General features: G+C 42.7%; 1 long non-coding RNA gene across 5 annotated transcripts; it reads left to right on the top strand.

Moving 5' to 3' along the window:
* The first annotated feature begins 27954 nt into the window (after window positions 1-27954).
* Window positions 27955-47027, top strand: LOC123477957 (uncharacterized). Of its 5 annotated transcripts, XR_008427600.1 has the most exons (7): window positions 27955-30944; window positions 31975-32102; window positions 33553-33626; window positions 34188-34346; window positions 40472-40587; window positions 42053-42144; window positions 42772-47027. It is a non-coding gene; the product is annotated as an uncharacterized lncRNA (long non-coding RNA). The 5 variants fall into 5 exon arrangements; XR_006653027.2 differs by lacking the exon at window positions 34188-34346; XR_006653028.2 differs by lacking the exon at window positions 34188-34346 and having other exon boundaries at window positions 42050-42144.
* The last annotated feature ends 25062 nt before the right edge of the window (window positions 47028-72089 follow it).

The following is a 72089-nucleotide window of genomic DNA, read 5'->3' as shown; positions in this document are numbered from 1 at the left end:
TATGAGCTGTGGGTACAATGAGCAATGCCTTGCCACAGACACCCCATCCATCTGCTGAAAATAATCAATCTCGGAAAATAAAAGTCCTGGGAAAAGTTAAAATTGGGTACATGCCGAGGATTAACAAGAGGTTCAAGGGCAGAATGGCAGTTACTTTACTAACTTGGAATCAGTGTTCAGGGGAAGGATTTGGTCATTTACCATTGGTCTAAAAAATGCATTTATCATATAAAGGCCGGGGTTGCCGACGGCGCAGCTGCCAGGCAGGTTACTCAGAGTTGCCTCGAATGGGAAATCACACAGTTGTAGTGGTGACTGAACAGTCCCATTTCTGGACAGACTGATACTGCACGATTGTCACCTTTGTTGGAGAGCCTTCACGCCATCCCATGGTCACACATGATACCCTTAACTTTGGCTGAAAATAGTATTAATAGTAACTATAATAATAATGGTAATAGCATAAAGCATTCATTGAGTGCCCAAGAACTTACATAGAGATGTCTTGAATAAGAAATACCTCATTTAGTCTTCCTAGGAACGCTTAGAAAGCTAGTGCACCTAGCTTATGGTTTCATGCGCAAACCAAGGGTTGGAGAAGATAAGGTTTGAAATCCAGGTTTCGGCGTTGGGACCGCAAATGCAGCCACTCTCAATGCAGCTTGGCATGGGCAGAGAATCTGGACAGATTGGGTGTTTGTCCCAGCACAGGCCATTTCTCTTAATGGAAAAACAAGAACTAGCCCTGGGCTCTACTAATGCCAATCTCAGATTGATCGGATAGTAGCTAACCAGAGTGGGGAGGAGAGTCTCTAATGGCCACGTCTGGGTGAGAGGATTAAAATTCCAAGGTGGCTTTCCAAACACCGTGAAACTCGAGCAGGGAATGCACACAGCTGCGGCCACCTCTCCTTCGGGCAAGGCTGGTGGCAGGCACTGCATTTCTACCCTGGTCTATGGGAAGAACTGCCTGAGCCACCAGACACTCCCAACCAACACTTTCCAATGTAGCTCTGAATATATTCATTCCCTAAGGGAAGAATCAGGGTCAGGTGGGAGGATCCGTAGAGAAGAAAAGAGAATGAGACAACCATGAAGCAAACAGTGAGAAGAAGTAATATTGCAATGGGCTCCCTAAATTTCATCCTCAGTAAGAATGTAAGCTCTGGAGTCAGCTAGACTCTGTGCATACAGAGCAGGAGCAGAGCGGACTTTTTGGACACCTTTGACAGTTCAATATGGAGTCACTGTCAACCATAACAGTTACATCAAGCTCTGTGTCAAGACTGAGGACATAGGGTGTAACAGGAATGCCTAAAACCACAAGCCAGGACACTTGGATAAGGACTCTGTCTGGACACCGATACAAGTGGGACCTCTGGCCCCCGTGGGCTGTAAGAACTCAGAGCTCCGACCACCCAGCACTGGAGCCTGACTGTATCATGTGTCATGCTCGGAGGCCTGTTGGACTCCCATTCCACCAGTGGCGGTGCCCACCCCGCCACCTGCGGGCGCTACCAGTGACTGGGACTTTGTGCGGACACTTTCTCTGCTCACTTCTGTCTGCTAAACTCCCCCTGTCTGTGTAACCTGTGTGTGACTCCTTTGGCTTATTGGAGAGGTCTGCCCTAACAAACCTGGCACGGTGGAAAGTTACAAACATGTGGGAGTGACTCCTTTCAGGAATTGTCCCTTGTTCACGACTCTTGGAGATCTAGCTATTCTCAACTCTATTTTTTTTTTTTTAATGACAACAGTGCACAGCTCCTAGCTCAGCATGTCAGGGCCCCACACTCAGTGCTCTCATATTTGCACAGAGGTACCACCTCTTGTAAAGATATCTTTCTTTGTAGAAAATGTCAGGTTGCGAGCTTCCAGCCAAGATGGAGGTATAGGTAGACACACTGCGCCTCCTCACACAACCAAAAGAAGGACAACAACAATTTAAAAACAAAAAACAACCAGAACTGACAGAAAATCGAACTGCATGGAAGTCTGACATCCAAGGAGATAAAAAAGAAACATTCATCCAGACCAGTAGGAGGGGTGGAAACAGGCAATCGGGACAGAGAGGACTTGTGGCAAGGCGGCAGATTGTGGAGAGGGTCAGGCCAGGCTGCAACTAGCAGACCCCACAAGGTGGTAGCTGGCAGATCCTGCGGTCCCACATTCGCACACAGATAAACCAGGAGGAACTGTGGGGGAGCGAAACGGACTGTGCAACCCAGGGCTCCAGCGCAGGGAAATAAAGCCTCAAACTTCTGATTGAAAACACCTGTGGGGGTTGAGGCGGCAGCAGGAGAAACCCCCAGTCTCACAGGAGAGTTCGTTGGAGAGACCCACGGGGGCCTGGAGCGTGCAAAGGCCCACCCACCAAAGGGTCGGCACCAGAGGGGCCCAGTTTGATTGTGGGTGGCGGAGGGAGTGAGTGGAATCCGGCAGAGATTGCAGCAAGTGCTATTGCTCCCTCTCGGCCCCTCCTCCACATACAGCATCATGGTGCAGCAACCAATGTTACCCCGCCCCGGTGAACACCTAAGGCTCCGCCCCTTTAAGTAACAGAAGCACCAAAACAAAACAAAAAAAAAAATGGCCCAAATGAAAGAACAGATCAAAGCTCCAGAAATAATACAACTAAGCAACAAACAGATAGCCAACCTATCAGATGCATAATTCAAAACACTGGTAATCAGTAAGCTCACAGAATTGGTTGAATTTGGTCACAAATTAGATGAAAAAATGAAGGCTATGCTAAGAGAAACAAAGGAAAATGTACAGGGAACCAATAGTGATGCAAAGGAAACTGGGACTCAAATCAACGGTGTGGACCAGAAGGAAGAAAGAAACATCCATCCAACCAGAAAAGAATGAAGAAACAAGAATTCGGAAAAATGAGGAGAGGCTTAGGAACCTCCAGGACATCGTTAAACGTTCCAACATCTGAATTATAGGGGTGCCAGAAGGAGAAGAGGGAGAACAAAAAATTGAAAATGTATTTGAGAACTTCCCTAATCTGGCAAAGGAAGTGGACTTCCAGGAAGCTCAGAGAATCCCAAAGAAGCTGAACCCGAGGAGGAACACACCAAGGCATATCATAATTACATTAGCCAAGATTAAACAGGAGAGAATCTTAGAAGCAGCAAGAGAAAAGGACACAATTACCTACAAAGGAGTTCCCATAAGACTGTCAGCTGATTTCCCAAAAGAGACCTTCCAGGCAAGAAGGGGCTGGCAAGAAGTATTCCAAATCATGAAAGGCAAGGACCTACATCCAAGATTACTCTATCCAGCAAAGCTATCATTTAGAATGGAAGGGAAGATAAAGTGCTTCTCAGATAAGGTCAAGTTAAAGGAGTTCATCACCACTAAGCCTTATTATATGAAATGTTAAAGGGATTTATCTAAGAAAAAGAAGATAAAAAATATGAATAGTAAAAATGACAGCAAACTCACAGTTATTAACAACCACACCTAAAACAAAAACAAAAGCAAACTAAGCAAACAACTAGAACAGGAACAGAACCACAGAAATGGAGATCACGTGGAGGGTTATCAACAGGAGAGTGGAAGGGGAGAGAGAGGGGAAAGGTACAGAGAATAAGTAGCATAAATGGTAGGTAGAAAATAGACAGGGGGAGGGTAAGAATAGTATAGGAAATATAGAAGCCAAAGAACTTATAAGTATGACCCATGGACATGAACTATAGGGGGGAATGTGGGAGGGAGGGGGTGGGCAGGATGGAGTGGAGTGAATGGGGGAAATAGGACAACCATAATAGCATAATCAATAAATATTTATTTTAAAAAAAGAAAAATGTCAGGTTGCCATCTTCAACATACTCTGACTATTTTCATCTACTTTTCCTGAAAACTAATAGACCAATTAATTGTTGAAGAAATTTAGGGAGATGAAGTCGGGCCAAATGCAGCTCTTAAGAACCAGAGCGGGAAGTAAAGAAGTTTAAATGGGAGCAACAGTGAGGGGCTTACACGGAAGAAGGGGCAGCTAGCTGGGAGAAGGCTACAGGCAGAGTGTGGTAAAGGGGCCTGACTCCTGGATCACCTGGCTGAGTTTCTGGGTGTTAACCCGCCCTGCCCCTGGACGGTACCCCATGTGGATATTAATCACACTCTTAGAACTCCATAAGCATAGACTTCTGATCACATTTGTACAAACTGGCAAATCACCTCCAAAACAGGGTCTTTCAAAATGGGGTTCACAGAGATAGACGGTGTAAGCCGTCGCAAATAGAAAATTCAGATCGGTCATGACTTTGTGGAGACACAGTCCACATAAAATAAACCCAGGGTTTCCTCCGCTGAGCTCGAATCATAAGCTGTATTTCGTATCCCACACAGAGGGGCTTTTCCCTGCACAGTCCCAGAGATGAAGCCGAAGTGTCAGCTTTAATATTAGAATTTAATTCTACATTTCCTTCCGCGGGTCGCCAGTCCCAAGGTTCGTGTGCCTGACTGTTCTGTGGCTGAGTGGATTTTAGTGGTCTTTAAGAGATTACCTCAAATGCAAAAGCCTCTCCATACAAGACCAGAAAGATTTCAAAAGCAAAGAAAACCCCTTCCAAGTGCTTTATAATTTAGCTTTCAAGAATTGAAAATTGCTTAAAGCCATATTTTCATATCTAAGCTGTGCCAGGTTTCAGGCATGGGTTATGTCTTATTCTTGTTTTTCAGACAAACGTGTCATCAGTCAAGTATTTATTGAGCACTCCAGTCGGGCATAGCGATGGGCAAAGGTAGTTGGGAACATAACAGAAGACAGCTCTTTGCCTTCAGGGGACTTACAGTTTCATTGGGAGCCCTTTGTTTCATATGTTGTTGTTGTTGTTGTTATTTTAGCTCCTTTGTACATACAGTTGTTTGACCTACAACCAAATAACAGGGAATGACTTGTTTCGGCTCATTCAGGTTTATAGAAGGACTGAGATCACTGACCACCAGGTCTTCCTATTTGCATAATAACTTTTTAATCTGAAGTTGGCAAAGGATGTTAATTTCAGAAAGCCAGGGCCACAGACACAATCGAGGGGATGCGTTGAAGCCAAAATCAAAGAGCATGCGCTAAGGAGAGGGAGGTTGCAGAACAGGGGCAAACGGGGTCCGAAAGGAGGTAACGGGCAGGCGGGGGTGTGGAGAAGAGAGGGAAGAGCATTTATTGCCAGTGGAGAAAGTAATAGATGAAAAGTCACGAAGTCAGGGAGCCAGGTGTGTGCAGTGGTCGGTTGGCCGAGTGGACACGCCACTCTCTTTGCCTTGGCGGGGACGGGGTTGTGTGCAGATGCATTCAAATTGAACTTTCAAGTGTGGGAAACAAAAAGTGTTTTGTGCCTGCCGGAGAGTGTCCCATTTTCCACTCAGGCCAGTCTGCATGCCACAGGCCCGACTTGGCCATCCTTCTTTCAATGGGCGCTATGTTCTCGCCAGGAAGGGCAGCCCTTGCTAAATGTTATGGTTTGGAGTGATCCTTCCTAAGGATGGAAAACCGAGTTAATTCAATTAAGGCCTGGGGTCCTGGGCTTTGAACCAGCCAAAGTCTCAATTTTATGAGAGGATGAAAAGTTAATTATTTGCCGAGTTTGACAAGTCTACTTTGAAAATCCCTTTCCAAAAGACTAATTTCCACTTCAGCTTCCCTGTGGAAAATCAAGACAGGTTGAACTAAGGTCAGAAAGAGGACCTGGGGAGCGGGTGTTCAGACAGGGATCCTGCCGCCCCCACCCCCTGCCTGATCTCACTTCACCCACATTTGAAGGGCCGAATGGTATCTGAACACAACCAAAGCCCATGTTTATCCCACAGGCTACTTTGAAAAACAGAAAAGAAAATACAAATTGAATTCAGGAAGTCAAGTTTTCAGTGAGTTTTTTTAGAGGAAGATCTTAATAATTCACTGACGGAGTATTGCCTTTCTAACACAGCTTTGTTGCTGCTTTTAATGTTATTACTTTAAAATTTTAACTTTATAAGTTATATATACATATGTATGCATGTGTATATATGACTCTGAGACAATTGCAGTTATGAAGAAAGTATAAAGGAAGTGAAAACCATCCATAAACCCAGTGCTCATATAATAGGTTAATGATTTAGGTGTATACACTTCCGAAAACTTTTTTAGCATGTAGATACAGATACACATACATGCACACACGCAACACACACATACACACATAATTAAGCACACACAAAAATGATTATGCAACTTAGTTTTGTTTTTCACAAAAATACACCAAGATCATTTTCACATAAGTTTGGAGAATAAAAGGGTGACGTGCATGGGTTATGGCAAAAAAAAAAAACCCTTTAAAGTGAATTAAGAAAACTACTAAACTTTTTAAGCCCCATTGAAAACACAACCAATCTATGGTGTGGTTTTCAGGCTTGAGTGAACTACTCTATGTAAGGATTTTAGGACCTGAATTTACCAAATGCTCAGTAAATATGAGCTCCTGTCTTAGCATGAATGAATATAAATTTGTGTCTTCCTTTATACTGGCAGCAAATTATTCCATTGTATCTATGGATGTGCCAATGTAGTGCAACCTTCTTGCTGGACATTTAACTTGTTTCCCAGATGAATCTGTGATGCGTCTTCTGCATATGCAACTTTGGTGGCTCTGGTGTTTACATAACAAACTGGAAAGAAATATTGTGGGAAAATAAGAAACATCAGCACACCCCCCACCCCGCACACACGCACAAGTTGTTTTAACCTTACTAATGAGTTTGCTTAACTAATCCCAAGGACATGCTAGAGATGCTGCCACAGGACCTAAACTACAAGGACATTTTGAAATCAATACAATCCTGGCAAGCAGACTGGACTTGAAGTAAAGAGAACCCAGTCCTAACTCTGAGTTTATTAGCAGCTCCAAACAAACAGCAAACTCTCCAGGCTGCAGTTTTCCCTTTAGTAAAAAGAAGAGGTTGGAAGAAATGAAATAGAACATTGGACCACAGGATTTATACTCCATGTGTCTCGTTTGTGGGATATCTCACCATCACTGCTCTGAGGAAAGCCTGTCTTCCAAGGGCATTGGGGTAAGCCTAAAGGGTATGATGCTTCATGTCTTTGCATTCAACCCTGCTGAAATGAGAGGAAATGGAATGCAAAATGCTCCTCTTTCACTTTATCCCCATGCTAAATTCCAGGCAGTTGACACTACATAGTACTACACAACACACCGATAATAGAAACTCATAAACATGGAAAGGCCTTAGAAACATTTAGTAGACAAATTACTCAATCTTATCATGTTCAAAAAGAATTTCAAGGAGCTGTGGAGGATATAAGTTAAGATAGGATTGCTACCTTAGCATTGCTACCCCGGGTGGGAGAGAAAAGGCATGCCCATAAAAAGATCTCTGAAAATATAAAGGTCGATTATTTATGAATTGATACACTTCTGTTTTCAAGAAGGATTTATGGGAATTTAGAAAATTTCATGTGATACAGAAAAAATGTGTTAAAATAATTTAGAAAAATGATGCTAACAGAATAACAACAAGGGTACAAGAGTAAGGCAGGGATGATCTTACCAAATTCATTCCAAATAACACTATTCACTACATCTTCAAACGTTCTGGCAGCCACTGCAAAAAGGAAGGCTAGGCAAGGCGGGGCAGACGCCGCAACGTTACCGGGGTCAAGGAATGCCAGCGACGGCCTAGGGAGGGCTTACCGTGCGATGCCGCAGGCGAGGCCCTAAGGATTTCACATATACAATTGACTCATGAACAACATGGGTTTGAACTGCAGGTCCACTCTACACTGTTTTTTTCAATAAATACAGTCTAGTCAGCCCTTTGAATATGCAGGTTTCATATCCTTGGATTCAACCAACCCTGGATGGAAAACAGTATTTTCCCATTCCTAACCTCGATTTCCACCTACAAATCAAAAATATTCTTTTTGGTCTACTGTTGGTTGAGTCTGCAGGTACAAAGGGCTAACTATCTGTAGTTAAGATGTTCAGGACTCCAAGGTTATATGCAGATGTTCAACTGCACAGGAATCAGAGCCTCTAATACCTGCATTGTTCCAAGGTCAACTGTCCATTAACTCACTGAACCTCACGATAAACAATGAAGTAATTCTATTATCCCCAGCCTACCAGTGTAGAAACAGGCCCAGAGTGGTCAAGAAATCGCCCAGGGGCACCCAGCTAGGAAGTCCTAACTAGAGCTAGCTTTCAACTCCCCTTTCCCCAGAGGCCCTCTGCCTCTGGACTGTGAAACAACAGAAAAGGGCTTTTTAGTTTTTTGTTTTGTTTTCCCTTCCTTAGACTTCCCTGAATGCCCTTATTTCCCTGGAAGCTAATATGTAAATGTAAATTTACAATCAGGAAATTAACATTTTTACAACAATAAATGAAGCAGGATAAACTCAGGGCCCATTCAGTGAACTCACTGCAAGATGCAGGAGAGGGGGTCACCTGTTGAGGAGGTCAGAGGGCTTCATGAAAGAGGCAACCCTTGAAGGACAGGAAGGATGGGGACTCATCTCCGAAAACAGGAATTGTGGGTGGGCTAGCATATTTTTTTCAGGGTCTGTTGACAAAATTGAGCTCCTGAGCAACGGTCGCATGAAAATTCAGGCTGATTTCTACATAACCCAGAGACATTGACCTTCCTGTATTGACAGATCAAAGAGAGAAAAATAATTTAGCGTTTTCTTTGCATGTAACTTCAGATGCCCACAAAGACGGCATTCCTTTCAGGAAGATGGCAGCCCTCGTAGCCTCCACATTGTCTTCTTTCTCTCCGCTGTCTGTCATCTCATTCGTGTCTTCCTAAAGTCACAAACCCACAGTCCAGATGAGAATGACATAGTAGGGAAGGGCAGGATGCTGGGAGCAAGAGAAAAAGTAAAGGCAACTGGCCTCTGGATCCTACTCCACGCTAATCCCTTCCACGAGACCCCATCACAAAGATGCAAAACCCACCCTCATTAGCAGCCTGGTGACAGATATGAGAAAGGTCACCCATCTGAAGCCACTGGAGCTTCCTTGTCTCTGAGGGTCTCAGGCGAACAAAACCCTGCCAGCAGATATTTTCGGAACATTCATTTACTTAAAATCAGATCAGTGAAGAGTTGAGCATATTCCTGGGAAATCTGCTGGCCTTGAAGGAGAGGGTTCTAAATGCAGCCATTGATGCAGTGCAATAATTATCTCTTCCCTTTATTCTGCTGCAGAGAATTGCTGGAGGCCAAGAACCGATTAGTGCTGGCTAACAATCCCGGCCCCAGCCCTGCCCCACCTCCCTGCCCCCACTGACTCCCAGAGGGAACCGGCCAGAATATTTTTCAGCTGAACTAATTCATGAAGCTATAAAACTAGCAACCCTGCTTGCCATTCACCATTTGGGATTTAAAAACTCAAAAATGGGAGATTAGAGAGATTGGCTTTATATACTGTTACTACAATTAAATCAACAGCGCCTGTGTGAATTAATCACCTCAATGCCGCCTATAACCGTGCAAGAATCCAGACAAGATTTTGAAAACTGTTGAGACTGATTTGAACCAACTAGAAATTGCTAATGGGTTTATAGCTAATACTTTCAACTCCCTCCCCCCAAAGCAATCCCAACTACACACACACACACAAACACACACACCCCTAAAACTCAGGAGCACAGTTGTGTCTTCCTGCTCTTGCAAAAAGAAGATTCATATTATTCTTACTCTGCTTTTCTTCTAAGCATCTCAACACGGCTCAGGAGAGACAAAGACTGCAATGCAGGTGACATTCCCTTCCCAAAAGTGTAAGCATATGCTCGATGTTGATTCCATCATGGTATCTTGGACCAGAGCCCCCGGGTGGTTGTCCAATAATCTTTGAAACAAGACATTCATGTGGCTAGAATGACTAAAATTTACACAAGCGCAGGCATAGAAAAAGCTCTAAGCCCTTTAGGAGTCCACCGAAGAAGGAGAAGAGAGAGACGGACATAGAATAGCAGTGTGTGTATGTGTGTGTGTGTGTTTGTGTGTGTGTGAATAGCCATTAACATTAATTTCCATTAAAGATACGATGAGAGAAAAAGAACAGCCTGTACATTAAGAGAGAAAATACTGAGGCATCAACTCTCCAGAGGGGGCTTTAGGGTCACAGCAATGGGCCAGTGCAATTGCACTCCATCAGCTTAACTTAAAAAAAAAGGAACCCCATTTCTATCACAAACAGTGCATGTGAGTGTCCTGGGGGATAACCTGGGGGAAAGAGGCGAAAGAAGAACGAGCTCCCCTGGAACCGTGATAGCCCAGGTAGTGGCGGAGAGCGGCCGCCCTCGATGAAAGCCCCAAACACAGCAGCAGGTGGCGAAGATGTTGACTTTATTTAGCATTAATTGCAGGAAAGGGTCTATAAAATGTGGTCAAAAATTATTAAACCCCCAATGTTATGCCAATATTATGCCATCCCCTGTTCCATGGCAGGTGTATTATTTCTGGTCCCCAGGATTAAAGTAAATCATTGCTTTTCCATGTATTCTGAATATTGCATTTCATTATTTTTTACTGCCCTGTTTCTCGAGGTTTTGTGACTTAAAAGGGACTGTTTTGTATAAAGTCATCGTGGGTTCCATGTTGGGAGATGGAATGTCAGGAAAAGAATATCCCTTCAACATTCCCCCTCCATCCTTAAATTCCTAAACGAGTGTTCTCTACACACACTTCTGGAAACTTCTCTGGGGCCACAGATAAATCTCAGCTCACTGACACTGGGCTACTTGCTTCGACTTAGACTTACCACAAGCCACTCTGTCATCCGGAGATGCCTAGACTGACTTATATGAAGACCAAAACTTTCTTCTGGAAGCCACAAAATTATGCTACTTATTTCAAACAAAAAGAGATTGGGTTCACCCATAACTCCAAAATAAATCAAAACATACTTTTAAACTCTCAATTTAAAATTAAAATGTCGAAGTAGTATTTTGCAGTAGGCTCTCCCTGTGACCCACGAAAACATTTGTGAAGACCCAAAAAGAGATAACCAACCTGCTGTCAGAGTCCAGAGAGTACTTTCATCAGCTACAAGATCCCAGAGATGAGTTGAGAAAAAGAAAACCATCCAAAGCCTTTCCAGGAGACTCCTGCGCCCACTGACAGTCCCACTGTTGGCCGACAGAACACTGAGCGGCCCCCCTGTTCCCCGTGTTCCCAGACTTGGGACGTGGTCCCTTCAAGTTCTTTCTCACTCCCACCCTCAAAATGTCTGTATCATTTTGTCATTACATCACAGAAAACAACAGATGGGCACTCAGAGAGGGCCCTGCCGCCAGTTCTGCGCTCCCCAGCATGCAAAGTGGTTGGCAGAGAAAAACTCAGAGGGCAGCACCCTGGTTGGAGCGCAGTCAGGAACTGTGGCAGGACGGGGACCGTGGTGGGGCGGGGACTGTGGTGGGACAGGGGCCATGGTGGGATATACCAGCTGCCCTGTGGAAGGTTGGGGAAGAGAACTTGCAGTCACTCTGTTTCAGTGATTCCCTGACTTTTTTTTTTCATTATCATGCCCTCCCAAGAAAACGTTTTAGACTTTTATTTTCTAATTACCCCCTCCATGAAATCTTAGCATCACAAGTACACTACATATCCACTTACCTACCATATACACATCTGTGCTTTATACATCTTTTTAAAAACAGCGAGTTCCTTTTTCCCTTTGCCCAGGAAGAGCCAACTCTCACCGCCTTGGCAGTGACAGCGCTCCCATTGAGAATGCATGTGCCTCCCAGGCCCTGGGAGTCAGGCTGTGTGCACACAGGGAATTGTCTTTCCCTCTGTGGGGCAGGGTTTCTCAGTTTTGGAACTATTGCTATTTGGGCCAAACAATTCTTGGCCGTCGGGGCCATCCTGTGCATTGTAGCATATTGACCAGCATCCCTGGCCTTGAAATGCCTGTAGCACTTTTAGCCTCCATCCCCAGCTGAAACAACCAAAAATGTCTCCAGATCTTGCCAAATGTTCCCCCCTCACCCCCAGCTGAGAACCACTGCTCTAGGAGTGAGGGATACCTCAGTGAACGAGGCGGGCGGAGCCCCTGCCTGCTCTGCTACTGAACGATTAATCTTAACAGCTCTTAGTTGTTTTACCTCTCAAAGAAGAGAAATTAAATAATATCCAAGAATGAAATTTTGCCATTTACAACAACATGGATAGACCTCGAGTGTATTATGCTAAGTGAAATAAGTCAGATAAAGATGAAAAAAACTATATTATTTTACTTAGATGTGGAATCTAAAAAAACTAAACAAATGAACAAACAAAAGAGACTCATTGATACAGAAAACAAACTGACAGTTGTGGGAGGGTTGGGCAGTGGGGGTTGGGCAGAAAAGTGAAGGGGATTAAGAGGCACACACTTGTAATTCACAGGGATGTAAAGTACAGCCGAGGGCATATGTAGTAAGTACTATGCCAATGACTTTGTACATTGACCTGTGGGTACTAGACTTCTGGTGATCAATTCCTAAGGTGTATAAATGTCAGATCACTATGTTGTAACCTGAAACTCATGTAATATTGTATGTCAAGTATACTTTAATTAAAAAGAGCTTTATACTCCAGAATGAAAAAACATTCAAGGTCCTCTCCAACTTTATTATCCTATGGCAAGTGATTTCTCTGTGCTTTTAATGTAACAAACGTGGTCTGTTTAGAATAGATTTTTCCCCCTTAAAGGTTTGAACCAAAATCACAGACACAATTAATTGCATTTTAAAACAAAACTCAAAGCATTTTTTGATAGTCTTCCAAAATTGGTTTGTGGATGATCTTATACAGAGAAAGTTATACAAATATCACCTCCTTATTAGATTACAGTCCTGAGCAAGCAGCTCGGGGGCTTGGAGAGGACAGAGCAACACACAGAACCCAGCACGCAGTAGGTGTCATGCTTTATGAGCACGGAGCCAGTAAAGAGTGTAATAAAATTACGCAGACCCTCATGAAAGATTTTGTTAACATTTTTTATAAAAGGCATCTCTCTCTCCCTTCCTCCCTCCTTCCTTCACTCTATTCTCTCTCTCTCTCTCTCTCTCTCTCTCTCTCTCTCTCTCTCTCTCTCTCTCTCTCTCATAAACTGATATTTTGCAACAAAACCCAGGACTGGATTAAGTGACTGTAATGGTAATAAAAAGAGAGAATTTAACATACCACCCAATATCATAAAAATCACTTTAACTCTCACCAAAAAAAAAAGTCTTGTGATACTGAGAGTAAAGAAGGTGTTCGTCCAAGACAGGAAGTAATATAAAGAAGAGAGGCTGAGGAAAGGTAAGTCATGGGAACAGAGTCTCCTCATGGGCCCCTCAGGCAGGTTATGTGGGATCACTTCAGATGGTACTGAAAATTTTCTGGCCATTCTTGCTACTGCTAAGTCCTGTTTGCCCAAGCTCACCAAAATATTCTATTCCTGGACTCAGGAATAAACTCAGAGTGTCTCTGGGTAAGAAGAGGATTGAGGCCAGTTTGTACTATTCATGTCTCTTCAGTCTTGGAGATTATGTGATATTTGAATGAACAAGGGGTGACCTTAAGCAGGAAATTCTACCTAAGTGCAGAGCTGACTTAATGAGAGGGCCCCAAACTGTATCTGGGACCCGCTTGCTTCGTGGAGTGCTGACGCACCACTCTGCCTTGATGTTTTCCATTGCAAAGCAATCATCGAACAGCATTGGTGACTCGTTTGCTTTGGAAGCCCTTTAGTGACAGGAGACTCATGAGGAAGATCAGGATGAGTCCTAATTTTTTTAAACTAATGACCCACATCCCTCAGGTCACTGTCAGCCCTGGACCACACCAAAGAACTACCCACTAAGAGGCCATTGCTTCCTTTTCCTGTGTAGACAGAGAGAGCAGTTTGGCGTCTTGCTTCTTGCCTCACCAATTAGAACGAGCCAACTCTGATGGCCAAAGCATTTTGAAAGGCGAGGGGATTTCAAGTTCTTAGAACTTGCGACTTCATTTCTCATTCTAAGGCTGGCTCAGCATCCAGGAAACTTATAAATATTATCTGATGACTTATTCCCAAATAAAGCTCTCTGGTGCCAGAACTCATTTAAGAAATCGAGGGACCTCTTCATGTCATGTTCCCATAGCCACCAGACTTTATCTTCCTGTGCAGGGGGACCCAGGTATAGAGACACCATGTTGGCCAGTTCACCTAATCCCTGTGGGGTAGCCAAGACTCTGGTGGTCAGCATCTGGAGACCATTGCCAGAAAGCCTAAGTGGTTATTATCCTATTTTGGAATCATCTCACTCTCTGGCCAGAAGTTAAAATAATTGGCTGACGAACCAGGAACTTCTCCCAAAGAGGCATCCAGAGGGAAAGCCAAATAGCTCATAAAATCCTACCCCAGTCTGTAAAACAGTGAAAGAGACACTTAGCATGGAGTGTTGTTTCCTTGGTTCTCGTTATTTTATGAGGTCTCAATAAGTTCCTGGGGCTGCTGTAAAAAAGAGTCCTTTTTAGTGGTTTTCGAGGCCAGACCCCCCACCCACCCTCACACGCACCCCTCATTCCCACCTCCTCACCACACCTCCCCTCTCTTTGTTTGGTTCACAAACGTTTTTCTGTGTCCTGTGCTAGTACTGTCCACCGGATTTTTTTTTTGCTCAAAATGTGTTTTTTCTCTTAAAGACAATATTCACTGTCAATTGAGCTGCTCGCGGTTCAAATAATACGCCCATCCAGGCTCTATTTGAGACTTCTATTAAAAAGTGAAACATGCTGGTAACGCCTTGTAATCATGGGAGGTAGAGCCTGTGATGTGCCCTGTGGATGACATCCTTCAGATTCTCTAGTTGCTGGTTGTGCTGAGATAGACCTCTGCTCTCAGCCCCCTTTAACAATTGTTTCTGAAGAAAGATGCCGCACCCAAAGCTGTGCCTTCATCCAGGGCAGCTCACACCCAGTGACCAGTCAGTGTGACATATAGAAGCCCAGCCTGCTCACCCTTCGTCTAGGCAACTCAGAAGGTGATTCCTGCTCCACAGCACCTGTGGTGTTGACTCTGCATCGCAGCTCAGCTTGTCCTTTTGCCTGGTTTCCTCCCGGCCCCTCTCTGTTGCAAGATGCTAGTCCCAGGAGCTCTCTGTAATAACCATCTCCTGCACACTACTCCCTTGTCTCAGAGTCAGCTTCCCAGGGCACTCAGCTTCCCGGGGCAATCTGACAGCTGGTGCCAGGAATGAGATGAGAAAGCAGAGGCTAAGATGGAATTTTGGAACTTGATCCCCTGCCACCCAGCTGGCAGTGAAGACCCTTCACTTGTGGCAGGTGCAGCACAATGGAGTGATGCCGCTGTTGAACTTCCACCTGTGAGGGGCTGGACAGAAGGAGGTGTACCTGTGGATGGGGATGCACTAGCTGGTGCAAAGTATGAGGCCTTTCCAAAAACAGCAGGAAGAGCAACTGGAAAGACAGTGGAGTGAGCAGGCCATTGCTGAGTTTGATCGACACTCTAAAAGAAGAGAAATACTGAGTGTCATGGACCAGCAACTACAAGCTAAGCAAGAAAACCAGAGGACATCCTTGCTAGCACAGAAAGAGGCTCTCATTTGCCTTCAGCAGAGGCAGAGAAAGCAGAGAGGAAGGGGAGTAAGCAGACATTTCAAGGACTGTGGGAGGTGGGGTCTGAGTTCACAGAGATAACCTACACTCCAGATGCATAATCATGGCCCCTGGTTAAAATGGGAGCACATGGAAAGCAGGACATCCATAAAACCCTGCCTCAAACACAGCCAACAGAGGATCCTCTCTGCCTTCAGCATCACTTCATTTCTCCAGCCCCTGCATGTAGAAATGGAACTGATACGGTTGGTATTTGGTCCAGTCCCCACAATGACCTGTGGGGTAAGAGCTATTAAAGTGGACAACACCTGGAGGCTCCTAACTAACCCTTCACACACACACGCCAAACGGTGAATCAAAATCAATATCTCATCTTGAAAAGCATGGCAGAAATTAATGGCACCCTTAAGGATGTAAAGGATTAAATCAGAAATCTGTAAACCACAGATCATTCTGGTCTTCTACCCGTTGAGCGGCCTATAAGCTAGGAATGGTGTTATATTTTTAAATGGTTATGTAAGTACCTACATAATAGCCTCAACTTTTCCTCTTGACTCGTAAAGCCTAAAATATTTACTATCTAGCCCTTTACAGAAAAAGTTTGCCAGCCTCTGATTACAAGACAGTCTTCATCGTAACTCCATTTATTCAAGAATCTTACTCCTCCTAAACAGACAGACAGACAAATAAACAGAAGACAAATCCTGGAGGTTGACAGCAAACCACTGAGAACACGACCCAGTAGTAGCCCCAAACTGCTGCTACTGGGCTGAATGGCGTAGCTTTGCTAGAGAACAGGAGTCCTGTGTTTGGTGCGGGGTCATTGTTCTGGGGAATGTCTTCAGTTCCTGCCTTATCACAAAAGAAGGTTATAAACAGTTTGCTACTCTCGGAAGGAACAACAAAATACTTTTACAGTGTTGCCCCAGGGCTAGGTTAATCCTCCCATTCTCTGTCAGAACATAGCCCGAAGACCCCAGGACCATTTAGACGTCCCACAGAACAATGCCCTGGTGGGTGGGGTATTGACCGCTGTGTGGATGACGTTGTGTTCATCAGACCAGACCAGCAAGGAAAGGATAGCCTTTTGGAGGCCTCTGTGAGATACCTATGCTCCAAAACATGGGTAATAAACCCTACAAAACTACAGGAGCCTGCCAGTAAAAGTTTTCGGGTCCTCGCAGGGAAACATTTTAGCACAGAGATCAAAAGAACAGTCCTGGCTCTTCTCTGCCAGGCAAAGAGTAGGTGCTCAGAAATTAGAAATTAATAGGATGATAGTTATGACTTTTGGAGTTTGGAAGACCTGGTCCAAATTGCTGTAAACCTGCCCATGTCTTTAAATCGTTTACTTTGTTATTCCATGTGGCAGTATGATGCCTTGACTTGGAATATTGGAGCTTAATCAAAGTGTTGGCTCCGCCCTGCTCCGTGGTTGTGAAACCCTCAGCTCGTTCTTTCCTATCTCTCTGGAGTCTGTGTGTTACCCCTGCCACGATCGCTTCAGATCAGATAACAACGGAAACATCTTGCATCTTGAGTACTGCACAGCCGGCCAGTCTGGTGATGGCTACGTGTGGCCGTTTACACTTACAGTTAAGTTCATTAAAAGTGAGTTAAATTAAAACGTTAGTTCTTCAGTTGCACGGACCACATTTCAAATACGCAGTAGTCACTTGTGGCCGGTGGCTGCCATGCTAGCACAGATAAAGGACATTTTCATAATCACAGAAACTTCTGTTGACAGCGCTGCTCTATTATATTTCAGCCTTGTAAGGTCCAATTATGACATTGCTGTCCTTTTAGGTCAAACACACACATTTGTGCACACCCATATAAATAAAATATATATTTAGAAAGCTAACAAAGTACTAAATCTAGTACTAAAGCTCACAAGGTACTAAGTCACTCATAAGAACTAGGAGACTTCTGCATATCTCATTTTATCATATAACGCCCCTATGAAATTGCTATGATGATGGTATCATTTCTAGATAAGGAATCTATTTAGTTTCTTAATGTGATTAAGATCCTTGCCCCAGTCATACAGCTTGAAAGCAGAGGAGTGAGGATGCAAACTCTTCTTGAGTCCTCATCCTTAAGCACGATCCCCTGCCTTCTCCCAATGACCTTCGATGCTGATGCCAGTTTCCAAGTGAATTCCAACGTGGCAGATCCATAGGGTCTGGAACCCAAGCAGCTATTAACTGGCTCGCAGGCCCCTGGGGGCAGAGACTAACCTAGTCTCTTAGTTCTCAGGGCAGCATGTTGGAAATAAAGGGAGCATTGCCTAGAAATGCTGCCTTCACTCTGGCTTTCACGTTAATTATTTTTTGCCTCAAGCCGACATTTTTGACCACTTTGTTAATTTCCCTCCCCTGATCTTCACACATATCCTCCTTTGTTAATACATTTTTTCCCTGTACTGCAGTCTGAAAATAACATAGATGTCTGGATGCTGTGTTATCTCATTTATTTAATAATACCCAAGATGTCTGGGTGCTCTGTTATTCCTGAAAACAGCATAGCATAGATGCTAATCTAAAAATAGCATAGATGTCTGCTTGCTGTGTTATTTCATTAATTTAATAATAATCCCAGTAATATTCTGCTTTCATCCTACATGTTGCTTCTACAGTATACATAAGTGCATGTGCTTGCGTGTGAAAGAAATCTATCTCATTTTTAGGACTGGAAGTTCAGAAGAATTCCTTGACGTGGGCAAGTTGAGAACTGAATTTTATGTTTTGGAAGGAAAAGGGAGATTCCCAGGTGAGAGTTGTGAAATCTAAATGATTGAAGTTCAATTGGCTTCAAATAGTTTTTTAGATCAAACAGCATAGCACATTTTGAGGGACAATAATGTTGCTTAAAGGCAAGTTGGCTTGGAGTCAGAAGACTTGGGTTGTGGTACCAACCCTGCCACTCATAGCTGTGGGACTTTGGGCGGGCAGTTAAACTACTGAGTCTCATTCCCCTCCTCTGAAAATGGTAACCATGGTAATAGCAGCCTTACAGTGGAATGGATGCTATAGTATAGAACCCAGATTTCCCCTTTGAGACCAAGGAAATTATTTCCCCAGGTATAGGAAGTATTGCCTGTTGACAGCTGACAGACCAATCTGTCTCCAGGAATTACCTTCAGCCTAAAGAATCACCTTACCCAAAAGCAGCCCACATCACTGACTGTTCTCTGATTTACAAAGATCCAGGACCCTTATCTCAACGTAGGACATCTCTGCGGGGTCACCCAGCTCCAGAGCTCCCAGTGGGATCAGCCAGGGCCTCTTTTGTAACTACATTCCAATTCAATTTCTCTCTGCCCAGTCCTGCTTTCCCCACTTCTTCATAAATGGTGTCTTCAAGAACGCTCTTCATTTAATCACATGTGAGCAAGTCTCCCTCTGGGAGATACCTGGAAGTCACCTACAGCCACAGGACACGTAAGAATTTTGTTTCTTCACTCTAATCCCACAAACATCAAGCCAAACATGCTATTAAAAATATTTCTTGTGTGTTTCTATACTGAAATATGTTGTTATACAATATATCAAGTAGGAGAAAACTTTGAAAGGCTTAAATCCTTATCTGCCAATAACTGTTATCTGGATGTGACCATTGGCATATTTAATATTGTGGGCATTTGGGTGGGATCTAAGGTCAGAGTTTATGTAACATGACCTGCTTTTAGAATGTTAAAACAATATCATCAGAAAGTTTCTGTATTACCCAAGATAACTCATGCTGCCCACTTTCCACTTCATGATATCTTCCAAACCCCACAGTCAAAACAAGTCATTCTTTCCTGCTCTGTGTCATTTTGTAAAAGCTGGGCACAGTATATGCTTTTCTTTCCTGCTGGATGGTGAGGCTCCTGTAGGACAGGACTATATATTATTCATATTTTACCCTCCCAGTATCAACCACATTTCCTTTCACTTAGCTGTCCACAAACACTGGCTGAGTGTCAATCTGGGTAGTTGTATTTGTTGTAGTTTGTATGTATACATAGGGCCAATTTTTCTCCTTTTTGTTTTTTGAAGACTAAAGAAAAAACCTTTGGACAGAAGCCGGTGATATTTAGATATGATATAAAAATGTTTTTATAATTGTGAAGTTTGTCATATATTAAAATTGTGATTAACATGTATATATTTATGGTCAATTGCTCCTTGACAAGATCATTTAATGAGAAAAGAAGAGTGTCTCCAATAAACAGGGCTGGGGCAACTGGACATCCACAGGCAAAAATAACGAAGCTGGACTCCTGGCTCATACCATAATCAAAACTTCCCTCAAATGGATTAATGATCTTAATATGAGAGCCAAAACTATAAAATTCTAAGAAGGAACAGAGGTTTAAATCTTTATGACCGTGGGTGTGGTGGTGGAGTCTCAGACGTGGCACTAAAAGCAAGGTCAACAAAAGAAAAACTGGATAAACTAGACTTCGTCACATTAAAACATGCATATTAAAGGACACTATCAAAAAAGCGACAAGACAATGTACACATTCAAAGAAATCATTTGTAAGTCATATACCTGATAAGGATTGAGTGTCCAGAATATATAAAGAACTCTTACAACTCAACAACAAAAAGACAAACAACCTGATATTAAAATGGGCATAGGATTTGCATAAATATTTTCCCAAAGAGATACACAAATAGCCAAAAAAACCAAAATGCACCTATGCTCAACATAATTTGTCATTAGGGAAATACAAATCAAAACCACAATGAGACACCATTCCACACCCACTAGAATGGCTGTAGTTTAACAATAATAATGTGTAAAATGGTCCAGCCACTGTGGAAAACTGTTTGGCAACTCTTAAAACATCAAAGATAGAATTACATGATCCCACAATTTCACTCCTAGGTATGTATATACCCAAAAGAACTGAAAAAAGAAACTCAGTCGCGTTTCCGCAAATCCATGCAGCACTATTCGCTATAACTAAAAGGTATAAAGAGTGAATGGTGGATAACAAATTGTGATGTAAACATGCGATGGAATATTACTCAGCCATAGAAAAGGATGACGTGCTGATACATGCTACCAGACGAAGGAACCTCCAACACATCCTAAGTGAGAGAAGTCAGACACAGAAAGTCAGAAACGGCGTCATTCTGTATATATTGGACATCCAGAATAGATAAATCCCCTGAGAAGGAACACAGACTGAGGGTTTCTGTGGGCAGGTGGAACGGAGAATGGCTGCTCAGTGCATTTTACTTCGGAGAGATGGAAATCTTCTGGTAGATAGAGGTGGTGGAAGCAGAACATTGTGAGTGTGATAAATGCCACTGGAAAATGGTAATTTCATGCTGTGTGAATCTAACCTCAGAAAGCCGTGTTTTAACGTTTAAATGGCTATGAAGGGAGGTTTTACAGTGTCTCCTGTGTGAGCCCCAGACTTCACAGTGGGGATCTTCAACCTCTCTCGGCTCATGGCACATACACACTAATTACTAAAATTCTGCGGCACACTAAAAATATATTTTTTGCTGATCTGACCAAAACAGAGGTATAATTTTGATTGATTAACAAAGGGAAAAAAAAGTAATTACCTACCCTTTCTGCTCCAAAGTGGCTTTTTAAAATATGAAATGCCTATACTTGTATATAAGGATTTTGGGTACCAAGCATTCACCAAGCAAATGCAACCTTATGTGAGATGTGGCCAGTAAGATGCAGCTCTATTATATGACCTACATATTTATGTTCAAGACCAGGCACTCACACCGGAGGGCTATAGTTGTGTTGACTTTGTCATTTTTTTTTATTTGACAATCGGAGGGAAAAGAGGGCAGTGCCCCTGGCTCAGTAGCCAGGCATTGCACGTTTTAAAAATTCTCTGGCACACCGGTTGAAAATTGCTGACCTAGAACAGTGCTGTCAGATCTGGTTCTCCCTTTCGGTAACCTAGATTTGATAAAGGCTACTCTACTATCTTACAATGAAATTCACAGAGGCATCATTTGCCTCCAAACATAGTTCCAGGGAAAAAAGTATAATACCCTACCGGTAACATAGAGAAATGAGGTGATTCGTTTATATGAAGCACGTTCTTGTACAGGGCTTGTTAAATGAACAAATACAACTGTCCGCTGGTGTACATGAGGTGAAGATGTTTTTTCATTTTTAAGTAGGTAGCTTAGAAATAACAATTTCAGTTTCTACACAGTATCCTTGATGCCCTATTGGCCTTCAAAGTATAAAGTATTCACTACTATCTGGCTATTTACAAGAAATAGTTGCCGGCCCTTATTTTCAGGAATGGCTATATAATTTCTGTGCCTCAGTGCAACGTGAAAATGCTGGATCCTGATAAAAACTATTAAGAAGTTCAGGACAGTGATAACAGAGCAGCGAAGCCAGAGCGAGGCCCACACCCGTGAAGCCAGCCCTGCCAATTCTATTGCATAGATACTCAGATGCCTCCTCGCTGCAAACACAGAGAACTAGTCGGACATGTGTACCTGCGAATGCACCAGCTACATGTGCAGACCAGTGCACACGGGGCCATGCACACGGCACTGCCCTGTGTAGCAACCCCAGTGAAACTGTGTTGTCTCAACAGCTCAAGTACCATGGTGGTGTGTCCATTCTTCATGTGAACTGGCAAACAACTCTTGTGGAACTTTTGAAAAATGAGCAGCACAAATCATTCTTTACTTTACAAGAAGGTTGCATTTCTGCAATATCCATGGAATGTTAAAACAGAAAGAACTGTATTTGTGTGTGAGATGGAATTAGCATCCAGGCTCAGATCATTATTAGCAGGTTTTATATGAATGTTCAGCGAGCTATGCGAGGTTCGTGGGGGACACAGGGTGATTCTTCACTGTGAAGCACTGGCTGGCACATTGAAGAATGAGTGACATCACCAACCATTATGCACTCAACGCCACCATGTCTCCACCACCTCTCATACTGTCACACCCAAAAATGCCCAAAACCATTGCCAAACCACCCTTCAGCAGGTCTTTCTACTTGGGTTGAGAACCATTGGTCTAGGAGGGATGTCCAACCTGCGGCCCATAGGCCGTGTGCAGCCTGTAAGCCATGTGCAGCCAAACACAAAATCGTAAATTTACTTAAAATAGGATGAGTTTTTTTTGTGATTATGTGTCACAATGTATTTAATGTGTAGCCCAAGGCGTCTCTTCTTCTCTCAGTGTGGCCCAGAGATTCCAAAAGGTTGGACACCTTTGGTAGAAGATCTAATAACAATTAGATATTGGGAGGTGAGAGTGAGATATTGTGGAAAGGGAATTTTGGGTCCCTGTTATTGGTTGGTACAGTCCTTTTAAATGTGTAAAATCAGAATTGTTTAGGTTATCTTTCTTTTTGTGTGTGCAATATATCTTTTGGTAGGTAAGACAAATGCTAATAATATCAGCACCTGAGACCAATGTAGAGTTCATTCTTTTCTGCATTTTTTTATTTTACATTTTACAGGATACAGATTCAGCAAGAAGGATAGACATTACTCAATTCATTTAAATATTTGTATTAAAATGTATCTTCATTTCCGAGTTAATTGTTAACCATCATTATACATAAGACACTTGGTTTGGGGATATGGAGAAGAACAGTCTGAGGCCTAGAAAGAGCAGGCAACTTTCCCAAGTCCCCATGACAGAGAGATGGCAGAGCCAGGACTAGAGTTCAGCTTGTATGATTCATAATTCTGTATTCATCCAGTTTTCTTTCCCTCGTGGGGTAAACTAATTCACCGAGAACCTGCTTTGGATAGAAGGCATTTCAACTCATAACTTAGGAGAATGAGAACACCATCAAGAATGGAGACGCCCAATTCTCTCTCAGCCTTAACAAGGCACTCACTTGGCACCCTCTCTAATTGAAGGAGAGAGAGTAGTTCACAGACAGTTTGGCACGAACTAAATGCCAGTGAATTCCCAAGAAGAAAATATTCATATCTATACTTAGGTAGAGCCCATGGAAAACATGGAGAAATGAGACATTGGAGTGTTTTTAAAAATTATTATTGTTGAACCAGGCCCAGAACCCCACTACAGAGCATATAGATCTGGAACTTGGCAATACCCAAAATTAATGGTATCGTCATAAAGTTTATATATAACGTATATATAACTTCTTAAGCCATGCACCAGGAAGGAGGCTCCTATAGGGTAGCCACCTCAGCCCACCCATAAATAATCCAATGTTAATATCCTAAGAGAGGTCACGGACTGGAGTAATGTGCTGACATCTGGCTCCTTCTGGCAGGACAGCCTGTATGGTCTAAACAGATGGCCTTTAATTAGTGGTGGGTTGTCCCAGCAGAGGGCAGCTTGGGCAGGAATCATTATTTGGACTACCCACCTCATGCCTGGCTCCTAGAACTCTTGGCATATTGTCAGAAGTGCCACTGCAGTTACTGCCAATACGTCTGATGTCACTGATGGCAGCCTCTTGGGCTACCATCATCATTGGAGGGAGGCCTCTGTGGAGAACCTCAGCAAAGATGCCGTGGCGCAAATAGGCTGGGGAAATTTGGGAGATGGATGAGGCTGGGGAAAATGTGTGGAATAAACTTGCTTCAGGAGAGTTCCCTACTGAACCTTTGGGGTTTGGAGCCACAAATTGCTGCTTATTCTTTTTGAACTCAACACACTCTGAAACTTTTCAGCAGTAGAAAGAGATATGAACTAGGGAGTGAAGCTTTAGACTTGTTTCCTACTATTTATGAGCTAAATAGCAGAGGAAAATGCCCATAGGTTATTATAAAGAACCAAGCTGCTGAAGGATCACAAGTTCTATTGCCCAGATATATAAAAAAAATCACTTTTCCATTTCAGATATAAAGAGAAAATGACTTACTGTATCCAAAATGGAACACAACAGCCAGCAAAACCATGTGTTCAATTCACGAGGTCCTGAATGTCTTAAGAACAACTTGGGCCCTATACAGAGTACAGCAAGCTTCTGAACTGAATAAAAAACAAAATGAAATCAAGCAAAGTGAAATAAAATAATTCCTGGGGCACTTGACCCTGAGCTGGGATGTTTGAGAACAGAACAGATTATGTGCCTTCAAAGCTAGGTTGTTGCTGAGGACCAGAGCTGAGCTCTACTATCCACAGTGAAAGCATGGGCTGACTTGTGGTCATGTGAGCGTTTTCCCAGCTATCTCTTGGGTTTTCCCAATGACAGCCTTGAAGTTTACTTTTCACTATGTGATGGTAGTGGGAATCACTCTTAGCCAACTCAGCTACCCTTCAAACTGAGTAGAAACAAATGAGCAGTATGATAGTAATTTAATGTGTCTTCAGAACTTTAAGCAGCTACCTTCATTTACTTCTCTGGTCCTTCAGCAGATTGCTTGACAGCTTTCATAGGTCAAGGTTCACTCTGACGGCAGTTTCCAAGACTTAAGAATTGGCATAATTTGCTCCATTATATAAAAACTCTAAAAAGCCAGGATTTGGGGAGTGCCTGGATAGGAGAGATCTCTTCCCCCCAGCATGAAGCACATTGTACAAAGACCTAAGCATAGAGAAGAGGCCTCCTTCTGTTTAAGACACAGTGACCTTGAGGAAGTCTTAGGGAGCAGGGTCAAATTTTCCTAAGCCATGAGACCCATGGGAAGTATATAAATCACAAGAAGAATCTAGCCAGTTGTTTAAGAATTGAAGTTTTCCCTATATACATGTAGCATATTTCCAATCAAATATAATATTACATGGGCCAAGAATACCAAGGAAAGATTGCAATGAATCTAATGTGAATTTCATGGATTTAAGTTGAAATTTATCTCATGTCAAAAGTTATGAATATTCTTGATTGCCTGAGCACTTTAAAGATTCTAAATTATTGCAATAAACTAGAAAGACATCTAGAGATAAAACAGGAAATATATATATATATGTTTTTGTTTATTTAATTGATAGTGTATGCCTTTTATATTTTGGGCACCATTTGAGCCTTTGGAAATGTTGCAATGAACAACAACAAAGACAAAACTACTTTCATGGATCTTACATGCTAGCAGGGGTGCTAGATAATAACTGTATTAATATGCAAATGAAACTGGTACTGGGACAAAGGTAAATGACCCAGGGAAGAGGGATAGAAAGTGACTGGGGTGGTGAAGGTGCCACTTGAGATTGTCTGGAGAGCAAGATCTCTCTGTAATAAATTAATTATCGGAACGGAAGGAAGGAAGTGGCAAGTCCTGAGGCTGTCTGGGAGTAGGATGTTTCAGGCGGAACGAATAGCAAAGGTGAAGGCCTGGATGCTTGATGAGAATGAAGAAATTCCAGGAGGTCAGTGGGGAGAGAGTGAGCCAATGTCCAAGGGAACAAAGATGGGGTCATAGTGCAGGTGGGAACCAAGGCATATGGGTCTCACATATTTTTCCTTTGTCATTTTCAACTGAAAGATTTTATTTTCACGTCTTTATCCCCTGTAAGGCTCTGGCGCCACAAACACAGCTAACATTTTTGAGTGCTTGCTGTGTGCCAGGTCCTGTAGGAAGTGCTTGCCTGAGACACATCATTTTCTCATCACTACAACCTTAAAGCCCTAGGTACCACTATTACCCCCTTTTACAGTCAGGACACAGGCTTGAAGGTTAAACAACTTGCCGGAGCTGCCCTGCTGATATGCACCAGAGGGTCCAAAGTAGATGAGAACAAAGCAGAAGGGGTTAAACGGCCCATCCTGCTGTTTGAAACCCCCTACTCAGTGACAAAATTCCAGCAGACTTAGCCTGGGCTGTGCTCTTCTTCAGCAAGGAAGCAAGGCAGGAGTAAACCAAGATGTAAACCCTTGGGCAGAGCCTGTCTCTCTCTCTCTCTCCAGACATTCACTGGGCTTCTAAACCCCTTGTTCTCAAGAAGCCTTTGCTCTTTGCTGGCCCTTGGATTTATGTTCCCGTTGATGCCGAGAATCATGCCGAGTGCTGAGAAGTCCTCTGTATTCTTCTCCCCGTGTGGTTAGAGGTGGAGGAGAGTCTGGGTGGCAGTGCCAGGGACCACACCTCTTTGTCAGGAACATGTAATTAAAAAAGAAAGAAAAAGGGGGAAAATGAGCAAAGAAATAGCCACCCACCCCCATTTCTGTTCAACACATGGGCATGCACACGCAAACCAGCAGACGTCCATCACCCAGGTCCTTGGGGCTCTGATGAAAACATTTTCCACCTGGCACAGTGAGGCATTAAACACCCCTCCAACCCAACCTGAGACTTGGACCGTCAGTGGAGATATTTTTAAAACCCTGACACAGAGGAGTGTGACACACTTGGTTTTCTCAGTGGGTGGGTAGAGTGTTATTTCATGTTGTTCTTGTCACTCAGCCCAACATTATAAGCGTGCACTTTATTACTGCTCCGAGAAGCTCCGCAGCCCGACCCAGCACAGCGTGTTCCCAGCGAGGGGATGGCAGTCCGGACGGGCGTGGGGCAGGTGGAGCGGAACGACTCTGGGACACAGGCTGCCCCTAGGGTTTTCCCTTGTGCACTGAGTTCGTGCTCAGCGGTGTATGCAGTGTCTGTATTGCTATTTTTGATACTCTGTATCTACCGGTGGCTGTCCTTGGGAAAAGTCTAGATATTCAGATATTTAGTGACATTCTTAAATAACTATTTTCTGGTCTCTTTTTCTCCACCTTTTTCTTCTTCTGAATGGGGGGTTATTCTCAATGTCACACATAAAATGCACGGTACACTGAGGATTACATTATCCATGTCTTGCCATTCACGTACAAAGGTATTAGTCAAGGGCCCTTGTTGTTTCCTTGGGACAGGTAAGACACGAAGGTACCAAGAGGGGAGTGGGGGACAGTGGGATGAAAAGATCCATCGTCATCTGGCCTCTGTCCACGGTCAGCACTCACCAGTCTGCGCCAGGCACTAAGAACTCACCGTTCCTCCCCAGACATGCCTCTTTCCTGACCACCTCCTGATCTTCACGTTTGTTCTTCCCTCGGCTGTAATGCTTTCTCCCCAGATCTGGCTGGAGTTTGTGCCTTTCCTTATTTCAGGAAAGTCTTTGCTTTAATGTTACTTTCTCAAAGAGTCCATCCCTGACCATGATTCACAAATAATACCTCCAACCTTCCTTCCTTTCTGGTACATTCTACCTCTACACCCTGCTTATTTTTCTTTGTAGCATGGCTTGGTGCCTTCCATTGACACACACTGCAAGCAGACGTGCTAACTGATGGGTTTGTTTGTGCAGGAAAATGGGAAGGAAGGTTATAAGGATGACTGCTTTATCTGGGACCCGAACAGCTGGAGAATGGTGACACCATTTACTGGGATGAGGCAACCTGAGGGAGGAGCCTATTTTGGGAGGAGAGGGTAGGAGAGGATCAAGATTTCCATTTTTGGCATGTTATTAACATATCTATCAGATATCAGGGTGGAGAGGTCTGGTGGGCATGTGGATATACATGTCTGGAATCCACGGGAGCGATTGGGTCTGAAGATAAAAATTCATGAGTCATGAACACATATAGATATTTAAAGACATGATCTTGCTTGATATCTGCTAGAATATAACAGCTAGATAGTATAGACATGGAAGAGAAGAGGACCAAGAGCTACTCCCTGGAGCAGAAGGCTATTTAGAGGATGGGGAGGAAAGGAGGGATAAAGGGGATTGCAAAAGAGAATCCATTGAGGTAGCAGGACAACCAGGAGACTATCATGTACAAAAAGCCAAGTGAAGAGAGATTCGCTATTCCAGTTGTTTCTCTAATCTCCAAGTGAGGACTGAGAATTTGGTCTTTATATCTGGCCAATGACTGAGACAAGAACAGAAAAATAGGGACAAAAGCCTGGGAGGGAAGGATTGAAGAGAGCTCTTAAGGTGAAGGTGAAGAAGTAGGGGCAGAAAACAGGTCACAGGGTCAAGGAGTTTTGTCATATGGCAAAAAGAAAATGAAGAAGCCCACAAGAAAGGGGAGATATTCCTGTGCACCTATAGGCTGAGGAGAATGAGACCCGCGAGAGAAAAATGAGAGGAGAGATGACTGTGCGATGGAGTCTTTAAGTAGGCAGTTCAGGATGGGCTACAGATACAGTGCAATGGAGTAGGTCTCAGATGGGAACAGGCTACAGTCCACAGGGAAGGCAGGATATATGGGCACTGAAGGAGGTGGTAGGTGACTCATTTTAGGTGGATGAGAGAGTTCTCTTCTGCCTGCTTCTGTTTTCCAAGTGAATAAAAGATGAGGTCATCAACTGAGAGTGAGGGGGCGGATGTAAGGAGAGGAGAGGTGTGAAATAATGGCCTTGGAGAACAGGATTGTGACTTGACCTGGGGGAGATGGTAGGTTTGCCAACCAGTGCTGAGGTCCCTAGTGAGGTTTGTGGTCAGAAATTAACATGTGACCAGCCAGTTCTGCTTTATGTTTTCCTCTGGTTGTATTCAAATATTCTGGTGCAGGTTCAGAGTTCGTGGAGAGCTGGGTTGAAGCAGGGTAGGAAATTTCTGAGTCAGTAGGCTGGAGGGAGAAATGGAAGCTAAGGGTTCATACAAGGCAGTGACTGTAGTGATGGAAAGAGGAGAATGAAGGGCATGAAGGGTTGAAGGAATGGAGCCAATGGAAGAGTCAATGGATTAAAGGTCTTGGTAAGAACCAAAGAATTGCTGAGGTCAGGTAGTAGAGCATATTATCTGAAAGATGGCACATAGTGGTTGGAGAGCAGGATCATTAAAAATGAGGTTGGGAAGGAAGTCAAAGCTATGGGCATTGAAGAAGCTGGGGTGGGAGAGGACAGAGGGTGGAGAAAAGGCCTCGAGGACAGAATGTGGAGCGAGTAAGACACACAACCCTTCTCTAGACCCTGTGTCCATGGGAAGATAAGAAGAGCCACTGCTAGCGACTGCTGAAAGGGAAACCACAACCTAGAGGGAAGGCTGGCTTCAGCTACAGCAGGCCTTCAAAGAGAACATTCCTATAAAAGGGGAAGACTGGGGGGGCATTTTGGTAACTACAGACTCTGAGTTACAGGTAACAGTGGAAAGATTTTGAAGGACTTTCTCTGTGTTCAAATGTCTACTTTTTATAAGGACACCAATCATACTGGATTAGCGCCCACCTTCATGACCTCATCTGAAACTAGATTAAATCTACAAACATGCTATTTCCAAAAAAAAGTCACATTCTGAGGTACTGAGGTTAGGACTTCACCATATGCATTTTTGGAAAGCAATCCAACTATGAGAGACTGGACCGTCTGAGTGACAGCGGGTGTTCTTGCTCGGACTTTTGATGGGAAAACTGCAGCAGAGCGCAGGAGGGAAGGAGTCTTGATGGCATCGTGGGTGGGGAACCAGCCTTCTCCTTGGGCTTGGTCTCTGAGAGTTTGTAGAACAAGATCAGTTACAACAGGGGAGTGAAGGTCTCATGACGAGCATAGTTATTCCAGGGTTACACCAAGCTTTCTGGGCCTTCCTTACAGGCAGCCGTGAGAAGGGTGGCTGTGGGCCGTGGATTCTATGCTGCTCTGCTCCCGGATCACTCTGCGCACTGCACTTCAGCTACTCTGTTCTATCTCTGCCTCAAAAGAATACCTAGATCACTCCACCCTTGCCATCCCATTGCCTTGAAAACTCTCCTCCCAGAGCATGTTGTGGCTGCATCTGTCTCGTGACAGAGAGCTCAGATCATCTCAGAGGTCACCTGCTTGGAGAGGCCGCCCCTGGACATCATAGCTAATGTTTTTGTCATCATTGTCTGAGAAGGTACCACTTTCGTATTTGTTCACTTTGTTTAATGTGAGTTTCTCCAACTAGTCTACAAGCTTCACAAACTAAGCATGTTGTCCCCCTCTTGTCCACCAATGACTCGCCAGTATGCAGAATGATGCTTAGTGTGTGTAGGTGTTAAATAATAAGAACAGCAAGAACAAAATGAGCAATAGTAATAATAACCTTTGATGAATAAATGTAGGTGTATACAAAGCATAAGTTATTTAACCTCCTTCAACCTCATTCATAAATTAAAGACTTTGACCTAGGTATTATCTTTAACATCCTTCCCAATCTTACAATGCCAGTTATATAACAGCCCGATATAATCTGAGCGACCCACAGGAATGTTAATGTTCAAGGTACACGCTCATATCTCAAGGCCAAGAGAAGAAAGGTCTCAAGTAGTACACTTTGAAAAGAATCTCTTATCAGGTCAACATCAGTGATCTCAGTTGAGCAAAGCATGGTTTTGATAACACCTTTCCGTCCACTTCATATTAATCCTCTAAGCTGCAGGTAGATGACATGCTTAAAAGGTAAGGCCACGGACAAGATGGTCCCACAGGTGCAGCTGTGCTGACCCAGCCACCGTCTTGGACCTTTGGGTGAGTTCCATAGGTTTTGGTCATTCTTCTCATGTGCCTAGAATATAAACAGGGCTTCTAAACCCTAGGAGTAGTCTCATTCTCCCGAGAATCACCAACACCTTTGTCATTTGATCTTGGTCCAGTTTTTTGTTTAAGTTAAAAATAACTGGCTTCATCCTTTAGCTTTTCTCTGCAGTCATTATTAATTTAGAAACTATAGTGCCCCATTCTTGACTGTGGTCCTCTGTTGCTTCTTTTACATTTTCCAATTCTGTGTATTCTATTCTACTGCATTACAGAGGTATCTTTCTTTCCCCCAAGTAGTGGCAGCATAACCACCCCTCTTCCCTTCCCTTTCCCCTAATTCCAGAGCACATGTCCAGAGCCCCCTGCTGGGAAGGTTAATGTGCCTTTGGGGTTGTAGGATCTTTATGAGGCTGAGGGATGGAAGCCAGCAGCCTTGTAGCTCTGCCGGGCGGTGGAAGCCGCTGCAGTAGGGAAAAAGGCTGGAAGAGCCCAGGAGGCAAAGCCTGCCTTTTTTTGATGACTGGTCTAAGGCTTCTTACTTGAACTTTTGGTTTTATAGTTCTATAAAAGGCAGCTGACAAAAGAGATCCCGTTTTGGGAGGGTCCAGCTGGCCATGCTGAGCTGGGAGGGGCAGCCCCAACGTTTGAAAGCCAGACCTGATTTTCATCCATGATGTCAGAGTGGCATGGGGTTCCCAGTGAGCCATAGGGAGGGAGAGCAGACAGCCCCAGCCCCAGCCCGCGCCATGCCCGGTGCCAGCAGCAGCTTCAAATGCTGCCTTCCTGGCGCGTCTGCAAGAGCCTTTTCCTCCTTGGAGACTCTTTGCAATGTTTGGAAGGGAAGCACCCTCGCTCAGCTGGTGGGTGTCTGCTGGGGCAGAGGAGCCTTGTGGCTCCCTCCTCTGCTCCCCAGCTCTCCCCATGTCCAGGCTTGGCCCAGCTCTCTGTTCCCTTTCACTCAGATGGTGGATACAGGAAGTCTGAGTATGCTGGCTGCTCTGAGCCCCACATCTCTTTACAGATCTATGGTCCTGAGCCCTTGGGCTTTGGCCACCCCTTCTGGATTTGGGGTGCCAGCCTTTGCTCCCTCCTCTGACTCAGAGGCGGTTGCTGGATCCTCATGCTGCCCAAAAGAAAAGAGAATTGGGGGTGAGTGGTTGTTTTTAATTAAATCTAATCTTAAAAAAAAAGTGAAGAAACTTTTTTTTCTTGCTTATTCACATCAAACTGCTGCATTGCTCTGGCCCAAGCCCTACAGTTTCCTGTGGACAAAGCGGGTTGGCTGTCCAAGCCCTTGGGGGCTGGAATGAAGCAACAGATACTCACTCAGGCCTGACTCAGGGGAGGTTCCTTTCTCCTGAGCCAGGAGCAGAGGGCTGCCTGGCCCCAGCAAGAGGCCAGGAGGAGGGAGAAGGGAAAGGCAGTTGTCAGGGGCGCTGACGCTCGTTTTAGGATTCTCCAAAGGTTGTAGAAGGGGACGGGCTGTGGCAGCCCATGACCCACATGGGTCTAACCTTCAGGGTCAGCTGCTTCCCATGGACACCAATCAGGCTCCCCTTCCAGCCTTGGTGGCCAGGCCAGGAGGGCAGGGCTATAACAGAACCTCGCGTAACATTGATGAGTGGCTAGAAGGACTACAGCCATCCATCTCCATCCAAAATTATCGCGCCGTACAATTTAAATCTGTTCTCACGTTTTCCTGGCTTTTGCATGTGTGTTTTGTCCAGCAACACGTTATTCCTGGACTCATTCATTCAAATGTCACATGTTCTTTTCAGGGCCTACTACCTGCTGGGTAGTACTGCATGCATGACAGACAGACCTTCAGTGAGGGACCTTGAAATATTGATGAATGGAGGTCCACTGATTAGCAAATTCCCCAGAGACCAGGGCTCTTTTAACAGAGTTGCCCCAGGGACAAAGGGTATACAGGGTGTGGTGTTTTCCTCTGGACCACGTGAGACTAGGCATGACAGTGGCCCTCCGATCCTCATGGGCCATATGTGAGGGTGCACATGGTTCTAAGACTGTCCCCTTCTCTCTGATAAGAAGGGCCTATATTGGAGGTAAATTTAAAGAAATCTCCCCAAGAAAGTGAAAATGGAGTCTCCTCTGCTCAAGGCTGGGAGAAGGGGCTCTACCACTTGCCAGACTTTCTTATTCCTCCCTCTCTCTTTTTTTCCTTTCTTTTGCTCCTTTATCATTCATTAAATATTCATCGAGTGCCCACAATGAGCCAAATGATATCATCCTAGTTATGAGGTGTTGCTGTATATTAAGTATTAAGTTGAATCAAATATAATGAAAAAAAAATGCAACAAGAGAGCAACCCATTGGCTTGGTAGAGGAATGGGCCAAGCCATGGGTGGGTGTTGTGTAGGGCGGGAGCAGGCATGGACCTCTCTTCCACCTGCCTTGGTGAGGTCACAGAAACTGCATGATTAACTAACATCATTCTTTTCAAAATACTTTTTCATGATCTCATTTACCCTTGTAATGGTCCTAGAAGGTAGAACCAGGGGAACCATGTCCATTGTGAAGATTAACAAACTGTGCATGCAGTTAAGTAACTTGACTGTTTTTATTGCCAAATATTTAGTTATTGGCAGGAAAAGAACCTGACCCAGGACTTAGAGTTGCTATCTGAGGACTCCAGCATCCACACCAAACCAGGTATACAGAGCTTTCTCAGTAATGCTTAATTTTTTCCTTTTTCTCAATTAATACTTTAAAGAATGTCTTAGTTTGGGCTGACTACAAATTATTATAGACTGGGTGACTTAAATAACATGCATTATTTCTCACAGTTCTGAAGGCTGGTAAGTCCAAGATCAGGGTGCCACCAGATACAATGTCTGGTGAGAGCTCCTCCAGGTTTATAGGTGGCTGTCTTGTCGTACCTTCACATGGACAAGAACAGTGAAGGAGAGGTCACTCTATTCTCTCATTTCTCTTCTTAGACAGGCTTCACCCTATTCCCAAGGCCTCCACCCTCATGACTGCATGACCTCCGAAAGACCCAACCTCTTAATACCATCATATTAGGGGTTAGAATTACAACATATGAATTGCAGGGGCTGGGTGGGGGGGGGGGGGGGCAGGACAGAGGACAAACCTTCAGTTCCTAACAGGTAGAGATAAAACTTAAAACAGAATCCTAGTTAGTCCATACCTTTATGTCGCTTGGGTTTGAAGTCATGAGAAAGACTCAGCCTGTCATTGTTGGCTTTAAAGATGGAGAAGGGGCCAGGAGCCGAGGAACACGAGCAACTTCTAATTTGGAAGAGGCAATGAAGTGGATTCTCCCCCAGAGCCTCCAGAAGAAACCTAGGCCTGTCGACACCTTGATGTCAGCCCAGTGAGACCCATTTCAGACCTCTGACCTCTAGAACTGTGAGATAATAAATTGGTGTTGTAAGCCAGTAATTTTATGACAATTTGTTATAGGAACCATTCAGAACTAACACAGATTGATAACCTTCGTCTAGATCACCCTGGTTAAGTTCCCAGTGGTCAAAGGCCAAGCATATCTATGGGTTATTGGGCTGGACACGTGAATCATGAAACAAAGAAAATGGCTATGAGAGCTTCAAGGATTTCTCTGCCTAGCTAATTCCTTCAGGGCACTTACAAGGTCTCCCTTTGCTGTGTCCACACCAACATCAGTGAATCTGGTCCCTCTCTGCTTCCCTCCATCTTTTTTAACTGTGGCTGCCCACTGAGGCCAGCTCCAGAGCCCAGCTGTGGAGCAGTAGACAGGGTGATGGCTGTGTTGTGCAGGTGACCTCATGGCTCCCATCTATTGGCAAAATTCAGTTTCAACAAGTCACCACTAGTAAAACTACACACAAAATCCAGGGCTCAAAAGGAGATCAGGGCTATAGACATCAAACAGGACACTTTGGTTGGACCTGCACAAACTCTTCGCGCCGAGAGATCTCCACCTCTCTGTGGGCAGAGGTCATCCTGGTGTGATGCTGATTCTGATAGTCATGTAGAGGCTGCCAGTGACCTTGGTCCCATCTGTGAAACTCACAGGAAGAGGCCCAGCCAAGGTGGGCATGGAGGTGCAGAAAACTCCAGGTTCTCTCTTTGGAAGGCCATGCAAGCAGAGCCTCGGAGTCAGAACCATGGAAGGGCACTGGTGCTGGGCAGATTAGCTGTAAAGCCAAGAATGCCTCCCTGCTTTTAATCCTTTTGAGGAAATATTCAATTTTATAACATAATTAAACTGGTTAGCATCTGAAGTTGGGGTTGTCCTCATTCTCAGCATAACATAAGAAAGGAGTTCAAAGCCCTGATCCACTTCCCTTCTCCACATCTTCCTGGTTGTGGGTTTCCTGAGCCCCATCTTCCTTCTCTGAAAAGGGGAGATAATAATGGCAGCATCATTGTGTGGTTTGGAAGATTAAATGAGTCAATAATATAAAAATGACTAGCACAGTGCAGTCAATCAATAAATATTAATTTCCTTGTTTCACCCCTTCTTGTCTACATCAGATTTAGCTATGGTATCCATATTGGTCTCACTGGGGCCTAGCCTTTTGGTTTCAGAAATGACCATAGTTAAATAGTTCTCAAAATAGCAGAAACTATCATGTTTTAAAAATCTACAGTGAGGGTTAGAGATTCTACAGTCTCCATTGGCCCATATTTCCTTCTAATCTTCTCAAGGCCCCTTGTTTTTATTCTGTCCCCAGCAGCAGTGACACAAACTGGGTCCAGTCTTGGCTTACAAATAAAGCTGCTCATCATGGTTTCTTCAGACTCTGCCCTCCAAGTCACATGGACGGCATTGGGATGCTCTTTATTGAAAACGTTTGTTTACTGAGGTGTTACAAGTGTTCAGGTCCAATGTCATGCTCTAAACAGATTCATTCACTGGGTTCCCATGATGCATTCCTTCCTTCCACACTTATGTGTCAGAAGGACACCATGATGGTTTAATCACGGAAATATGTCCCAAAGACTTTTACCTCTAGGCCTCTGGTGACACAAAGCTGGGATGACGGAATGCGATTCCCATCTGATAACTGGTTTCTTGGCTTAGTTGAAACCAATTTTTAGAAGGCAGAAAGCCAAATCCTCAGGCCAGGCCCTGAGCTGGCACTCCCTACTGCTGTGTTCACTTGTCCAGTAAACCTTCTTACCGGCAGCAGAAATGACTTACTGGTGCCTACATCTGCAGAGCAGGAAAAGCATTGGTAGACTTCTTTCCACCCAGCAAACGATGAATGCTTGGAGCTCTCCCAGAACCAGTGGTAGGAAAAGGAGTGAAAGGGAAGGACTTCCTGAAGGCCCTGGAGCTGGAGTGGGTTCTTCAGGCAAGATCTGCCATGATTCTGGTTCATGGTCTGGCTCTGCTCAACCAGCCATGCAAAATGGCACAGGCAGCTTCAAATGAACTCTATGGTCTGTTCGAGTTTTCAGGACTCTAGTTCCCATTCCTCCCTTTTTCAATATTATGGTGATGCTTTTTCATCCCAAGCCATCAGTGGCATTGCAGCAGTACCTACAAAAATATTTTTGGTGTGCTATTAAAGATGTTTTACTTTTCAGTGCCAGGTGTTACCATGCCTATTAGGCAATCAGTCAGTGAAACTTTCAGTACTACACTGGGCTGGCTCCTTGGGCACAGGACAAAAGACAGCCGGAGCCTCTTTCTCAAGTACCTTACATTCTAATGGGAGAAGACAGGAAATCAGCATGGAAACAACCACAGTATTACTAACATAGTGAGTGCCCTTGGGAAGAGAAAAGGTGATAGAGGATAATTGGGAAGGAACTTTGGACAGGAGCTGCCATGTGAGATTAGAGGGAAGGAAATGAGCATTTCAAGTAGAAGTAACAACAGTGCACAGTCCTGCTGTGCTTGGAAGGCCAGATGAAGCCCAAAAAGGTCAGCAAGGGCCGGATCACTAAGGCCTTGTAGGCCAGGTTTAGAAGATTAATTAGAAATTGAAGGATTTCAACTGGACTTCTAGTAATTGTGAACTGAGCTACAATTCTATGTTCAGGTAATTCCATGTAAGTAGAATCATTTACAATCACATTTTAGCAGCGATCCATGGGGAGACCATAAGGGGGTTATTTTGTGGACTGGAGCCTCATTCCAAGTTGATTTGTTAAGGCAACCTGGGATGCCTAGATCAAGGAAGTGTCCTAATGATGGACAACGGGGAGGTTGGTGAGCCCAAGTGGCGAGTGCATGAGACTCAGGTGTGCTTGGGTGAAGGGAACACAGGAGGAAACTGGACAATTTGCCTGGAATGGCCCTGGAGGAATGATAGGACTCCGGTGGAGGTAAAGATGAGAGTAGCCTGGGGATCCCTGGTTTTGGAAACAGAGGATGAGAAGTTTGTAACATGAGAAAATTATGATTGACACAGACCCTCACGCCCCATGTTTTCCACTCCTTCTCTGGGCCTTACCCATAGGAGACTGGCCTGAAATGAGACAAGAGACTATTTTCCCCTGACCTGGCTTTTCTCACCAACTCTTTCCTAGTTAAACGGGTCAACATATGTTTGGATTTTTTTCTTGCCTCAACATATGTAATTTCCATTTATTCCCTACTTATTCTAATTTATATTTGAAAATGCTCAGTTTGTTGGTTAATTATGAAAAATAATATATAATCATTTTTTTAAAATAATAATGACATCCTTATTCCTGCCTCTGAGTCCATCCTTAATATCTGATATATTTTCCCAGTCATTTTATATATGCACTTATGGATTTTCTAACTTCAATGTCATTGAAATAATATTGCATATTTGGTTTTGTGATCTTATTTTGACAGTGAATATTTCTATACCACTGCTATGCCATAAACTCATCAATTTAATGACTGAAATATTCCTTTATAAGGATATGCCAGTATTTACTTAACTATTTCCCTGTTATTTCACTTATAAGAAGTAGTTGGGATTTAATACATGTTGCTACTATCTAACAGGTCTTCTACATAAAAATGTGCACGTACTGGTACATTGAATCTTCACAACAGCCCTATGATTGGATGCTGTTTTTCATTCCCATTTTACAGAAGAGGAAAATGAGGCTTAGTGAGGTTTGGTGACTCACACAAAATCATCTCAGCTAGCAAGAGGTAGAGTCAGAGATATTATTACTTCAGGGTATATTCTTAACCTTTACATAATTGTATCTGCAAATAATTTCTCAAGATAGCTTCTCAGAAGTGGAATTTCTGGATCAAAGGGTGTCACCTTGTTTTTGTGAAGGTACTCATGTATATTGTCAAACTGCTTTAGAGCAGACCCCCAGCCAACACTACAAGTCGCCGCCATATTGTGACATCCTTTCTCCAAACACTGTTACATGTTTGTGGTTCATTCTGTGGCTGTTCTTCAGTTCTCCACTCTTGAGGCCGAACTTCCATTTATTCACACATTGATCCATTTGTATTTGTCCTTAGTGTACTATCTATTGATATCCTCTGCCTATGGCCAACTGGGAGTTTCTCAATAAATTTGGAAGGCCGTTCGTATACTTAGGGTATTATTCTTTGCTTTGGTGTATGTGGGTCACGTGTTCTATTTTGTTCCGAGTTTGCTGTTTGCCTTTAATTACGATGGTTTTATGTGTAGCTGGGGTTAGCAGGGGCTTTCATTGAAGGGCCAGATAGTAAATGTTTAAGACTTAGTGGGCTGTCTTTGCTGTATCGCATGGACTCAACGTGACAGAGCAGCCAGAAATCAGGTCATTCATAAACTAATGGGTGTGGCCAGATTTGGCCCATGGGTTATAGTTTGCAGACTCCTGATATTTAAAACACAAAATTAATCTTATGTTGGGAAATCCACTAGTTGCTCCTCTTTGAAATTTTCTTTATTGTTTTTGTCCTCATGGGAGCCAGTTACCCGATAGTCATCTCCTGACCTCTGGAGACACTGAAAACACGCCCGAACTCCCATCTGGTAGAGAGTAACAGTTCAACATCTTTTTTTTTTTTAAGAGAAATTTAGAATTTATTTTCAACATGACAGTTCAGCATCTGATTTTTCCAGATTCTCCTTCCTCTTCCCTCCACACACACCATGAAGTCTTCCTTTATTTTACTTCTTTTTGCTTCTTTTTTTCTCCTTCTCTCTTACTTGTGAGAATGTCAAGAAAATGCTTTTTGTCTCCCACAGAGCAATGTTCATCACTCAGCCCCCTCTAGCCCCTCCCTTTCTATCTCATGAACATTCTCCAACGAATGAGTTCCGTTCACAAGTGGAGCTGTGGTGAATAAAATTTCCCCCATCTCATTACACATAGACAAACGAAACCAAGCTCAAGGTCAGAGATACACCCATCTATATTTTATTTTGGCTTCTATCTGTGCATTTGACTATTCAGTCCTTTTTTGGCCTTCATATTGTGGTGTATGCTTGGGGAAATGATGCCAACTTTATTTCAAATAGTTGCCACTTATCCCAAAAATAGACTGGGTATATATAGAAGAGTGAGTTTGTGATTAAATTTGGCATTCAAAATTAGAGGAGAAAGAATCATTAAATAATGCTAGGACATCTTCTCTGTACATTCTTTGCCTATTGGTTCTACCACCGCCATGCTGTTTTGATTACAATCTATTATAATAGCTCTTTTAAAAATGTCTTGGCTACTTACATCATTTCTGTTTCCAAATAAATGTTAGATTTACTTTTTCAAGGGCCCCTTGAGTCCATACTATTAGGATTTTTATTAAAATTATTTAAATCATAATATAAGAAGGACATATACCTTTATATCATCTGATCTTCTGACTGAGAATATCTATCCAAATCTTATTTTACATATTTTAGTAATTTTTTTAGTTTTTATCATAATTATTCTAAAAAATTCTTAATTTCTTATTTGAATTGAGAATTTTGAAATCTATTCACTAGGGCTTAATGCTGTAGAAGCACAATTTGTAGCATTTTGATATGTGATTTTTATATCAATAATTATTAATGAGCAGATCTTTCATTTCCTTCTACAAAAAAGTGCCCATAATTCTTTTATCGGGTCTTTGTTCTCTTCCATATCAGTCATTTCCCCTTTGACTGTTCTCACTCTCTTTAACCTTTTCTTCTGCATTCTGGGAGTTGAGTTTGTTCTACCTCACTAATTCCATTTTCTACAGTGTCCAGTCTATTTTTAACCATCTCTAAGACAGACATTATTTTTGACGTTATAAGTTTTGTGTTTTTTCAGTTTTATTTCTCTTCAGTATCTTTTATATTCTCTGTTCATTGGCTCTGTTCTACTCCAAGTTTGCAAAAATGACTTGACATCTATGAAAGAAAAGAGAAAGCCAAGAGGAGACTACAACTTAAAAATGAAAAGATTGAAGAACAAAAAGTTGGTTTTGTTTGTCTAATTATACTACTTCCTCAAGAAGATAATTTTTGAAAGTATGCTTTTTTAAAAAAGCTTCAGGAAAAAGTTCTGTTTTCTCTGTGTTTGACTATTTGTCTCCCATGGATATGATCTTGACATTTTTTTATCCTCTCAACTTGTCCTAGAAGGAAGAGAGTTCCATGCAAAACCAGCATTTGCGAACAGCTTCTACATGCAGACTCCACTTAGCCTCTTTCGCTGTTCACTGCCGGGCTGATTGAAACTGCATCCTACCTGGAGGGTAAGTGGCTAATGAACACATTTCCCCAGTCCCATATCCAGAAACCTGATGGAGATTTCTACCAAGATGTTCATGTCTGAGACTTCCACGTCTGAGACTGCTGAGCTCTGCCAGCTATAGGCAGACATTTGTTAAATGCTTCTCTTAGATGTCAAAGTATACTCCATAAGGCTTTGCAGCAGGAAGGCACAGAGCCATGGGAGCCTGCCAGAAGTGTAGGAGGCAGATACACTCTGTCCTACAAATCTCGTTTCCAGGCACAAAAGATGCAAGCAGTGACTCAGCCTGTGACTCAGTGACTCCCAGCTGTGTGGGTGCTGATCACATGAGTCCCAAAGGTTAAACATGGGCCACAAGGCATTGAGTATTGGTCTTGAACAGCACAGGAGCTTGATAGAGGCCAGAAGGACCCCTGAGAGGAGGTTCTAACTGTGGTTAAGAGCTCAGTCTATGGCCATACCACCCTGTATGCACCCAATCTCGTCTGTGGTTAAGAGTTCAAAGTCTGCCTGTGAGGTAGTAACTTCTGTTAGGTAACTGCTTTGGTTCACCTCTTCATCAAGCTGTTGGGAGGGCTATCAGCTCACCAGCTGGCCATTAGGCAGGGCCACGTGGCTAGTTTTGACCAATGAGCTGTGAGCAAAAGTGAAGGATGTCATTTACAGACTACAACCGCTCCGGTGGCCTCTTCACTGCCATGGTCCCAGACTGAAATTTTAAGTTGGGGAGGCTTCCCTTAGTCTGGGTCTTTGAGTAACTGGATGGCCCTATAGTGTACATGAGGAATAAACTTCTGTTTCTTTAAGTCTGTTTCTTCTGTTTTCTTTAAACATGGAGTTTGTTGGGCTTTGATGGTTCTTGATTACCACAGCAGAACTAAGATTACTTTGACAAATACAATCTTTTATTAACTGGGTGATTGTGATCAACTCTCTGAACCTCTCCGAGTCCCCATCTTCTCATCTGTCAAATGGAGAGAATTGGAGCACTTGCCTTATAAAAATGATAAAAAATAAATTGCTTTGAAAGTCTGAACCAATATATCTAGCACTTAACATATATGCTGCAAATGTTACCTCTTAGCCTCACCTCCATGAGACAAAATGTAAAAATGAATGTTCCTCTGTCAAATTATCTCAATTCCTCTCTGAAAAGAGAATCAAAAAGAGAGAAGGAAAGAATCCTTGGGAAACCTCTCTCATTGACAGAGCAGTTAATGGGATCCTCATAAAAACAGCCAGCACTTTATTGCCCAAGTCCCACATGCCAGTATGTTCAAGGTCCCATGAGTTCGGAATTACTCGAGCTATGTTCAGATAAATATCTGAGGAGAGTAAAGGTTCCAGCTCCCCGGGACAACATTCCCACATGTCATTCCTCTTTATTAAGTTCAAAGATGGTAGTGGCAGACCTCTGGGAAAACAGGGCTGATTTCTAGAGGCCCTTCCTTATTTTCTCTCAGCAGGGAGGGAAGCCGACTCAGGGTGTGGTTTCTCCGCCTGCCCTCTCCACACACATTCTCCCTAGGGTGTCTCAGCATACCACAGGTGCGGTTAGGTAAGTATCACTCCACCCATGAGGTGTCTTCTTGGCCAAGCCGCCTATGACCCAAACTCTCATAAACAAGACTGTGGGGTGGAAGGAATGATGGAGATATATTTAGAGCCCTCCATCGTCTCTCCCAATAGACTGTTGGATGTGTCTGCCAAGAATATTCTACCCCCAATAAAAGCACCTTTCTCTAAGCAATTCCTTGAAGGCCTCCTCAGGTATACCTGTGGCTGAAGCAGGCCTCTGGCATGAGGCCTGACACCAACTCAGCCTAGATGTGGTAGCAAAGGGAAGTCAGGGGAGGCCACACACTGAGGCCACACGGTGCTTCCCTAGCATCACACCAGGTGCCAGTTTCCCACCAGGTGCTATTCAGGCCTTTCCCAAATGTAGTCACACAGAGTCACCAACATCCCAGGGTAGTTGTGCAGTCCTTTGAAGGCAGTAATTACGGTCGAGATCAAAATTTAAGCCCTTCTCTTGTATGGGAAAATATTGCAAAGACCAGTGTTCTCCAAACACACTTTCTAACCCTCCAGAAAAATACACGAACCTCCAGACTGTATTGTCCACACCCTCCCCATATCAGCCTATTCTCATTGAACATGGTCCTGAAATTTATTTTTTTTCCAGCAAGTGAACAGCCAAAGAAGACTCACCTCAAGAATCAAAGACAGGGCCACCTGTGAAGCTGGAACCAAAGATACATATATATTACATATGGTGTATATATCACCTACATCACATATATTACATATATATCACATATATTACATATATAATATATCACATATATATAACATTGATGAACATACTGAACATCAGTGACAGATTCCATGTGTGTGTGCAAAACCTATCCTTACAGATCTTTCAAAATGGCTGAATCAAAAATGGAATGGTTGGACCCCAGGCAGAGTCTCTTTCAACCTTACTTCAAAGGAGCAACACGTTTTTAGATTCACCACAGATAAATTGTACTGTTGTCCTGATTCTACAAATATTGGCGTGGACGGATAATGATAATATGAAGACCCTGTCCCCTCTCTTACCATCCATCTACATACACTCTGCTTCTTGTAGGTGTGTGCCCCTCCACTCCTGTCTGTTTGTTGAGGAAAGAAAATGGTGCCAGCAATATGGAGCAAGTTGGAAAAGTTCATTAGTTAAGACCAGGAAGCCTCCAGCTGTGGGCCCCTCCAACCTGCGAGCCTAGCTCCAACATGACAGTAGATTGAGGGGCTTGAGAAGGAAAAGAGGAGGAAGACTCATTGGATACTTCTATGTTTTTTGATGACCTCTAAGTCTCTTACTTATTTTTCTTCTTCCACTGGAAGAAGGAAGATTAATACTACATTAATTTTGGAACGTCTAAAAGGATACAGCTAACCCTAGTTACTATTTTATGGACTCAATACTCCACGAGCCTCATGAGAAAGTCTAGAAACATCTTGAGGAAGTGGAATAAGAAAGATCTACTTTTGTTTCTCTTCAAATCCTCATTTTCTTATCTTACCCACAATGCCTCCAAGAAGCTATAATGTATAAAATAATAATCGATAGGCTCCACTTTCTCTTCTAGTTCTAAGACTCTATAACCTTAGGTTTAAATGATACTAAGGTCACTTAAATCCTCACAAGTTAGCAATTAGTCATTTGGTCTTTCTCACTGACTTCCCAATAGCGGGTCTCAAAGATAAAAAGAACTTGATTCTTCCTTTTAAATACTATTTAGGGTTAAATTCCTGAAATGGATTTCTATAATTCATAGAAATCTTTAAAAGTCCCAGGTAACCAGCCTCCAGTAATCCAATATTGCCTTTCCATAGGCTGCTTCCATTGTTCAGTAGTCAGTAAAGAGTTCAATGTTTCTCTCCTGAACTTTTTGTCAGTTGACTTTACAGATGGAGCCCCCATTATGTACAATGCCTTGTGGTTCACATCAAGAGAAGGCATTTCTGTGTAGTTACGCTTTTAGCTACACTGAGTTGTATCACATACAAGGTCCAAATTTGGGGAGGGAAAAGCAGTCTTTGACTTTATAGAGGGTCATGCTCCCTTATATTCAAATCCTTGTATTACAGATAACAAACACTGATCACTTACTGTGTGCAAAGAAACATTTCTCTTTGTATATTTCTCCCACAATGTGTCAGTATTTCATCTATTTTTGTCTGACTTCAAAAATGTATCATTCTGAAAGGAAAGGTTAAAAAAAAAAAACAAAAAGCAAGCTAAGGGCCTCCTCACCCTTTCTCACCCATCAAACCCACTCTAGGTCCTTAAAGTTGCAGGGAATTATCCCATCAGAGCCTCTCTCATCACCACCCCCTGCACCACCATCATGACCACCAGCCTCACCACCAACAGCACCACTAATTTTCAGGGGAGGATAAATCATCGATTTCCACACTGAAACTGTAACTGACAGATGCTGAGAGAGTGTGCCAAAGGGTGTGTCATAGCCAAGGGCAGTTAGCATCCCTACAGGAATCCTGTTCTCAGACTTGGGGACCCTGAGATACCACTGGAATTTGCCTAAAAGCCAGAATCAATAATAACAGAGCTCCCAATGGAAGGCTCAGGATTTCCTCCAAACTGCTCCCTCTTCCTGCTGTGAAAGGTGCTTCTTGCAGAAGGATGATGTGGCTGTCAACAAAGGGGCCCCAGAAATGCCCTGTTTGCAATCAGCCATAATCTGCTACCCACAATGGCAAGATATTCACATGGTTGCTCTCACTTTTTATTTTATGACTGAGGAATCTATCTCTGTAGTCTACAACACTAATTGAGACGGTCACTTTGAACATACCTCCTCCTGGAGTAAGGGCGCCTATATGCTGACATCCTGCTTTCTCTGCTTACTTTTACTTGACATTCAGTCTTCAAGAAAGTACACGGAAACCAAAAATACCAGCATCACAGAATTCTAGGCCAGGTTTTAAGACAGAAAAGCTAAACTTAATTTGGTATGTTAGATCAATTTAATGGATGAGAAACATATTTCTGAGATGGAATGAGTTGCAGAAAGAAATCTATCAGAGGGTTGATGGAGAAACCAGATCACCTTCCTGGTCCTTCCAACCTCATGGGGTCAGAGTGGCTTTATTGTTTAACTTAGAGTAAATCTTCACTACTTCATCAGAAAGACAGCACAAAGATGATAACACTAAACAGAACTTGTAAAATAATCTGCAATTGTCTTTTATTATCCCCAAACCCAAATTAACCAACTTGGAAGGATTCTGATAATTTGTATACAAACATACAAGGAAGAAGAGCCTTCAGTACTACAAGCAGATGATTATTACTCCGGAGAGATGAGACGTGGAAGATAAAAAAAAGAGAAGACTTTACAGAACTTAAGCAACTTGACAAAAGTCTTAAAAGACAAGAGAGATCTCAGAGTCCATCCTGAAATCTCAGCCCACAAGAATTAAGAACCAATACTTTGCTGAGGTTTACAACAGGTGTAAGACCACAACTGGCAGCCACTTAGCACACACAGAATAGCTTCTCCTGTCAAATCTATCATCACTTGGGTAAGCAAAGAAGCCTCTTCTCCCACCATCTCTTGCTTATTAACTTCAAGCACAGAGCAGACACTCTCCCTTCACTGCCTCATAGCTGTGCTCAGATGCTCTGCTCTCCCTCAAATGTCCACAACACACGCATGCACCTGCTGTGTGATGAATTGCTAATAAGTAAGCCTAGCTTGAGTGTTTTCCAACTTGACTGGATACATTTAGGTGCACTTCATCCAATCTCCCCTTCTTATAGGATTTTGCAGACTGTGATTAACCTTTTTTTACATGTCTGTTGATTTCTCTTTGGCCATGAGGCCTTTGAGGGGCTGTCTCGTCTTCACCTTCATATTCTTAGCACCTAGCACAGGGTCTAGCTCCTGGAATGTTTCATCCTTGTAAAATTAATAGATGTCAATAAATCTGTGGGAGATCAATTTTTGTGGTCAGGTTTAATCAATTCTAATCCTCTGGAATTTCTTGTTGACATAGTGGCTTCTGACTAGGAGCCATTAGTCAAATGCTGAAAAGATGACAGCTCCCAGAAGGGCATCTGTTGAAGGCTGGGCAGGTGGAGAAGGCTCCAGTAATCATTGCAGAACGTGATAAAGGGCGCCCCACCCACGTTCTGCTGTCTCCGAGCCCTCCTCACTGTAACCATTTAAAATACCATTCGAACAGGATTAGTCTTTCTAGTTTCTTCCACAACATAGCCAATCACTTTTTCCTTTTAAACAGTAAGAGATCTCTACTTCAAGCCCTGATAGAGTAGCTGGTATTCCAGTTGTTCTTCTCTGTAAATAATGATAACACTGAACAAAATATATAAGGCACCTATTTTCAGGCATTGGAATATTCAGGTAAAATACTGAATCACTCCTGCCTTCCAAAATAAGAAGGGCAAAAATCAGAAAGAAACAACTTATGAGACAAATAAAAAAAAAATAGCAGGATGATTTACTTATCTACAACCAAATCAATGATAATGTTAAACATGAATACCTTAACTCAAATTATAGTGTTTGCTGAATGGAATAGAAAAGCAAGACCCAACTATCTATAAGAAACTATCTGTAAGAAACTCATGTAGACCATTCATATTTTAAATAAAAATAGTTTGACGAAACACTGCCATTAAATAAATTCAACATTTATACTCTGTGAACACTTTTTTAACAATTGATTTACTTGGCTTGATTATCGCTTCTGAACACAAACTGAAGTGTGCTATCTAAGCAAAGGGAGAAAGAGAATTTTTCCCTAAAATATTAATGACTGTTATTTGGGATCTCTCTCTGTCTTCAAAATTCCAATAAATCTCTGTTCACCTCTTGTGGCACAACAAGACTACCCAACATATTATCCTTTTATAAAATGTACATGTCTTCTCTTCCATCCTAGATTAAAAGCTCACCGCGAGTTCAAACACTGAATAAATATTTACTGACCATTCTGTAAATAAAGCATACACTGGAACCAAGATGGCGGTGTAGGTAGACACACTGTTCTTCCTCGCACAACCAGAACTGACAGAAAATCGAATGGCAAGGAAGTCCGACAACAAGGAAATAAAAAATAAACATTCATCCAGACCGGTAGGAGGGGCGGAGACGGGCACTGGGGCGGAGAGGACTCACGTGGCCATGGCAGGACCGAGACTGGCGGAGTGTGAGACGAACGGGGCAAGCAGTCCGACCACTAGCAGACACTGTGGCCCCACATTTGCTCACAGATAAACCGGACAAACAGTGGGGAGCGAAGCAGACCGCCTCCAGCTCGGGGGAAATAAAGCCTCAAACCTCTGATTGAAAACGCCCCTGGGGGTTGGGGTGGCAGCAGGAGAGACTCCCAGCCTCACAGGAGAGGTCATTGGAGAGACCCACAGGGGCCTAGAGTGTGCACAGGCCCACTTACTCGGGAACCAGCACCAGAGTGGCCCAGTTTGATTGTGGGTAGCAGAGTGAAAGATTGAAATCCGGAGGAGAGTGAAGCGGGCGCCAATGCTCCCTCTCGGCCCCTCCCCCACATACAGCGTCACAGCACAGCGACCAGCGTTACCCCACCCCGTTGAACACCTAAGGCTCCGCCCCTTAAAGTAACAGATGCGCCAAGACAAAAAAAAAAAAAAAAAGGCCCAAATGACAGAACAATTCAAAGCTCCAGAAAAAACACAACTAAGTGAGGAAGAGATAGCCAACCTATCAGATGCACAGTTCAAAGCACTGGTTATCAATATGCTCACAGACTTGGTTGAATCTATTCGAAAAACAGATGAAAAAATGAAGCCTATGCTAAGAGAAACAAAGGAAAATGTGCAGGGAACCCATAGTGATGAGAAGGAAACTGGGACTCAAATCAACGGTGTGGACCAGAAGGAAGAAAGAAACATCCAACCAGAAAAGAATGAAGAAACAAGAACTCGGAAAAATGAGGAGAGGCTTAGGAACCTCCAGGACATCTTGAAATGTTCCAACATCCGAATTATAGGGGTGCCAGAAGGAGAAGAGGAAGAACAAAAAATTGAAAACTTATTTGAACAAATAATGAAGGAGAACTTCCCTAATATGGCAAAAGAAATAGACTTCCAGGAAGTCCAGGAAGCTCAGAGAGTCCCAAAGAAGCTGGACCCAAGGAGGAACACATCAAGGCACATCATAATTACATTACCCAAGATTAAACGCAAGGACCTACTTCCAAGATTACTGTATCCAGCAAAGCTATCATTTAGAATGGAAGGGAAGATAAAGTGCTTCTCAGATAAAGTCAAGTTAAAGAAGTTCATCAACACCAAGCCCTTATTATATGAAATGTTAAAGGGAGTTACCTAAGAAAAAGAAGATAAAAAATACGAACAGTAAAAATGACAGCAAACTCGCAGTTATTAATGACCACACCTAAAACAAAAACAAGAGCAAACTAGGCAAACAACTGGAACAGGAACAGAACCATAGAGATGGAGATCACATGGAGGGTTGTCAATAGGGGAGTGGGAGGGGGAGAGGGGGGGGAAGGTACAGAGAATAAGTAGCATAGATGATAGGTGGAAAATAGACAGGGGGAGGGTAAGAATAGTGTAGGAAATGTAGAAGCCAAAGAACTTATAAGTATGACCCATGGACATGAACTATAGGGGGGGAATTTGGGAGGGAGAGGGTGGGTAGGATGGAGTGGAGTGAGGGGGGGTGAATGGGACAACTGTAATAGCATAATAAATATATTTAAAAAATAAAAATAAATAAGTAAATAAATAAATAAAATAAAGCACACACTGAAGATACAACAGGAACAAGTTGCACCAGATGCTTACAGATTAGTGGAGGGAGAGGACAAGCAGCAGCAACTATAATAAACTTATTACACTTGTGATAAATATGTGATAGATAAATAAATTAAGTCCAACCACAGCCTGAACAATCCTGAGGCATCTCCATGCAGTGGCAGCTGGCAGAGAAGAAAGCAAATATCATGCAGGAACTAAGACCCCTTAATAGGATTTGTCCTGAAAACTTGGCATTTCATAAAGCAGCAAAGTAAGGGCATTCTATCTATTCCAGTGGAGCATAAACAGTATCTTTCAAAGGCATCATGCAAGTGGTAATGTCTTTGTTGTTCTTTAGCCTTAATTTAATTGTAAAGAAATGCAGTATCATGTTTTGTTCCACAGGGAGGAAAATAATCCATGCATTATGCCAGCCAATAAAAACAAGTCAACCTGAGGTCTACACTTCTGATTATCTCCATTTCCCTCAACTCTAGTTTTTTTCTTTTTTAATTGGAGGGGTCGGCATTAAATCAAACTTGAGACTTAATGCAGGTCTTAGGTAGTATGCTCCTGCCGTTCACGTTAGAGGTTACGTATCCTGGGCAAACTGAAAGAACACCGATTCATGTTGTGGCTTTGGCAGTAACCAAATTGCAAGAATTTAACGTCACTTCCTGTAACACTAAGAACCATAGTCTTATAAGGCAGGGGTCCCCAACCCCTGGGCCATGGACCAGAATGGGACCATGGCCTGTTAGGAACAGGGCCACACAGCAGGAGGTGAGTGGCGGGTGAGCAAGTGAAGCTTCATCTGTATTTACAGCCGCTCCCCACTGCTTTAATTACCGCCTGAGCTCTGCCTCCTGTCAGATCAGCGCAGCATTAGATTCTCACAGGACCAAGACCCCCACTGTGAACCGAGCATGCAAGGGATCTGGGTTGTGCACTCCTATGAGAACCTAGTGCCTGATGATCTGAGGCGGAGCTGAGGCGGTGATGCCAGCACTGCGGAAGGGCTGCGAATACAGATTATCATCAGCAGAGAGGTTTGACTGCACAGAGACAAGCAATAATAAATCAATTGCTTGCAGACTCATATCAAAACCCTATCAGTGAATGGCAAGTGACAATTAAGCTGCATCTGGTGGCAGACTATAAAGCCATCCTCCTTCCCCCGTGTTCCATGGAAAACTGCCTTCCATGAAACTGGTCCCTGGTGCCAAAAAACTTGGGGACCATTATTATACGGGGAAGATGGGGCAATCAAATAATAGGGAGTTTGGAATTCACACATCTAAGCACATGGTTCTGAATATTTCAGGAAGGGTATGTGGCTGACTGTTAAGAAGTCAGTTAACCTTTGTCATCTTTCAGCAGCACTATTTTTACTCATCTCAATGGAAATATTCTATAAGTCCCTTTTATGGAACACCATTCTGTAGGACAGGCACTCTATCCTTTGTTGACTACATTACCCACATACCCACTCATCCCCTGCCTTTCCATTGCTAAACTCTTCATTCTCCTAACATGTGACTCAAGGGTGGTGAAAACTGATTAACCCCAGTCAATTACATAATCCTTTTCTCCTTGAGAAGGACTGGTTTAAAAAAAATGACAGGTGGCCCAAATCTTACCAAAGAGATGTAAGGGAAGTCTGAAAAGGGAAAGATATCAAGAAAGGTTTCCTTGTTACTGAAGAGAGCCAGAAAGTGCAGACCCCTTTCTGCTGCATGTTGATGGGTCTGTCTCGAACTGCAGCGGCCATCTTTCCAATGTGAGGAGTGACGGATAAGGACAGAGGGAATGGTAGCCAGTACGCTAAGGGTGACAAAACAGTCAGAAAGCACTGGAGCCCTAAAGACTGTCTCTGAGCAGAAGAATTCATCTAATTTGCGTTTCCCTATCAGAGAACATTTTATTATATGCCTTTATAAATCTTTCTTATTAAGACAGTTGTGTCATGAGAAGGTTAAAACCAAAAGAGAACTGATGTAGGCTTCAGGTTAAGAGGAATAAGGAGTGAGGATATTGCCATGGGGACAAAACTGGTATTTACATAGTTACTGTTAAATAAATTCATGGCCCAAATCAGCAGCATTCTTTCTGAGTTAACAGCTCAGAAGCTTGATTCTAAGTCTGCATCAATTTACCAAGGTCGACTTAAGAAAAGCCAGTCCAGAAAGCTACTAGTTTCAAATCAAACTTGGGGCCATTAGGAAGAGAGCAAATGGAAGCCTTTGGTTCTCAGGAAACAAGTTCGGGTCTGTCCCATTTGCAAACACAGAGGCAGCACAATTGAATCTCACAGAGATCTGATTGGGGGAGGTGGGGTGAGAGGTGGGCAGGGGACCAGGAAAAAGGCAGTCTAGGTATGAGACCCCCTGCGGTTGGTCAGATTCGGTTGCTAAGTCTCAGGAAACCATGAACTATTTCTCCTGGAAATTAAACTGAGATTTGAAACTAATGAGGGACCGAAGCATAGAAGAGTGTTGGATAGCATGTGCAGCTAATTATTTCATCCAGAGGGGCCAAAGGGACCTTGGGACATTTCCATATAGCCTATAAACTAGGGAAATTAATCCTAAAAGCTTGAAAGAAAAAAAAATAGGTTCCCATCATAAAAGTGCAGATATTAAACCTGATGATAATTTCTCCTCACCTTTCTAGGAGGTTACTTTAGGGCCACGTAGAAATTTTCAGCCCCAATTAAGGTCATTCTGACTCTTTTGTGAAAATTTGGCTGGGAACAAAAAGATTGCTGCAACCTGGGCCAGTCCCAGACTGCTCTATTTTCATGGAAGAATTTAGTGTTCTGTGGGTGCAATTTTATTTTCAGAGGGAAATTCTTCCCTAAGGAGAGGAAAGAAGTCAATGCATGTTATCAGGAACTATATTGTCTAGTCAGTCAAACAATTAGGTTTGTGTACCCCTGTCTGCAAAGTCCTTTCTGATTACCCTTTTTGGGGAGGGAAGCTTTGGGGCTTGGAGGGTAAAAAATAAAGTATAAAGAAATAGGGAAACCAGTTTCCCTCTCAAAGAGTTCTGAGTCAAGTACTGTACAATACAGGCCAAATCCTTCTGAAAAGTGTAAACTAAAATAAGTATCTCAGTCAGTTGTTCCCAAATCAGGTTGATTCTTAGCATCATTGGTAGAACTTAAAAATGAAAACCCAGTAAACAAGCACTCTAGGGTCCATCCCAAGACTCTGCTTCATTAAACTCAGAGATCTTTTAAGTTCCCCCTTGTAATACTGATGATCAGCCAGTTCGGTGAAATACTTGCCTGATTTGTAATTTATCAAACATCTGGGGATATGGTTAGATATTAAGGATTTCTTTAAACTCCTTCCAGACGTTCATTAACATGTAGAAAACCCGAGACTTAGAGGAATGGGCAAAGGTAGAGTCCATGTGGGTGACAATCCCATAAACACTTAGCAGATACAATTTTCTGAAAAGTTAGAGTGAACATACTAGGTGCACGTGCTCAAGGGTTTGTCAATAGATATTCACTTGTTATAAAGAAGCAATCGACCACTGCTGGCTACCATTGTCATTAACACTAGCAGCAATAGCATCATTATATATGGGCTGGTTAGGGTGAGATAAACCATCTTTTCCTGTAAAGAACCAAAGAGTGACTATCTGAGCTTTTATAGGGCCATAAAGTTGCTGTCACAAGGACTCAGTGTCCGCTGTGTGTGTTATGTGCCCTTGAGTCGGCTCCAGCTCCTGGCAACCCTGTGACTGAGAGACGTCCACAATGTCCTGCCCTCAGCAGGCCTGTCCAGCTCCTGGTGGCTCATGCCCAAGGCTTCTTCATGGGGTCAGTACATCTCCTGGTTGGTCTTCCTCCTTTTCTGCTGCCTACTATTTTTTACAGCATTATTGTCTTTTCCAAAGAACCCTGTCTTCTCATGATGAGTTCAAAGTAGGACAGCTTCAGTTGTGTCATTTTGCCTCTGCTACTATCCGACAAAAGCAGCCAGAGACAGTACAGAAATGAATGAGCATGGCGGTGTCCCAATAAAACTGTATTCATGGAGACTGAAGTTCGCTGGAATTTCATATCATTTTCACGTATCATAAAATCTTTTTCCCCTTTGGTGTCAGCCATTTAAAAATGTAAAAGCAATCCTGAGCTTGTGGGCCATACACAAACAGGTCACGGATGCTACAGTATCGTTCCCTGTAGGGGAAGGCACTGTGCTGTACAGCAGATCACTGGGTCTTACTCATCTTGTGCAACCCAAAGTTGATAACAATTGAACAACCTCACAAAATTTTGTAAATAGGGTAGATCTCAAGTTATGTGTCCTTATCCCCCAAAGACAAAAACAAACCAAACAACAACAACAAAAATGCGACAGAAGGAAACTTTTGGAGGTGATGAATGTGTCCGCTACCTTGATTGCGGCGATGGTTTCACAGGTGTTTGCCTAGGTCCAACCTCATCAAATTGTATGCATTAAATATGTGTTATTTCTTGTATATCAGTCATACCTCATTAAAACTGTTCAAAACAAAAACAAAAGCTGTGGGCCTAATTTGGCCCACAGACCTTAGTTTGCCAGCAACCAGTCTAGGGTCTACCTGGTCATTCACAGAGCGGTGTGCAAAGAAATGGCTGAGGATCTTTTCGGCTGCACCAGAATCTGGGATCTGTGAGTAGTTGGTCCCCACGGAGCACCGGGCATGTGTGCTTTAGGTGTGCACCTGCCATTCAGAAGGAAAATCTCGCCATCGTTAAAGGTTTTCCCAATGCCTGCTGACAAGAGCATCTGATTTTCAGAATGCTGTAAATCCCAGCCTTCCCTGCCAGGGAAAATTCACGTGCATCATGTTAACATCAGGTTTGTGTTAAGCATTTACATTAAGCACTGGATTGGAAGATTAAGTTCTTTGTATATGCTGCAGCCACAGAAGGAAGAACACTACCACTCTCCCTGCCACGGGCACTGCAACAGACAATGACCTACCTGGAAGGTGGGTGAGACACTCATGTACGGTCCTCAGCACAGCGGAGGACTTTGGTCCACTCTGCCTGTATCCTTCCCAGCAGCCGGCAACTGTGAACTATCCTGCCACACCCCACCAGGAGAGGTTTCATTTATAATGGTGAAAATAACCTTTTGCTCCAGCTCAAACACTCAGAATCAGTGTCTCTTCCCTAGCACTCGTATTTCCCTACCCACCAAATCATTCGCAGTTTTGTTATTTTGATTCAAATCAGTCCAGTGATAGTGCTGGCTGTTGTGGGGGTGAGAACCACATTTGGATGTGTAGCTTACGTATTCTGCAAGAGATCGAGTTGGAAAGAGACCAAAGGGGATTTTAAACTGGGTCCCTAAGGAACACTGTTGTCTTTTGACTGGAATTCAGACCCAGAGAGACTAGACTGAACGTAGGAGGAACTCGAGTTTGCAGCCTCTCCTGGGCCAGTTCTTCCTCCACAAATGAAGAGTTGCCCAGGACACTCTAACAAGCAAATGGTCTGCAGAACAAATGTTTTTGTGCAGGAAAAAACCCCATCCACCACGATGCCAAGTGAAGTTGCCCGAGAAGAGTGATGCTGTTAGAGCATATGATTCATTAAGTCTTGTCTGGGTGTCAGATGTGCAGCATTCGATGCTATTGCCTCCAATTTAAATCATTTTTAAAGAAGTGCCGGAAAAGGTGTTGAAAGGCACCTCGCTCTGTTCCCTCGCTTGAAAAACACTGTCTGCTTGTGCGCTGTGGTAAAACTTTGCATTTTGGCTAGACACCCTGTGTGGAACCACGCTGGAGCTGGGACTTTTTTGAAGTTTGTACAGTCACCCAAAGGCATGAAGAGAACGGAGTATTTCCACAAGTCAGAGTCCCTCCTGGTGGCATCTGTGAAGGAAGGGAGTGCCGAAGGGCTGGTCCACCTCTGCAGTGGGGAGGCTGTCACAGCACAGCCTGCAAGTTTCCGTGCAGGGATCGCCCCTCCAAAGGCCCCAGGGCATGTGCATTTCTGCCCCAGCCCTTGTCTCCCAGGATTCTTTTCGGAGCCCCTGGAAAGTCTGGAGCTGCCGGTGGTGGTTTATCATTGCCATGAGGAGCGAGGCTAATGCTGCCACACCCTAGATTCCTGTCAATAAATACCCAGTAACCTCATGGAGATTCTACACATGTGGATTCCTTAGTGCCCCTCAAATATCTCTGACGGTGTCGATACTACTCCCTCCTCGTGCAGAAACAAACAATGCATACCCCGTGGACTAACTTGAGGACATGATGCTAAGTGAAATACGCCAGCCACGAAAGAGCACATATTGTGTGATTCCATTCATGGGAGGTCGCTAGAGGAGTCAGATCCATACAGACAGAAGGAGAATGGTGGCTGCCAGAGGCCAGGGGTAGAAGGAAATGGGAGTTACTGTTTTGCAGGGATAGAGTTTCTGTTTGGCAAGATGAAAAGAGCCCTGGGAAAAGGATGGTGGTGATGGTTCACAACGATGTGAATGAACTTATTAGCACTAAACTGTACACCTAAAAATGGTTAAGATGGTATATTTCACGTTATGTGTATTTTACTGCAATTTACAAGGATGATGCCAATCAGAAAGTGGTTAGGAAAGTCGCAGTTAGGACTCCAAGTTCTTCTCTAGTTAAGTATGAATTAACATCCACCAGTATAATGTGGTTTTCAGGGATGTTAATCTGAGACTTTGGTCTCCATATTCCCAAGCATATTTTTACAGATGTGTTATAAATTAGAAGTGCAATCCTTACAGGTAGAAACTTCCCCAGTTTCTCAGGCCATTGGCAACCCAGGCCTTCAGCATCGGACTAGAAGATGTTTAAGACTGAGCTGAAAAGTTAAGGCTGTTCTGTTTCCTGAAATTCTAAGAGAATACAGCCAACTCCGGTTTGGTTAGGGAGTCAACAGACATAAGCAGATAAAAACTACCCAAGCCATTTGAAATATAACTGCATCAAGAAATATTAATGATGCATAGTTTGCTTAGCGATGTGTGGATTGCCAAATAGTTTCATAAATACAGACCACATAGTCTTCGCAACAAACCCATGATTAGTGGCCACCATTGAGGGCCTGGGGCATGCCGGTTGTCATCTTTATTGTTTGCATTATTTTATCTTAGAGATTTAGAGAAGCCAAGAGCATTTGGCCTAGTAAGTAGACATGATAGAAGAGACACGATTCTAAGACAGGATTGTTTATTTATGTGTTTGCTTCTTTGTTTGTGGTCGTAGTGTCTTTTAGTCCCAAATTCTGTATTTTGCCTATTTCCCTAATATAATCAAAGGGAAAAGGAAAGCAGGATAGAATCCTAAGAGTAAATAGTGATGTGTGGATTTTAAGTCTTCAAATAAGTTGAAATAGCATCTCAACAATTCCCATCTCACCAAGGCTTTGGGAAATATCTTCTTGATAAGAAATCACAACCAAAATCAAGGCCCTCAAATAAAGCATTCATGGCATAAAATACTTAGACTCTCTTCTTTGTCCTATTGTGTCATTTTTTAGCAGCATAACCTGCGTGTTGAACAGAAATAAATACAATTTTTTAAACCACCATAAAAAACCTAGCACCAGTTTCCTCATCATCGGATGGCTAGTGGCTGGGATGGTTAATTCTTCAGGTCAGCTGTTGTGCCATCATCTGAAAATGCAAACTTGAAGTACTTCCCCCTCTCCCCCTTCTCTCCTGAATGCAGATGTCCACTCAAACTTATCTTTGCTACGGAGCGACTGCAGGCAGATCTCCCCAAATCACAGACCCACTAAGCAGGGGGGAACCTAAAAGCAGGCCCCTGCAGCTCCGTTCTTAATCCTTTCCAGACAAATGAGATACGATTTCAAAAGATCTTCAGGAAATGCAAGTCCCCTCCCTACTTGGGTGACTGGTTTTGAAGCTTTACTCACAGGATTAGAAACAAACCTTCATTATCATTACTCTCAAGTTCATCCTGCTGCAATTTCGCCTTCTTAAAAAAGTGACATGTCCAACTGCACAAGAACCTCTCAAACGTACAAATGAATTTGTAAACGAATAGGCTGCGTAATGGTGGATAGCTTACAGAATAATACCATGTCCTACAAAAGAACATAGCACTAAGAGTTTTTAATAATAACTCATCAATATATTTAAAGCATGATTGTGTATAGGAATATTTGCAATATAGGAAACTTCACAGAGACCCAATTACTGTGCATGGTTAAAGACCTTTGCACCTATGAACGTATTTAGACAATGCTTTCATGGTGTCAGATTCATCGCTCTGTCCCTATCACGTGCTCACATAAGTGAGTAAAATTTCCTAGATATATGCACATTGATGGGACTTTGCTTGCCTGTATGCATGTGCATCTGTCCGTGAATGAGCCCATTTCAAGTGCATATACGTGTCTGTGCATGCGTAGAAAGATAACCTTAGCAATTGTGTGATTTGTTTCTGCTTAGGCAGTAAGTTACTAATCTCCTGATTGGAACCAGATTTGTATGAATTAGGAGTTGAAATTGGAACAGTCACTGCTGTGTGCAGGATGTAAAGTGAATAAAATGAATGGGGTATTAACCTTCAACCGCTGAATATTAATCAGCTTTTCATAAGAAAGAAAACACAGAGCTTGCCACACTAAATATTTTCAGCGCTTATTGACAGGATATGATTTCTTTTCTCCCTTAGCCTTGTTACGCCTAGTCAAGGACCTGAACACCAGACAATAGACAACTTGACCCAGGCTAATGCGTGATATGAAAAGCCCCAGGTATCTTGAGTGGGTCGGACTCTGCGAATGTGTGGGACCTGATGAAATGATATGCCTCTATCAAAAGCAAGGCTGCCTTCCAGTCACTCCTACAAACATGGGCCAGACTAAGCCCAAGGGGAATCCACAGAAAGAACGTGGACAGGAAAACCTGATGACCACCAAATGCACATGTAGAAGGAATACATTTCCCATTACCCTGGAGAGGACTTGCAATTGGAAATGATTCTGTTCGGATATTTGGATGAGAACGACATCTACCTCAAGGAGGATTAAAAAAAAGAAAGTGAGTGGTATAACAATGGAATCTGGGTAAAAACAAACCTTGTAGTAGTTTTTTTTCTTATGCAATATCACAAGTGATTTCATTCAAGGATGCAGGCTAGGATTTATGTCTATGTAATGATGATCATATTTATATCAATTTCTGCATATATCTATCAATATCTATATTTATAGGTATAAATATATACATAACCATATATGAACAAATAGAAATTGTACATGTATATGTATGTGTATGTGTATGTTATGTCACCAAAGAAGGCAATGGACCCTTTTTTCCTGAAGATATTTTGAAGAAGCATATGTTATATTTAGACCTTATATGAGGTCTGTCCAGAAAAAGTTCAGCCATTATTAATATAACAGAAACGGTTTGCACAACATGGATGTAACCTGGCAGCCAAAGAGAGTGGACTGTAATGCACATGTATGAACAATGATGACTTCACTGTCTAGTCAGTGGGGGCAGTAGATGCTGTTGAGTGTACATATGTACTGTGTAGCTGTCACATTCAAAATGAGCAAGTAGAACAATAAATCTGCATGAAATTTTGCATTAAGCTTGAACATTCCACATGGTAACTAGTAGGATGATTCATAAGGCCACAGCTATGGGCACCTGGTGATTGGCAGCTTTATCATGACAACATGCCCACTCATGCATCACATCTCGTGCAGTTTTTTGGTGAAACATCAAATCACCCAGGTGACTCAGCCCCACTACAGCCCAGATTTGATACCCTGCGACCTCTGGCTTTTCCCAAAACTAAAATCACCTTTGAGAAAGAAAAGCATCGATGAGATTCAGGAAAATATGACAGGGCAGCTGATGGCAATTGGGAGAACTGTGAGGTCCCCAAGGTGCTTACTTTGAAGGGGACTGAGGTGTCATTTTCCTATGTACAATATTTCTTTTATCTTGTATCTTCTATTCTAATTCTAAAAATTATTGTCTCTAATTTTTCATACTACACGGCCGGATACCTTCTGGGCAGGCCTTATATATCTATATCAATAAAACTACTTACATAGTACTACAAAGAGCATATTTTGTGGTGGTAGGCTTAAGTGGTGATTAGTTCAATTTAAAAAACCAAGGAGGGTGGAAGAGGAAAGAAAAGATTTCTTCCATACCCAACTCATGCAAATCCTTTCTTCATTTCCAAAGCTGTACTTCAAATGAGATCAGTGTTTATTTCAATGATATTGTGTTATTTATAGATCAGTAAGTACCTCTGAACCTCAAACTTATCAGAGTAGTGTTAAGTAAATTACTTTCTTCCTTGGTGATGTCTCTTATTTTATTTTATTTTTTCCAACAGGGGGGCCCTTCCTCTGTCTATACCACCTAACTTAGATCTCCACTGCCCTCATATATTCTCTGCCAAAAAATTTTAACCCTTGATCCCAAACACTGAAGTAATCTCCCATGTAATGTGCTATTTAGCATTTAAAAAAAAATCACCCCGCTCCCTTTAGCTGGCAGGGATACTGGAAATCCACCCATTAAACTAATTCCACCAAGGTGCTGATGACTGATAATAACTTATTAGTTACCCTGTAAGAAAATTTCTTAGAATTCTAAAAACGCTTCCTTGGCCCCCTCATGATTCCCAGCCTTCGGTTATTCAATCAAACACTAATCTAGGTGCTGTTGTGAAGGGCCTTGGTAGAGAAAATTATGGTTACTAATCAGCTGACCTTCAAGTAGGGACAATAGTTTGGACTGTCCAAGTGGGTACAATGTAATCACATGAGTCCTTAAAAGAGGAGGAAGGCAGACCAGTCAAACACAAGAGATGCGGAAAAAGTAAGCACAAGAAAGGAGGCCAAAGGGGAGGTCAACACTTGAATTTTGACTTTCTTTTCTGTTGCTGGCTTTGAAGGAGGAAGGGAGCGGTGAGCCAAGGAATACCGGCAACCCCCTGCTGACAGCCAACAAGGAAACAGGGGCCTCCATCCTTATTACAACCGCCAGGAACTGAATTCGACAGTTGCATGTACTTGAAAGGGATTCTTCCCCCAGAGCCTCCGGGAGGCATTGCAGCCCTGCCAACACCTTGATTTCAGCCCTGTGAGACCCACGTTGGACTTGTGACTTGCAGAAACCATGAGGTATTAATTTGAGTTCTTTTAAACCACCAAGTTTATGGTAACTTGTTATGGCAGCAATAGAAAACTAAAACAGGTAACCAGCAAAGACGCCTGAGAGAAAATATTATTAATCTCAATGACTACATCTCAAGTGAGCCCCAGAATAGCTTGGGAAGGTGGATCAGTGTTGGGGTGGTGGGGGGAGATAGCTGCAGATACAGCACCTCTCAATCTCATCTCTAGGTCCCTGTATTTACAGTTGCCTTTAAAAAGTCATAGCTCCTCAATATCCTGGCTATAGTGTGATTAACTCTTTTATAATAAAATGTTGGCCAAAAGAACTATGTAAGGGTAACCTAGAAGTAGTAGAAATAAGGTAGACCTCCCATCAGCTTTCCTGCATATTTGGTCACAGTGTCTTAGGCAGTCCAATTTCCATTGAAGATCTTTGACCCTCAGAGAAATTAAATGGCTTTGCTAAGATCATACAGCTAGTTGATAGTAACTCAGACACTTGAGTTCAAGTCCTCTTAATGTCTTCTCCTAAGTTTCCCATATCATTTCCATGAATCCCTCCTTAAGGATGAAATTAAGAAAACACACTTAATAACGACACTATAAGAAGGCATACTGTGTTAGTGTGTGTAAAGGGAATATAAGCATTTGCTTGGATCACCTACTGCCCAAGTCATGTCATCAAAAGGCAATGCTGGCTATCTAATTCATGGATAACTTCTCAGACCAAACAAACAAAAACAACAACAACAAAAACAAAGATATCCAGATACTTGTGATAAAGAAGATTTTGGGTTAGATCACCTAAATTGATGCTTCCATAATTCTCTATTGTACTTTCCCCAAGATTTCACAGTCACTCCCCCTGGTACTCACAAGCCTGAGTCCGCCTTCGCAGATAATATCAATGTGTAATCCTGGAAGGCAAACTGAAAAGCCCTAGGAAGAAAATAGAATGAGTCAGCATGCATGTTGGGAATGGAATCCAGAAACTCAAGATGCAACTGCCCAAATATTTGAAGGAAGCCTTATTTGGAAGATGTTAGCATCCTTGCCCCCTCCCCACCCATCTGAATTCCATTGGCATTCAGCATCCTCCCTTTGGTCTACCGGGTTTCTCCCTTTCTGTCATTCTCAACCAACAGCTGAACACCGCAAACCCCCGAGTCCTGAGGCAAATGACTATTGCAGTCTGCTGGGTTTCAGAACAAGACCACAGATCCATCCCTATTCCAAGCCACCTCCTCCAAACATCCAGAGCTGGAGGAAGATTCAGTCATTTCTTCTGGAGCGGCTTATGAACATCCTGGCTGAAAGCTACCCTGTACATGGAGGGAACCCTGCAAAGAGGTGGAATGGCTTATGCAACATCTTGGCAGAGAGTGTAAGGAAATGGAATGCCCTTCCTCCAGCTTTTGGAATGAGATCCATAAAGAAGCAAAATGATCTGGAAAACATCTTTCAAGTACAATGGGTATGATGTGCCCACTAGAGGCCTTTCTGTAAATACTTATGCTTCAGCCTGGGAATTGCGTCTCAGTTTGATAGCCCTTAAATCTCTGACTGGGCTTAAGGTAAATCTTCAACTTACAAAGAAAAAGGTAGAGCCACCTTGGAAATTCCTGTAGGCAGGAGAGAGGATGCCCTTAGATAAAGAGATGGAGTGGCATGGGACATCTGCAACTTACTTCCCCTTTGCCATCCACTTCTGATATCATCTAATCCCTATCAGTGAGAAAGACCTGGTATTGGAGAAAGAGGAAGAGATGGGGGAGGAGAGGAAAAAGAAGAATGACCTGATATTCGTCTAGTTATTTTTGGCCAGAAGAAGCCACACAAGTCTCCTGGGATGCCACAATTTATTAGCTTCTGGTCCTCTCAACATTATGATTTGATATTCTTTGGGAGCCAAGAATAAGAGCAAACCCTCGAGCAGTGACATTGGCAGGCCTAGACAACTCTCTAGCCCCCACTCTCCACAATACACCACACAGTAATAACCTCCAGCACCTTGCCATCATTCTTTCTGTGTCAAAGACGCATAGTTAATGTGAGTTCACATGACTAGATATATAAATGTAGCATCTTGTCCCCCTTGTCTCCTTTCTATGTCACTTTCAGGGGCTCTACAAGAGTATAGAAAGCTGCAAGCTTTGAAAGCTGTGCATTTCCTCAAACTGGGCCGTCTTCCTGGAAGTCCAGAAAGATTATGGAATGAGCATGCTCTGTCCTTGGGAGAACAGGGGCTTAGAAAGGAAAGACAGGAGTGAAGGTCAGGACACCTCTCCTACCACCATACAGTCCTGTCCCTGAAGGAGAGACCCAGGATGCTTAAAATACTGTTTCTACAGCTGTCACACAAATGGTATTTAAAATTCCTATTCTGTATCCCAGGATTTCATGCAAATTGTCCACATAACAGAGGGTCAAAATGATAATTTAGGTGCAATTAGCCAGATGTGTTGAAATGAAATTTCTCCCACCCACCCCCCAAAATTATCTGAATAATTTACACACACATAATCACCTTACTCCAGTGGGAAAATAGTGTGCCGTTGTTTATTTCACCCAAATACCTAGACTTTCCTATGTGTTACATCAACAAAGTGCAAAGTCCAGGGAAGCTAATAAGATAACTCTGTGAGGCCAAGCTGTCTCTCTTTTAAATGCAGACAGAATTAATTTGTTTTCATTAACTCCTTATCAAGTTACCTGACTTTGATTCCCAGCACAAAATGTATTTAAAAAGGGGGTGGGAGGTGATGGTGGTAGATTTTCAGGAAATAGCAAGTTCTTTTTCTACTGAGATAAAAATCATTTTGGCAAGCCAGGGAGAAATACTTCTACTTTGCTGTGGACAGAGAGAGAGAAAGAAAAAATTTTAGAAGATGCTAATGAACCACAAAAGAAAAAGGAGGAAGTATATATTTTTATAAATGAGATCTTACTTTTGAAAACAGCTCAGTTTGCAACTAATTTTTGAAGAAATATCGAAGTTATTCCTTTGGGAGCTATACTGGAGCCAAACCAGGCCTTAGGATGACTGCAATAAAGAGTGAGCAATTCAGGTGACTTCAATTAAAGGACCCAGGCTCATCAGAAATGACCTTTCAGATACATCCTTTCATCTCTCAAAAGGCTGAAGCTGGTAAGAGCCAGTGATCTAGGGCAAAAGGAGGGGGCCTTGGAACCTGACTACCTGGTTACTTTGTGAGGTAACTATGTCAAGATGAACCATGTTAGGAAAGCAGTCTGTTCTTATGATTATGCACTTGAAGGGAGGGTCAGGGATGTCCCACAGAATAGTAAGAATGGAACCAAGAGATGACTCTGCCTTCATGGAGAGCCTTCAGAATCCCTTAGCCCCCAGGGTGGCCACCTTCACCCCATTCTCCAGGATTCAGATGCTATTGTGACAAGAGATAGTCAACAGGAGGGACTGGGGAAAAGGTAAGAATAAGGGAAACTCAGAGCCAGAGTGATGGTCCACAGAGGGTCAATTTGTGCTTGGAGAGGTGTCCACTCCAACAGCAGCAAGGCCACCTTAGCTCCTCTCTGAAATGAAGACACTTCAGATGTCAAGGTGACTTAGAGAATGGCCCAAGGAAGCAGCCCGGAGGCTGTCAGTGAACAAGGTCACCAGCCCAGCTCCTGCTGTAGTTAGGAGACAGGCTCTCATCAGCTGGGATGGGAGCTTGAGGGGAGCAGGCAGAAAGGAAAGAGCTAAGAATCACAGGGTCTGAAAGGGAGGAGGGGATTATGGAATTTTACCATTTGTACTTACCCAAATCCAGGGAGGGGCTACCAACCTTTCTGCCTTCCCTTCCTTCCCTCTTGGAAAGGACTAAGACATTTGGGGGCCCCAAGCACTGAAAACATTTCTGTCTTCTTTGTCCCACCTTGTGTGTGCATATGTATGTATGATCTCTACCTCTTTATCATCTGTCATCATCCATTCATTCATCCATCCATCCATCCATCCATCCATCTAAAAAACTGTAGTTGTCAGGATGTTCTTCCATATGTTGGGTTTCCCCTTCCGTGCACATGCTAGTATGGGCAATCTTTACCTCCTTGAAGTCAGATATGCCATGAGATTTGCTTTGGCCAATGGAATGTGAGCATAGGAGAAATAAGACACCTTCTGGGGAAGACTGATTTTAAGGGCCAATGCACAGTTGCCAATGCTCAGTTTCCCATGTGCTCCCCTGGGCCACTGAGGCTGGGGCTCTTCCATTCCCAGGCTGCTCCCCTGAGAGAGGACAGAGTCATGCAGAACCTCCCCAAACCACCCCCCACTTTCCCTGTGGCTGACCCATGATGAATGTGCAGTACAAATAAATAAGACATCTTTGTTATTTTCATGAGATTTTGACATTGTTTTTTATTGAAGATACAAAAATATAATCAGAAAGACATCTAAAAGGTTTCTGATTTTTTCCCAAATGACCACTTTGATAATCTGGCATTTCCATGAAATAACCAAGTTCTTTCAGAAATGTCTTTTTATGCTTCTGCTATTGTAGTGGTGTGTTACGCATGTGCCTCATCTGTTGGGAAAACCAACCCTTCTCACCAGAGAAACTCTGCCCTGTGGTAAAGCCCAGTGACTTTTAAATACTGCCCTAGGATCCCTCCACTGTCCTTTGTCAGCCACATGTCCTGGAAAATTTACTCAAACTCTCTAAATCTCAGATCTCTTAGCCATAAACTTAGCATTGTAATTCCAGTCTTTCCAATTTATTGTGCCATGCGGGGAAAGTACACAAATTGCAGTGACCCCCCCCCTACTACTCTGCACCAGCAGAAGTGTTACTCGGCCCTCCAAGATGGTGTTTCCCTTCCATAAAATGGGGATGACGATACCCACCTTCCCACCTGGGGTCAAGATTCAATAAATCAGCCACATAGACCTCTTAGCCAGTGTATGCACTGAATACATAGCAATTGATTGAATCATCATAATCTTCATTGAATTAATTAACATAATTGTATATTAATAGGGTGGGGCAAAAGTAGGTTTACAGTTGCAAATATGCAAAACACAGAGTTTATTCTTGTATTATTATTCATTATTTATTGTATTATTTTCCATATGAACAACTATAACCCTACTTTAGTCCCACCCTGTATAATTAATAAATTACATAGGACCTAATTGGCATTCAAAAAATCTTAGCTGCTTCCTTTGCCTTTGGTGGAAGGGCCCTTCGTGTTTAGGAATGGGATCATCCAGAATAGTATTATCAATAGTTAATCAGCAAGGTGGCCAACAACCTACTAAGAAAAGAACTCAAAACTTAAAAAGATTCTCTGCTTTAGACCCATTTATGGCAAGACACGTCTGCATCCTTAAGACGCCAGTTTTGGGGTTTTTTTTTTCCATCTGCAAACACATGGCTTCCATTAGTTGACTGATACTGACACATCCGAGGCTTCCAAAGTACCCTGGGCCTCTGATGAGTGAAAGGTTTGCATGCCCAACGAGCAAAAGGCAGGCTGTGCAGGCATGAAAATGCTGCCAGGGACGGGGCCACGGAGGTGTTGAGTTTAGGTAGGAGACCAAAACTGGCTCTGTTTTTAATGACCAGCCTGTCCACACCTGAAAATAAACTAGCCACACCTGGTGCGATGTCGAATGCTCCAGAGCTCTGATGTGAGGTCAGTGTGCATAGATAGCCTCCATTAATCAGAGCAAGTGTTGGGTGCGTGCGTGCTCAACTGGAGAACAGCGACTAATTTGCCTGGTGTGTGCACATCGTCTCTGCTGAGCTCTCTGCTCCAAAGCAAACCCATGCCCCAGTGTTCTGCTCCCTTTCTTTTGAGTTCTAAGGACATTGTTGTTTGGTTGGCTTTTTAGAAACAGGCCTGAATTCTAATTAGTTTGCACTTAGAGGCTGCATAATGGTAACCCAAATCCTTGCCTAAACTCAATCATCTGTTTCCCATCTTCAAAGCCTTGCGGTCCACTTTTGTGCTGCACAACAGTATGCTGGGGACCTCGTTTGTGTTTTCTGTCTCATAGCAACAAGGGCTCTTTGGAAGAGGGGGAGAGACGGGGGAGCCTTGACCTGAGAAGTTTGAAACAACCCTTTGCTCTAAATTTCATCCCCAAGGGGATGGGTCCAGAGGAGTGAGGCTTTGTGTTCCTGATTACAGAGGGAATCTACTTAGTCAGGCAGTCCTGTCATCTGCCCAGTGTTTGCAGTTTGTGCAGTAAGGGTGAGTAAATAAAAGTGTGATGAAAAACATTATGAGGGCATATTTGCCTAATACTTGGAGTTGATAACATGTTTTCACATACACTGAATCACCAGATTCTTTCGACAAGCTTGCGAATTAGATGAGTAGTTACTATTAGCCCATTTTACAGGAGAGGAAAGTAAGCCTGAAGGTCAGCCTTCCTTGATTTGTCTCATTGCTTCACTCAACTAACTCTTAAACCCTGAGCTAGTTCTTGGTCTCTGTGTCTGTGTGTCCTCCCCTATAAAATGGTGGGGGTTGGGGAGACTGCAGTTGTTATTTCATGAGTTGTTGTTAGGTTTACTAATATATGTAAAAACCTAAAAGTGCTTAAAGAGCCCTGGCTGGTGTGGCTCAGTTGGTTGGAGCATTGTCCCATAGACCAAAAGGTCGTGGGTTTGATTCCCAGTCTACTCACAAGCCTGGGTTGCAGGTTTGGTCCCCAGTCAGGGTACATTCGAGAGAAAACCGATGGATGTTTCCCTCACATAGATGCTCTCTCTGTCTTTCTCTGTCTCTCTGTCTCTCTCTCTCTCTCTCTCCCTCCCTCCTTCCCCCCCACCCCTTTCCCTGCTCCCAGAATCAGTGGATATATCCTTGGGTGAAGAATAAATAAATAAAAATACAAGTGCTTAAAGATCATTTGTGACATAGAAAGTGTTCAATGCATATTACCTATTGTGATTACGAGGAAAGGTAGAAAGTTGAAAATTTGGGACCTAGGAACCTTAGGCCTGAGAACACCCATGGGAAGAAGACGTGGCTGAGATGAAATACACGTCGTCGTACCCCAGCGAAAACAAGAACAGCCAAATGCCCTGTTCATACGGCTCTTCAAACCGCATCCTGCCCACACCACACTCTCTGTCCTGGAATGTCTTCAGAAGGATAGATGACACAAGTCCCTCAAGGTCACCAGGGAGATTCTGACCAAATCTGACAGCTGATCATGAAGAACTGTATTTTTCTCTTGTTTTATGAAAGCACATCCAACATGTATAAGGGGAAAAGATAAAATTTGGTCCATGTAATAATCCATTTAATGATGGCTAAAATAATTTAAACTTTTCTTATGAGCCAGCACCACGCCACATATGTTGCACAAATGTTCTCATTTCTTTCCCATAAATAGGGTGACCAACTGTGGTTTGTTCAGCACTGAGGAATTACCTGAAACCTGGGATTTCCATTGCAAAAACCAGATGAGGCCCAGGCAAGCTGGGACAACTGGTCACCCTACACTCAGTAGGTACTTGATCTATCCCATTTGGCAAATCAAAGAACTGAAGCCAGAGGAGTTTCAAGTTCACACAGCCAGCTAGGCTAGTTGAGATTTTTTAACCTATACTTTTATTTTGTTGTTCTTTTTTAAATTTTATTAAATTCATTGGGGTGACATTGGCTACTAAAATTATGTGTTTCAAATATATAATTCTATGACACATCATCTGTCTATGATATTGTGTGTTCACCACCCAAAGTCAAATCTCCTTCCATCACCATAAATTTGACCCCCTTCACCCTTTACTACCTTCCCTCTGACCTCTCTATCAATTTTAGGATTATTTGTTCTAGTTCTATGGTTAATTCACAAATTTTTAATTTTTAACCAATGTCATTCCATCTTTGAGGAAAAAGGAGCAGTGGCATTAGTATTAGCAACATCAAGAGAATTAAGGCTTGAGATGAGTTCTGTATATTGTCTATTTCTCCCTCCAAAGAGATCTTAGCTAGCAGTGATAATTTCAGTGGCCCCCAGTGATTCTCAAAAGGCATTATCTTAGCCCCTAAATACTTTCCAAATGCATTTTAAGCCTACATATCTCCTACTATACTCCCTATAAAACAGGCTCACAGAGGGGAATCCAAGGATTGTGTGAACCATCATCTCAAGTTATAATGGGGCCCAAGAAAAAAAGGTTTTACATGGAAAAGGACTTTCCCATTTCCCAAATAATTGTTCATGAATGGATTTACTTAAGCAAGAACTTAAGTACATCTCAAAAGAAACCAGTGGTCATGGCTGTGAAATGAACAGTGCATAAATTTAAGGGCTACTTGGGAACACTCTAAAACCCAAAGAAAAATTGACTTTCTTGATTTGTTAGAGGAATAGAGCCAATTGGGAGTTAGACTGATTCTGTTTCTCATGAGTCATTTTGTCTGTGGACATGCCTCATAAATTAAAACACACATTAGAAAATCTCTAGGTGTGAGATGATTAAAGGTTCAAATCTGGTCATTTGAAAATCACAAAAGTGTTGGATGACAGCCCTGCTGTTTTGAGGATTTTATTTTCCTTCAAGAAATCCTAGGGGTTGCTGAGCTTATAAAAAATCTTTGATTCTAATAAAAAGTGAGAGTTTTTGGAGAGAGTCATTCTCTTTGATATCAGATGTATTTTAGTCTATAATTTTCTACTCTGGGCTTATGTGGGTATCTAGGCTTGATTCCATCAACTCATTTAATCTCTGATTTCATTTTTAAGAAGCATGTTTTCTGTTTATCTTTGTCCCGACTGAGCGTAATCTGTGCTTTCTAGCTCTTCTAACAATCCCAACTTTCCAAATTTCCTATCAGAATTCCTGTGTGGCATAGGAAATCTATGCTTGTCTTGACAGGTTGGAAATTGAATATTCACAGTGAGAAAACTGAGTTACTTCTTCCAAAGACAGCCACTTACCAATTTAAAAACAGATCGTCACTTTAATGTACTGCAAGGAAGTGAAGGGGGAAAGCAAAGTTACTACAAATAAGCACTGAGCTACACGTTAAAATTTAATGGGGAAAGTTTTTCACAAAACATTAAATTTCCATATACAAGCAGTTGCTTAATTGGACAAAGGTTAGTATTCAATATAAGCTCATTTGAAAAGCAACCAAAACATTACAAAAACAAAACAAAATCAGAAACTTGAACCGAATTTACTTATTGTTACTTCCCTCTATCTCTTGAAGCTGAAAAGGCTCATGATATTTCAGGGAAAATTTAATGAATAACCATTCGACCACAGAGACTGCACATTTGAATATTACATCCCCATCAACCCAACCTATAGATGAGAACACCAAGGACCAACTTGTGTTACTACTCATGGTCCTTATTTTTTTAATAATTTGATCATGAATTTATAAAGATATCTCACTTCATTGTATCCATCATTACACCAAAGAGACTTCTAAGTTCCAACAAATAAATTTAAATTAAACAAATAAAGAATGTTTATGGTCACATATATTTGCTTCCCAAAATGCTATTTGTTAATTTCTCAGCATTTATTTAAGATATGTCCTATCGAAAACCCTTAACACTCGGAAAACCAAGGTCTAAGAAAAGTGCTACTTTTCTGGTGCCCACCACACACACACACACACACACAATTGCAACAACAACTTTGCAAATGAGTATACACATGAAGTAAGGAGAGAAAGCAAAGTCTACCACATCTCATGAACACAGATTCACTTAAGTTTACTATTCATGCAGAATAAAGATGTTAAAAAAACAACCCAAAAGTCTTGGATAAACGTGACACTTTTAGTTATTAATTTGTTTTTGCTTCCAACTCCTCATTACTTATACAACTTTGGTTCTTTTAAAGAAAGAATTTATTTGTAAATAAGAGGAATGAGTTGGCAGCTGGACTCAGGTCTGACCACTACACCTGAGCAATGAAAAAGTGAATGAGAGGGAGGCTGCCAGACTCATTCCTCCCAAGATGGTCAGCCACAGAGGGATGCTGCACTTGGTCTTCACTTGTACATTGATTAGTTGATGCCTAAGCAGTTCTTTGAACATAAAAAGCTATGTGTTAAATTTGAGTATAATTATTCATCCTGAAGCCAAGGATCATTTAATTAGTGTTTTCTGCTTGTTCAATGGTCCATAAAGAAGAGGGCAATGGGAAGGGGTTTCTACCATTGCTATATCAGAATTTATGATTACAGATCAAACTAGAATGAAAAAACAATGTTCAATGTTCAAATAAATGTTTTAAAATAAATTGGAAATCGGCACTCTCATCTCCCAGTGGCTACGAGTCAGGAGGAAACTGAAAATGAAGCGTGCCTTTGGCATTATTTGCATATTTTTAGAATTAGGAATCATAGTTTGAATTGGGCTAATTTCAAGTGTTCTGGCAAAATTGAAGATCTACCTGAGGTGATGATTATAGAGCAGAAAAGATGTTAACTCTGGGGTGTTCGTATGTGTTCTAAAGGTTCTTCGGCCCTCTTAGTAAAATAGCATACCAGTACTCTAACTAGGAAATTATGTCCAAGTTGAAAGTCATTAGATGAAGCTAAGAGTTTTGCAAAACATCTGTATTAGACCGTCTTCCATGGATTTCCCATCAGTTCCCTGTATGTCCCCCTGGTAGATCACATACCCAAAGCCAGGCACTTTGTCTTTTTATCTTTGTCTTTCCAGCCTTATCCAGCCAGTAGTCAGCATACATGAAGTGAGTGAATCAATGAACAAATAATAATTAAAAATACACATATAGAAACAATATGAGCAAACAGGTCTCTGGGTATAAGAATTATTCCTATGAACTTAACAAAGGAACTTCTGTGTCAGCGAAATTGTGAACAGCTCTGTTACATGTTCTAAACCCAGAAGTCTCGGTTCTGCTGCTGGGTGAGCAGACGTCATCAGAAGGAGATTGTCCGGGCAACACTGAAGCCAGCTGGCGAGCAGCTTTCCTGCTTTAGCTGATCAACTCTTGCATCAGATGACTTCTGGAAGCCACGGTTTAGTCAGTTGTGAAATGGGGCAGTTGTGACAGTTAAATTGGATAATTGTAAATCTAACAGAAGGTAATTATTCAGTGTCAGCTATATTAACATCAGTTGATTTGTCTTTTTATAGGAACTTTGATTCAAGAAAGGAAAACATAAAATTTGCTAAAAGTATGTGTAGCCTTACCCTCCACACACAAGAATTTCCCTTGCTGACTGATAATTCAAGTAGCACAAGCAATATTGGGGATCATAGTACCAATAGTTTGTGATAACAAGAGGTATACCTCACACCTAAACTTTGGGGGAATGCTGGAACATGAAACACTACAAAAGAGCTTTTTGTAAAAAAGTGAAAGCAGTTAAAAAGATATAGAAGTCATGTTAGATTGTCTCAACAGAAGAAAAGTTTTAAAAATACAAAAAATTTAACACTGAAAATAAACTGTGGTAAATCAGTTTTATCCACCTAATAGATGTGGTATTATCCACCCAAGGGAGGGAGGATAATAACAACGCCACTTCAAATTTTACTCAAAAAAAAGACATTTCAATAATAAGTGAGAGAAGAGAATCTTAAAGTAGTTGGAAGCCTACCCTGTGTTTCAGAAGGATGTTTTTCCTGTTCCTTTCAGAACTCCTGGAGGAATTTCTAAATCCAATTTCCTGAAGGACCTCCACATCTGCATTAGACAACACAGAAGCACCAGGCATTCCTCACCCAGTAGGCTGCCAGCACAGCAACATGCATTTGACCAGATTCTACAACACGTTCCCCGAGAAAGCCTACTGGAAAGGTCCTTGGGAAGGATGGGCATGCGGGATCCAAGACGGCATTGGACCCACAGGTAAGCACAGGATTCCCAAAACACCTTCTCCCTTCACTTCTGTGACAAGAGCGCAGCCTGGCTTCTCTCGGTGCATCTTATTTCTTGATCAGCTCTGAAGCTACCAACCTCCACAGTGTATGAAAGATCTTGGTCTCTGCCCCTGAAGTCATGTAAGAAAACAGAAAAAAATACGTGTCAAT

Source organism: Desmodus rotundus, chromosome 9 (assembly GCF_022682495.2).
Source record: "Desmodus rotundus isolate HL8 chromosome 9, HLdesRot8A.1, whole genome shotgun sequence".
NCBI lineage: Eukaryota > Metazoa > Chordata > Mammalia > Chiroptera > Phyllostomidae > Desmodus > Desmodus rotundus.
Note: the sequence above shows the minus strand (reverse complement) of the source record. Positions and strands in the feature narration are given on the sequence as shown.